Genomic DNA, 71,226 nt, shown 5'->3' with positions numbered 1-71,226 from the left:
CCTTGAGGCGACTTTTTGTTGTGATTTGGCGCCTATATAAATAAAATTGAATTGAATTGAATTACGGACTAAAGCTGGGACATTTGTGGCCCCAGTGCATGTGCCCTATCTGCCTTGTTGGTGTCCTTGATTTTTAAAAGTAAAATGTCTTATTATGCTATAAATAAAGCCAGAGAGTGAAATCTGTGCTGATCCTAATACAAATACCTGAAGACAAAGTGCCTTGGTTGTTTTCGATTGTTCTTTTCATCAGACATAGTAACTACTCAGATCTCCTGGACTTCTTTCTTTCTTTCTTTCTTTCTTTCTTTCTTTCTTTCTTTCTTTCTTTCTTTCTTTCTTTCTTTCTTTCTTTCTTTCTTTTCATTCCTGAAGACATGCACATCTTCAGGAACAAAGCTACAACCCAGATGACATTGTCAAAAGTGTCTTTAACTGAGCTTTGAGAAAAGGTGGACTGCTGAATGAAAGTAAGATTTGCATTTGGTTTGGAAATCAAACTCCTTGACCAATACTTAATATTCCTTTTCCATATTTTCTAACACACACACACACACACACACACAACACACACACACACCAACAGATATTGTGTATATATAAATGGTGAATGCTCATATCGAACATGGGCCAAGTTTCAAATAATGAGGTCAGTATATGTACAAGTAATCCCTGCTCCAAGCACAGAAGTACCACCCACCTGCTATTCAAAACTTCTGAGGAGCAGCCAATAAGACAAAGGTTGGCTCAAAGAGAGGACAGCTAAACTGGCAAATTTCAAATGGAAGATAAATTGAAGGACTGCACCAAGACTCAGTATAGGATAAATAAGCATATTTTCAGCAATGAATCACACAAATTTGCTGTAGTGCACAAATTAAAGTATGGAGCTGGAAATAAACATAATTAGCTCTCTTTAAGGGACTAAAACATCTCTAGATTGTATTTTGAATAGATCATGAGTGGTCCATTTTTTTTGTCATTTGCTATAATAAAATCCCCCTCATAATGTAGTGAAGAGTTGCCAAGGCCATCTATCTGCAGCCGTGGTTTTTAAGATGCGGTACTTTTTAAAATACACACAGTGGGACACTGCCATAGACTGGTGAACTGTACAGGGTGTACCTTGCTCAGTCTGTGACAGCTGCTCCAGCCCTTCATGACCCTTAATCAGATACACCATTAAAAAGGGGGTGGATGGATTGACAGAGGATCAGAGGTATGGTGGACTGTAACTAAATAATTAAATAGAAAAAATTAACTGTAAAAATAAATCTGTTAGGGTGCCTGGGTTCGTTGACCCAAAATTTTGAGTTTTACATTATTATTGAACTTTGATTTTGCCATTATTTATCATTTCTAGTCTTTTGGTTTCTTAGAGTTCTGTCTTCTGGTTTCTGTCTCTGTGTTACATAGTTGTTCTGTCTCCCCCTGTCTGCTGTATCCCTCGTCAAGTCTGCGTTGTCTGTGTTATGTTTCCTGTTTTACTTTGAAAGTCCATGTCTCATGTTAATGTATCTGGATTTGCTTCCCTTGTCTCGCTACCCTTATTTGTCCCAGCTGTGTTTCTCTGTTGTCTCCCATTCCCTGATGGCTCTCTCTGGGTATGTAAGCCCTGAGTTTTCTTTGGTTGCGATCTCCCTCATCCTATGCTGTGTGTTCTGTTTGGCTGCCTGTGTAAGTTTCTTTTGGTATTCTTGCTTTTGTTATATTTGTGTTTAGCGTTAAAGCTGTTTTGAGTTCACACTTTTACCTCCAAGTGTCTGCACATTGGGTCCACAGTTCCTGCCTGCACACAGCACATGACAAAATCATTGTGTAAAAACAAAACGCTGTCTTCTTTATTGACCATTTACCGTCAAACACATTTCAACTATAAGCTTTCATCAGTGCAAACCAAAGCCACATCCCCAGATATAGAACCATGGGAGGTTTAAACACTAATTAGTGTGAATGCTTGAAAAGTTAAATCAGAAGAGCAGGCTGTCTTTACACTGTCACCACGTCCATATAATAAACTCCACAGGCATGAAAAATGAGAATTCAGTAGACATGACATATGTGAGTGAAGTTGGCCCCCCCACCTTCTTCAAATCCAACAAAAGTGGTATCAAACGTTTGTGCTGCAAAAATTGTCGTTTGTGCTGCTATCATTTTAAAGATATTAATCAAAATTTCTAGAGGTCATCAGAGGTCAACCAGCCCCCCCACATTAATTAAATCAAACAATGGGTGTCAATCAACTGTGCTACGTTTGTGCTGGTTTGTGCGGCTTCTGTTTTAAAGATATTAATGAAAATGTAAAGGTCAACCAGCCCCCCCCCCCCCAACACACACACACACACACACATTAATGGAATCGAACAAAATTGATGTCAAACATTTGTGCTACGTTTGTGCTGGTTTGTTCTGCAAAAATTGTTGTTTGTGCTGCTATCATTTTAAAGATATTCAAGAAAATTTGTACAAGTCATCAGAATTCAACCAGCTCTCCCACATTAATGGAATCAAACAAAACTGGTGTCAATCAACTGTGCTGTGTTTGTGCTGGTTTGTGCTGCTAAAATTGTCGTTTGTGCTGCCTCTGTTTTAAAGATATTAATGAAAATGCAAACGTCAAAAGGTCAACCAGCCCCCCCACATCACCCAAATCAAACAAAAGTTGATGTCACAGGTTTGTGCTGCAAAAATTTTTATTTGTGGTGCTATTATTTTAAAGATATTAATAAAATTCCATCCATCCATCCATCCATCCATCCATCCATTTGCTTATCCTTTTAAGGGTCGCAGGGGGTGCTGGAATCTATCCCAGCTGTCATAGGGCAAGAGGCAGGGTACATCCTGGACAGGTTGCCAGTCTGTCACAGGGCCAACACACAGGGACAGACAACCATTCGCACTCACATTCACACCTATGGGCAATTCGGATTAACCAATTAACCTATCACCACAAGCTGCATGTCTTTGGAGAGAGCCCACGCAAACATGGCGAGAGAACCTGCAAACTCCACACAGAAAGACCCTGACGTGATGGTGGAATTGAACTCAGGACCTTCTTGCTGTGCGGCAACAGTGCTAACCACCGTGCTGCCGTAATAATAACATTAAATAACATTTATGAAGAAATTAAAAGGGGCATGCCAGTAGGTGCGTATCAGTTTATAATTGGATAAGGTGTTTTGAGCCATTAAGCATGTGAGTGAAGTTGGCCCCCCACCTTCTTCAAATCCAACAAAAGTGGTATCAAACGTTTGTGCTGGTTTGTGCTGCTAAAATTGTCGTTTGTGCTGCCTCTGTTTTAAAGATATTAATGAAAATGTAAAGGTCAAAAGGTCAACCAGCCCCCCCACATTAATGGAATCGAACAAAATTGATGTCAAACGTTTGTGCTGGTTTGTGCTGCAAAAATTTACGTTTGTGCTGCTATCATTTTAAAGAAATCCATACAAATTTCTAGAGGTCATCAGAGGTCAACCAGCCCCCCCACATTAATGGAATCAAACAAAACTGGTGTCAATCAACTGTGCTACGTTTGTGCTGGTTTGTGCTGCCTCTGTTTTAAAGATATTAATGAAAATGTAAAGGTTAAAAGGTCAACCAGCCCCCCCACATTAATGGAATCGAACAAAATTGATGTCAAACATTTGTGCTACGTTTGTGCTGGTTTGTGCTGCAAAAATTTACGTTTGTGCTGCTATCATTTTAAAGAAATCCATACAAATTTCTAGAGGTCATCAGAGGTCAACCAGCCCCCCCACATTAATGGAATCAAACAAAACTGGTGTCAATCAACTGTGCTACGTTTGTGCTGGTTTGTGCTGCCTCTGTTTTAAAGATATTAATGAAAATGTAAAGGTCAAAAGGTCAACCAGCCCCCCCACATTAATGGAATCGAACAAAATTGATGTCAAACATTTGTGCTACGTTTGTGCTGGTTTGTGCTGCAAAAATTTACGTTTGTGCTGCTATCATTTTAAAGAAATCCATACAAATTTCTAGAGGTCATCAGAGGTCAACCAGCCCCCCCACATTAATGGAATCAAACAAAACTGGTGTCAATCAACTGTGCTACGTTTGTGCTGGTTTGTGCTGCCTCTGTTTTAAAGATATTAATGAAAATGTAAAGGTCAAAAGGTCAACCAGCCCCCCCACATTAATGGAATCGAACAAAATTGATGTCAAACATTTGTGCTACGTTTGTGGTGGTTTGTGCTGCAAAAATTTACGTTTGTGCTGCTATCATTTTAAAGAAATCCATACAAATTTCTAGAGGTCATCAGAGGTCAACCAGCCCCCCCACATTAATGGAATCAAACAAAACTGGTGTCAATCAACTGTGCTACGTTTGTGCTGGTATGTGCTGCAAAAATTTACGTTTGTGCTGCTATCATTTTAAAGAAATCCATACAAATTTCTAGAGGTCATCAGAGGTCAACCAGCCCCCCCACATTAATGGAATCAAACAAAACTGGTGTCAATCAACTGTACTACGTTTGTGCTGGTTTGTGCTGCCTCTGTTTTAAAGATATTAATGAAAATGTAAAGGTCAAAAGGTCAACCAGCCCCCCCACATTAATGGAATCGAACAAAATTGATGTCAAACATTTGTGCTACGTTTGTGCTGGTTTGTGCTGCAAAAATTTACGTTTGTGCTGCTATCATTTTAAAGATATTCAAGAAAATTTGTAGAGGTCATCAGAGGTCAACCAGCCCTCCCACATTAATGGAATCAAACAAAACTGGTGTCAATCAACTGTGCTACGTTTGTGCTGGTATGTGCTGCAAAAATTTACGTTTGTGCTGCTATCATTTTAAAGAAATCCATACAAATTTCTAGAGGTCATCACAGGTCAACCAGCCCCCCCACATTAATGGAATCAAACAAAACTGGTGTCAATCAACTGTGCTACGTTTGTGCTGGTTTGTGCTGCAAAAATTGTCGTTTGTGCTGCATCTGTTTTAAAGATATTAATGTAAAGGTCAAAAGGTCAACCAGCCCCCCCACAGTAATGGAATTGAATAAAAGCCTTCAGTTTTCAGGCCCCTCTTCTGTGGAACCAGCTTCCAGTTTGGATTCAGGAGACAGACACTATCTCTACTTTCAAGATTAGGCTTCAAACTTTCCTTTTTGCTAAAGCATATAGTTCGGGCTGGACCAGGTGACCCTGAATCCTCCCTTAGTTATGCTGCAATAGACGTAGGCTGCCGGGGGATTCCCATGATGCATTGAGTTTTTCCTTTCCAGTCACCTTTCTCACTCACTATGTGTTAACAGACCTCTCTGCATTGAATCATATCTGTTATTAACCTCTGTCTCTCTTCCACAGCATGTCTTTTATCCTGTCTTCCTTCTCTCACCCCAACCGGTCGCAGCAGATGGCCGCCCCTCCCTGAGCCTGGTTCTGCTGGAGGTTTCTTCCTGTTAAAAGGGAGTTTTTCCTTCCCACTGTCGCCAAAATGCTTGCTCATAGGGGGTCATATGATTGTTGGGTTTTTCTCTGTATCTATGAAGCACCTTGAGGCGACTTATGTTGTGATTTGGCGCTATATAAATAAAATTGAATTGAATTGAATGTTTCATTAGAGTGGATGTGGCACACTTAATCAAAATGATTTGCCAGTGGGACTGTTTGAGGAAAAAAGCCTCATCGGGTGAGGGATTTCTATGTGCAATCAATGGCACAACTTGTCAAGTCCCAATCCTTGGAAGAAGCAAAGGTCCTAATACGCAGCATTGCTATTGTGGCATTAAGTGAGACAGAAGGCTGTGACAGTTTTGGAAACCCCATTATGTCAGAAGTGTCCAAATCAAATCTGAAAAGAAAAATTGCAGATGAGACTATGTCTGTTTCTGATGACAAGGAAGAAGAAGACATTAGATTGGATCCATGCACAGAAATAAACACCGACTTAAGGCAGTGGGTGGCAGATATTTGTGAGGGGAGCAGGTGCCATGCTGAAGATCATGGTGATCGAGACAATATGCACTATCTACCTGAGCTCGTCCCACACCTAATACCTACCACTCTGCACTGGAGAAATGGTTCCCCTATTTCAGAGCGAAAAACTCACTGCAACTTCAGCTAATGTTGAAGCAGAGTTCAAGAACATTAAACATGGTCTGTTTAAGCATGAAAATCTCCCTATAAGGATAGATAAATTCATTGCATGTCATCTTGGTTTTATTGAAGGGAACATGCGGATCTGTTCTGCAAAACAAATACGAAAAGAAGCAGAGGTTGCCAGACAGGATAGTACAGTGAAGCGTCAGTATCCACACAAAGCCTTTGTGGAGCAGGAAGTGGATGATAACCCCTCTCAGGAGCCCAAAATTGACACAGACATAGACATACAGGAAGGGCACGAAGTACTGCAGTGCATTTCACGTTGATATCAGGCGCCTCCTAAAAAGGGAAAAGAAAAGTTAATTTAACGCAAAGTTTTCAGGTGTCATTCTTTGGGGAGAATACATGTTTATGAAACTGCATGACATCAGACTCTACCAAATTTTGGAGACTTTTCTTTTAAGATACAACCTTTCTGTCTCTTGTGACAGAGAGTCTGTTTCTTAATCATTTGACAAAACCCTACACAGTATTTTAAAATAGTGTTCTCCAGATCAGAGCTGTAATCTATATAGAACATGGGGTTCAAAGCAAGGAAAAATTGTGTTTATCAGTGAAACTTTTAATTTGTGTTAATTTTATCATTAACAATATATGAAATCTTCACCTTAAGGGACTTAATGAATGGTTTCTTCTAAAAATTAGAAATGATTGAGTCATTTCACATCATATGAAAATATTAATTTTTAATACAAATTTGGCCCTACAAAAATGGAAACTCAGTAACAAAGATAATGGAGATTCTCTAAACACGAGCGAATATCACAGTAAAATTGTTGATTGTGATTTACACATTGGATGTATCCTCAGTGATTTGGTACAATTATACAACATTTTATAAGAACTGAACAACTGATGAAACTAATTATAGACCAATCTCCAACCTTCCTTTCATATCAAAAACCTTGAAAGAGTAGTTGTCAAACAGCTAACAGATCATCTGCAGAGGAATGGCTTATTTGAAGAGTTTCAGTCAGGTTTCAGAGTTCATCACGGCACAGAAACAGCTTTAGTGAAGGTTACAAATGATCTTCTTATGGCCTCTGACAGTGGACTCATCTCTGTGCTTGTCCTGCTAGACCTTAGTGCAGCATTCGATACTGTCGACCATAATATCCTATTAGAGCGATTAGAACATGCTGTAGGTGTTACAGGTACTGCACTGCAGTGGTTTGTATCATATCTATCTAATAGACTCCAGTTTGTTCATGTAAATGGAGAGTCCTCTTCACAGACTGAGGTTAATTATGGAGTTCCACAGGGTTCAGTGCTAGGACCAATTCTGTTTACATTATACATGCTTCCCTTAGGCAGTATCATTAGAAGACATAGCATACATTTTCACTGCTATGCTGATGACTCCCAGCTCTATCTGTCCATGAAGCCAGATAACACACACCAATTAGTTAAACTGCAGGAATGTCTTAAAGACATAAAGACCTGGATGGCCGCTAACTTTCTGCTTCTTAATTCAGATAAAACTGAGGTTATTAAACCTCAGTTATTAAACTGAGGTTGTACTCAGCCCTGAAAAGCCTAGAAATATGGTATCTAACCAGATTCTTACTCTGGATGGCATTACCTTGGCCTCCAGTAACGCTGTGAGGAACCTTGGAGTCATTTTTGACCAGGATATCTCCTTCAACGCACATATTAAACAAATATGTAAGACTGCATTCTTCCATTTGCGCAACATCTCTAAAATTAGAAATATCCTCTCTCAGAGTGATGCTGAAAAACTAGTTCACGCATTTATTACTTCCAGGCTGGACTACTGTAATTCATTATTATCAGGATGTCCAAAAAACTCACTGAAAAGCCTTCAGCTAATCCAAAATGCTGTAGCAAGAGTACTGACAGGGACTAGAAAGAGAGAGCATATTTCTCCTGTTTTGGCTTCCCTTCATTGGCTTCCTGTTAAATCCAGAATTGAATTCAAAATCCTGCTCCTCACATACAAGGTCTTAAATAATCAGGCCCCATCTTATCTTAATGACCTTGTAGTACCATATCACCCCATTAGAGCACTTCGCTCTCGCTCTGCAGGCCTACTTGTTGTTCCTAGAGTATTTAAAAGTAGAATGGGAGGGAGAGCCTTCAGTTTTCAGGCCCCTCTTCTGTGGAACCAGCTTCCAGTTTGGATTCAGGAGACAGACACTATCTCTACTTTCAAGATTAGGCTTCAAACTTTCCTTTTTGCTAAAGCATATAGTTAGGGCTGGACCAGGTGACCCTGAATCCTCCCTTAGTTATGCTGCAATAGACATAGGCTGCCGGAGGATTCCCATGATGCATTGAGTTTTTCCTTTCCAGTCACCTTTCTCAGTCACTATGTATTAACAGACCTCTCTGCATTGAATTATATCTGTTATTAACCTCTGTCTCTCTTCCACAGCATGTCTTTTATCCTGTCTTCCTTCTCTCACCCCAACCAGTCGCAGCAGATGGCCCCGCCCCTCCCTGAGCCTGGTTCTGCTGGAGGTTTCTTCCTGTTAAAAGGGAGTTTTTCCTTCCCACTGTCGCCAAAATGCTTGCTCATAGGGGGTCATATGATTGTTGGGTTTTTCTCTGTATCTATGAAGCGCCTTGAGGCAACTTATGTTGTGATTTGGCGCTATATAAATAAAATTGAATTGAATTGGGTCCAACTCCTGCCTGCCGCACAGCGATTCATGACACGGGTCTTTTAACCTAAAAATGTTTTAATGGCCATGAAGAAAGGACTCTTCAATAGATCTTTCAACTCACCGGTGTTTACTGTCTCCACCTGAAATTAATTGCAGTCTGAATTTATTTTTTTTTCTTCTGTCCTTTTGTCTTCGGTCTTCAGCCTTGGAAGGAAAAAATAAAAATATTGAAAACCTTATTAGCACACTAAATATACAAAACCTTGCTATATTTCAATTGTTTTAGATTGAAGTTGCCACTGCTAGCTAAGTCAGTTTTGAATCATGCTAATGAGAAGAAGAAAAAAAAACCCCTGCCGAACAATGAGGCTGCTGTTTTAAAAACGCCAACTTTCTTGCGTTGGCAAGTGGTCATTAAAATATCATTAAGACCCTTTCTTTTTATGTAATTCTTAGTAAAACTGTTTTAATCAGATTATGTCGTCAGTTTTAACCATGTTTGAAAAAGAGCGCGAACAACAGCGAACCACTATTCACCACCTGGGTCTGTGCTTTTTAACACAGCAGCGCATTCGAAATCGAAGTTCTTGCCTGCAACATATTAATATACTTGCTTTTTTACGGAAAAAATAAACATAACGAAGGTTCCGTTTTACTTGCAAGTTTCTCCAAATGTGCTCTCCAGTCGCTCAAGAAGGGCAGCCATATTGAACAGAATTTTCTGTCAACGTCGTTCAGGTTAGAGAGAAAACGTCATGACGTAGTTGACATACACATGCGGAGCTCGGAAAAAAAACATTTACTCAAAAATCATAATTAAGAAAGCAGTATTTACTCTTAACTTCTAAGCCATGTACAATTATAACTGTTTGAATCGTTAACAGAACAAAAGTTTTAAGTTGTTTCAACTTTGGGGAATTTCAATTGTTATATCCACAAACTTTATAAGTCAGGTAGACTGTTGGGGTTTACAGTGCAGTAAAACTTGGCAAAGGACAATACTGTGTCATGAACACCTGTGCCTTTGATGCCTTCTGTCAAAGTCTGTGCTGCGCTTACTGTGACAGTCGTACTGCTCAAAACATGTTGAATAGTTCAGAGGAGAACAAAGTATTCCAGCTTGTGAAATCCCTTGCTTCAAAGGGTGTCACTCAACATGCCTATTCATTGAGGGCAGAGGTGCTGAGCTCAATATTCTGCCCTGTTCAGTTGAAGACTGGTGTTCATCGTGTTGATGCACAGTGCCATGTGTCCACAGTAATTCAAAAAACAATGATGGAAAATCCAAGTGTTCACTTCACAAGACAGTGTTCCTCCCAGTACTGCAAACTTTACACACCAAACACAAGGCAAATACCTTTTGTTTCCATTGATCTGTCAGTCCTCTCAGCTTCTGGCATAGCTCACCTTCAGTCTGCTGTTGAACAAGGGCTCAACCTTCCAGCATCGCCATGCCTAAGACCAATCGAAAGTCCTGATGCATCTCCAACAGCATTTAAAACAGATTCATCAGGAAAGCAACTTTGCACAGTAAGTAAGTAAGTAAGTAAACTTTATTTATTAAGCGCTTTTCGCAGACAGGCAATCACAAAGCGCTGTACACAAATATTAAAATAAACAATAAAATCAATAGACATTATATACAATGTAAAAGATCAAATGTAAATAATGTAAAAAAATAAAATAAAATAAAATATGTAGATCAACAAAAGGCTTGTTTGAACAGAAGAGTTTTTAACTGTTTTTTAAAAGAATCCACAGAGTCAAGCAAACGTAATTGTAGTGGTAAACTGTTCCACAGCCTTGGTGCAACAGACTGAAAGGCTCTGTCCCCTTTTGTCTTCAATCGTGTACGGGGAACAACTAAGAGACTCTGAGTCTGTGAGCGGAGATGACGAGCAGCAGTGTATTTTAAAAGAAGCTTGGATAAGTAATCTGGAGCCTGGCCATTTAGTGCTCTGTATGTTAAAACAAGAATTTTAAAGCGAATTCTAAACTCTATTGGGAGCCAATGTAAAGAATATAAGATGGGAGTGATGTGAACACGCTTGGTAGAGCGAGTTAGTAATCTGGCTGCTGCGTTTTGTATTGTCTGGAGGCGAGAGAGAGATGATTTACTGTTTGTCACAGTTTCACCCTGAGAGAGCTTGTATGGATTGACACAGACCTTGGAAAATGCTCTACAGAAACTCTGGAGCACAGTTTTCACAGTCCAAAAAGGTTTTTGCTTACTGAATTCCCATCCACTCTGCTACTTCAAGGAGAGAAATTCACACTGAAAGCAGTCATTACATTTAGGAGGGCCCAACACCAGAAACACTCGGGCATTATATGACATTCTGTAACAGGACCCCGTACATCTGGGAGATGTATGATGACCTAAGAAAGGATGTAACCATAGCATCTGAAAACACCAGTGTATGTCCGCACGCTGTGCTCTACACAAAGGAATGATGGCAAGATCTCATGAAAGAAAGTCCTTTTCTAGTTTGTGAGTTAGATGATGGAAATAGCTGTTATTTTTCAGTTATTGTATTAGACTTGTGAGGCTCAGACAGTTCAATGTATTTACCTTTTCTAACAGGAAACATTGTTCTCGTAGTTTTGTATTTTGTTACCAGCAAATAAAGTTTTTTCTCTAACCGAATGCATTAATTATTTTAAATGCTATATTTAACCTAGTTTTTAAATAAGTTATTGCAGTTTGATTACTAGGTTTAAGAGTGTGATCATAAGAAAAAAATATCCAATGCTGGTTAATATCTCTCAATTTCTTTACGGTAAAGAAAGTGGCTGGTTGAGCTTTAGAAACTTTTGGTAATATCTTTAAAATGAAAGCGGCACAAACGACAAGTTTAGCAGCACAAACCAGCACAAACGTAGCACAAACGTTTGACACCAGTTTTGTTTGATTCCATTAATGTGGGGGGGCTGGTTGACCTCTGATGACCTCTAGAATTTTTTATCAATATCTTTAAAATGAAAGCGGCACAAACGACAATTTTAGCAGCACAAACCAGCACAAACGTAGCACAAACGTTTGATACCACTTTTGTTGGATTTGAAGAAGGTGGGGGGGCCAACTTCACTCACATGACTTTTCTGTTCATTTTAAGCAGCAGAAGTGAGGCGCATGTCTGTGTGCGTGTGTATGGAGCCATTGGGTGCAGTCACTATAGCAACCAGGCTCACACCTGCCTGCTTAACTAGCTCTGTCTCTCACTCTGCCAAGATTCATCTTAAACACTTCTCTTTCAACTGCTGCTGTGTCCTCAGTGTTTGCTCTACAGGTATGATTTTACCCTCAAAACGTTGCCATCGTTGTTCTCTTTCCAACACCTTGTCTTTCAAAGCTCAGACATTTAAAAATTTTAAACTGTGTGGATCCAAGTGGAGGGATCACATTTTAGTCATTCAAAGAATATGAACTTTTAATATTCATTCAGAGGTTTTCTGACTCTAAATTTTCTTTTCTCATTTCTAAGGTTTTTCTAATTTACAATTAAAACATTTTCAGCTTTTTTCCAACTTATTCTTCTGTGTAAATGTCAGCTTTTAGCACTTCAGCACTTTTGTTTTCAGATTAAATTATTTTTCTTTTTATCTCATTCAAACTTTTTAACTTAAAATTCAGCAATTAATTCATTTCAATGCATACATTCAGATTCAAGCATTCACACTGCAGTTTCTTCAGAAAATGCACTTTCTAGTTGACAACTAGAATACATACTTACATCATGTATGGACCAATGAAGAGGAAGCCATGAATCAAGCCAAAGTTAGAAACTTAAGAAAACTTTTTTTTTCCTTTTCTTTTTCTTTTTTTTTTTTTTTTTTACCAATGTTTGTAATAGAGATGGACCGATCCGATATTACGTATCGGTATCGGTCCGATACTGACCTAAATTACTGGATCGGATATCGGAGAAAAATAAAAAATGTAATCCGATCCATTAAATATCACGAAAGCACCTCACAAAACTTGCAACACGCTGTAACTCGCCTCAGAACGTCGGAGCAGTATGCATCACGTGATAGAGCAGCTGTGGCACCTGTCGGTGGTCTGGATAGCATTTGGAGCTTCGCTAGCAACCTGGCATTTCATCTCCGACAAAGTTATCCCCGAGAGAAGTAAAGCAAGTGTGTAAGTCCATCTCTGAATGTTTGTAAAGCATTCCCACGTTAAGCTTAATGAGCGACTGCCTCTCGCTCTCCGGCTGCTACTTCAATCGTGAAACTGCTTAAATCAGCTGATCGGCTTTTCTGTCGCGAGTCTGTCTCTCCTTTGTTTTTGGTCCACTTTGCGCCAGAAAGAGCAAACCAGCGGCTGAACAACAGCAGCACGTTTAAGCTTGATAAGCTGTTGTTACAATTTATTTAATATTTCTTTCTACACCAGGATCTTTTTCTATGTAGCTGACGGCTGGTAACTGTGCAGGGGCGGATCTAGCAAAGTTTAGCCAGGGGGGCCGATAGGGCATTAACAGGGAAAAGGGGGCACAAAGACATACTTTTCTTTCTTATTCTCATTTAAAATGTCTAGCTTTTAATAAATAATTATCTGACACCCAAAGTTTTAATTTGATGTAAAATGAATAGAAGTCAATTACTGTATATAGTGACTATTAAGTCTAATATATATATCCTAGTAAGCTATAGTACATTTTCCTTTGGGAAGGTACCATCTGTGCAGTCTGCAATTTTGTTGAAGAAAGATGTTGAATCTATTTAATATTTCTTGAAAAATAATTGATTTCTGTGCATTTTTTTTCACACTGCATCAAATTAAGGTTGATTACGTTGATTAAGCATCATGAGGTGGAGCGTGAGGGGTGGTTCCCTATTTTTTATTTATTTATGTTTGTTGTTGCTGGGAGTTGGAACCCTATTAGTTAGGTTGCTTAATATTTACGCTAAGTACTCTTTAAAATACCAGAATAGGGAGGATGGTGTAGGTCTAAGTTTATTAGATTGATCAGTATTGCTGAACTATGAAATATTTTTTTTGTATACAGGTATAACAGAATAGCTTTAGTGTAGTTGTTGTTTTAAACTTGAGTATGAACTTGCAGACTTGCAAAATGCAGCAAGATATTTTAAAAAACAGTTTTGTTGATTAAAAAACACTATATCGGATTCATATCGGTATCGGCAGATATCCAAATTTATGATATCGGTATCGGTATCGGACATAAAAAAGTGGTATCGTGCCATCTCTAGTTTGTAATTAGGGTGTAGATAGGTACACAAAGCTACATCATCTGGGGCTGGAAAACAAAAGCAGCACTGAGGTGCTGAAAGATGCAGTTCCAATAGTGGCCACTTGAGGCTGGGAATCATGGGTGTCCCATGTTAAAATGTCCAACTTTAAACATGGATAGTTTCTGTCTATGATAACTGAACTCTTTCTCAGAACTAAACTGCTTCAGTTTTGCTGAGGCTTAAAGTTTGGGTGCATGTCCTCTTTGATGAACTCTTTGGCTTCCACTAATACACTGTGGCTGAACTGAACCTCTCAACTGTGTTTGTGCTCATGGTGCCTTTTGGAGTATTTTTTTTTTTATGACAAATAGTCTGGCCTGCTAACTGCTACAAACCATCCACAAACCATCCACTTCAGTTTTGCTGAGTAAAATGCTAGTATTTTATTCATCTGTTTCTTTGCTTTAAAAGAGTCTTCACGTGACATCAGAGCTACTGGGACATGCACACATGAAAGTCAAAACAGTAGTGCAGTCCTTTGCTCTCCAGCCATCTTATGAACGTCTTTGAGTTTAGCCAAAATGCCGGATAGCTGCTGCCTTTTCGTGTTTCTTTACAGCGGCCAGAAGGGTGTAGAATATGGCACCAACATGTGAACACACCCCTCCTGACCCTGCCTTACAGGTCAAATCACGCCAATCCCTGCATTTCCACAGTAACCTAGTCTGTCAATGGAGGCTCATTTAAACTGTAGGACTGATTCACTGTAAAATTCCAAGTCAACAAAATATAAGATTTACACGTGATCATTCATTTCAGCAAACAACAATTTCTTGTTCTTCACCTCTCTGATGACAACCATATTTACCCATCCAGATCGAAAACGCATGTAGATGTCCGTACTTTGAAAGCTTTGATCTTGGTACCAGTGTAAGGTGATCGAGCCATATAAGATGCCACCGAACTGGAGCTCTGGGAGAGACATTGATTTAATTTAAATGTAGATAAAGCTGCCAGCGAAAAGTATGGCTCACAAGTCCTAAAATCCATAGTTTCTCTGAATGCAGCTTGCTAACGTTAGCCCAGATTTGTGACTCCAAAAATCCAACATGGTGGCCATGTTGTTTTCTTTGCAGGGTCCTGAAATCAGTGTGAGATGTCCATGTGGCTACAAACACATCATAGTCTATGAATGATAGAAAATAAAATCTAAACCATAGCAACATTACATTACACGTGTGATATCTTTAGCATTGAAGGTGTCTTTATTTGGTATTCAGTAAATGTATCTCCTCATCTTTGTTAATGCTACATTTTTTTTAACTACCATTTGTTGTTACCATGGCAATGATTCCCTTCAATAAAGATTGTTGTTGTTGTTGTTGTTGGCATCATCCAGCACCACAGGCCCTGGTGTGCTGATGATGGCCTGACAGGAAGCACTGTCCCTGATGTAAAGTATATGGCCTCAGCCAACAACAGTGGCCCTGCTGAAATGTGGATGGTATCATCGAGTAGCACAGGCCCTGGTGTAATGTGGATGGAATCATCGAACAGTACAGTCCCTGGTGTGGTGAAGATCGCCTCACAGGAAGCACTGTCCCTGATGTAAAGTGTATGGCCTCAGCCAACCACAATGGACCTGGTGAAATGTGGATGGTATTGGCCAGCACAACAGGCCATGTTGTAATGTGAATGTCCTCACCAGTAGACCAGGCCCTTGTGTAATGTGGATCGCATCAGCCAGCAACACAAGCCCTGGTGAAATGTGGATGGTATCAACGAGTAGCACAGGCCCTGGTATAATGTGGATGGCCTCATCCAGCAACACCACAGGCCCTGGTGAAATGTGGTTGTTTTCGGCCAGCAACAAAGGCCTTTGGGTAATTTGGATGGCAAGCAGCACAGGCCCTGGTCTGGTGAAGATGGCCTCACAGGAATCACTGGACCTGGTGTATTTTCGATGTCATCAGCAAGCAGCACAGACCCTGGTCTAGTGAAGATGGCCTCACAGAAATCTTTGGCCCTGGTGTATTGTGGATGGCATCAGCCATCAACACAGGCCCTCGTGAAATATAGGTGGCCTCAGCCAGCAACACAGTCCCTAGTGTAATGTGAATATCCTCAGCCAGTAGTAAAGGCCCTTGCGTTTTCTGGAACGCATCAGCCAGCAACACAATCCCTGGTGAAATGTGGATGGCCTAATCCAGCACCACAGGCCCTGGTTTGGTGATGATTGCCAACAGGAAGAACTGTACCTGGTGTAATGAGGATGGCCTCATCCAACAGTACAGGCCCTAGTGTTGTGAAGATGGCCTCACAGGAAGCACAGGCCATGGTGTAATGTCGATGGCCTCAGACAGCAGCCAGGCCCTGGTGAAATGTAGATGGCCACAGCCGGCAACATGCGCTCTGGTCAAATGTAGTCTGCCTCAGCCAGTAGCACAGGCCCTGTTGTGGTGAAGATGGCCTCACAGGAAGCACTGTCCCTGGTGTAATGTGTATTTCCTCAGGCAACAACACTGGCCCTGGTGAAATGTGGATAGTATTGGCCAACACCACAGGCCCTGGCGTAATGTGAATGTCCTCAGCCAACACCACTGGCCCTGGTGTAATGGGGATGGCATCAGCCAGTAGCACAGGCCCTTGTGTATTGTGGATCGCATCAGCCAACAACACAAGCCCTCGTGAAATATAGGTGGCCTCAGACAGCAGCGCAGGCCCTGCTGTCGTGAAGTGGGCCTCAGAGGGAGCACTAGCTATGGTATAATGTGGATGGCCTCATTCAGTAGCACAGGCCCTGTTGTAATGTGGATGGCCTTATCTACCAACGCTGTCCCAGGTGAAATGTGGATGGTAATGGCCTTAACCACAGACCTTGGTGTAATGTGGATGGCCTTAGCCAACACCACTGGCCCTGGTGAAATGTGGATGACATCGGCAAGGACCAATGGCCCTGATGTAATGTGGATGGTTTCAGCCAACAGCACAGTCCCTGGTGTGGTGAAGATGGCCTCACAGGAAGCACTGTCCCTGGTGTAATGTGGATGGCCTCAGCAAACAACACTGGCCCTGGTGAAATGTGGATGGTATTAGCCAGCACCACAGGCCCTGGTGTAATGTGAATGTCCTCAGCCAGTAGCACAGGCCCTTGTGTATTGTGGATCGCATCAGCCAGCAACACAAGCCCTGGTGAAATGTGGATGGCATCAACGAGTAGCACAGGCCCTTGTGTAATGTGGATCACATCAGCCAGCAACACAGGCTCTGGTGAAATGTAGATGACCTCAGACAGCAGCGCAGGCCCTGCTGTCGTGAAGTTGGCCTCAGAGGGACCACTAGCCCTGGTGCAATGTGGATGGTCTAAGCCAGCAATACAGGCCCTGGTGTGGTGACGATAGCCTCACAGGGAGCACATGCCGTGGTATAATGTGGATGGCCTCAGCCAGTAGCACAGGTCCTGTTTCTTAAGGTTCAAATATTGAGGAAGGAGAGTACAAACAACCATGGTCCAGAAGATCTTGGTCAAACAATTGATTTTAATGAATACACGCGTGGGAAGACCAGTCTGTACGCAGACAGGGATTGATCTTCGACTTAATCAAAGCATACACAGATTTTTATAGCATCAGGGTTTGAATTAATGACGCCCCTTCATACGTCACCGACAGAATATATACATACGTCAAATCAACCACAATGACTTTTAACACAGTTTAAAAGAACGTTGTCTTCGTCTCGTCTGGAACACGAACCCCACATCCTGCCAGACGCTGTTCCTCTTTCCAGAGACAAACATGACCAACTTCTCACCTATAAATGAGTCTACTAATGTGTGTGTGTGTATGTGTTGACCCTACATGCCCTCTCATCTCACCCGTTGCACTTCTGACCTTTTACCAGACCAGAGGCTCATCCTTATGTGTAATAACCTAACTGAAACTATATGTACTATGTTGAATAAATGTTTTAATCAAGAACCTCTACTAAGAGCTTAATAAAAGAATATAAAAGTATAACAGACAATTTGAATAACCTAGTAATTCAAATAGCCTCGTCTAACCTGCTCAGAATAACTTAGACTCTGCTTTCACTTCTGCTTTCCCTTCTGCAAACTCTCTGCAACTTCCTGTCAGCCTGCAACTTATTCTTTCTAAAAAACACACACTGTTTAAACCTCTGAATACAATATCAATGCTGCAGATTCTATTATTAATGCAATGGTAATGATGATGATTATTTAACAATAGCAGTAAAATAATTTCCCTAGCACAGGCCCTTGTGTAATGTGGATCACATCAACCAGCAACACAGGCTCTGGTGAAATGTAGATGACCTCAGACAGCAGTGCAGGCCCTGCTGTCGTGAAGTTGGCCTCAGAGGGAGCACTAGCCCTGGTGCAATGTGGATGGTCTAAGCCAGCAATACAGGCCCTGGTGTGGTGACGATAGCCTCACAGGGAGCACATGCCGTGGTATAATGTGGATGGCCTCAGCCAGTAGCACAGGTCCTGTTGTAATGTGGATGGCCTCATCTACCAACACTGGCCCAGGTGAAATGTGGATGGTAATGGCCAGAACCACAGACCTTGGTGTAATGTGGATGGCCTTAGCCAACACCACTGGCCCTGGTGAAATGTGGATGATATCGGCAAGGACCAATGGCTCTGATGTAATGTGGATGGTTTCAGCCAACAGCACAGTCCCTGGTGTGGTGAAGATGGCCTCACAGGAAGCACTGTCCCTGGTGTAATGTGGATGGCCTCAGCAAACAACACTGGCCCTGGTGAAATGTCGGTGGTATTGGCCAGCACCACAGGCCCTGGTGTAATGTAGATGGCATCAGCCGGTAGCACAGGCCCTTGAGTATTGTGAATGGCATCAGCCAGCAACACCACTGGCCCTTGTCAAATGTGGATCGTTTCGGCCAGCAACACAGGCCCTGTCGTAATATGAGTGTCCTCAGCCAACACCACTGGCCCTGGTGTAATGAGGATGGCATCAGCCAGTAGCACAGGCCCTTGTGTATTGTGGATCGCATCAGCCAGCAACACAACCCTGGTGAAATGTGGATGGTTTGGGCCTGCACCACAGGCCCTGGTTTAATGTGGATGGCATCAAAAAGTAGCACAGGCCCTTGTGTAATGTGGATCACATCAGCCAGCAACACAGGCTCTGGTGAAATGTAGATGACCTCAGACAGCAGCACAGGCCCTGCTGTCATGAAGTTGGCCTCAGAGGGAGCACTAGCCTTGGTGTAATGTGGATGGCCTAAACCAGCAATACAGGCCCTGGTGTGGTGAAGATGGCCTCACAGGAAGCACATGCCGTGGTATAATGTGGATGGCCTCAGCCAGTAGCACAGGCCCTGTTGTAATGTGGATGGCCTCATCTACCAACACTGGCCCAGGTGAAATGTGGATGGTATTGGCCAGCACCACAGGCCCTGGTGTAATGTGAATGTCCTCAGCCATGACCACAGGCCCTGATGAAATGTATTTGGCCTCAGCCATGACCACAGGCCCTGATGAAATGTATTTGGCCTCAGCCATGACCACAGGCCCTGGTGAAATGTAAATGTCCTCAGCCAGTAGCACAGGCCCTGTTGTAATGTGGATGGCCTCATCTAACAACTCTTTCCCTGGAGAAATATGGATGGTATTGGTCAGCACCACACACCCTGGTGTAATGTGAATGGCCTTAGCCAACACCACTGGCCCTGGTGAAATGTGCATGATATCGGTCAGCACCAAGATAATGGGTTGGCTTTTTCTCTTTCCTTCTGTCTCTTTTTTGCTTATTATCTAACATTTAACCTACAGTAGAACACCATCCCCAAGTGGGATATGCATTATTAAAAATATGATTACTTGATTGCCTTGAATGCTGATTATTTTTTGCATGCAGTGGATGCTGTGAGTTGTCTAGAATTGTGTGTGGCACTGCAGCACTACTTTCATGCTGTGTAACTAATTATAAATGACCTCTGCAGAATTCTTTTCTGTGTGTGTGTGTGTGTGTGTGTGTGTGTGTGTGTGTGTGTGTGTGTGTGTGTGTGCATCACTGTATCTGCGATTATTTCAGGAGCACGATAGGTAGGTCAAGGTTAAAAAATTAAGAGGAGGACATTAATGTGTCTTTGCAGTCACTCTCCATCTGTCTCTCACTCCATAAAAAGTCCATTAACATCTAGAATGATAACCATGGTGATTGCTTCACACTGTAACCCATAATGGTGACCATCCCGGTTTTCTGAGATCCTGCTTTTGGGTTAAACTTCTTACGGGGGACAATCTATCACCTCTTAAATCTGGCCCATTCCTATTCTTCACTGTAATGTTACAGCAGCATACTCAAAAGCTCTTCATGAACTCAGTCAGAGTGCAACAGCAAGGACATGTAGAGTAATAAATGTGAAGCGTTAAGGCTGGCAATACTGACAAAGTCAAATATAATGACATATTTGACCAAGTAACTCAACATCTTTGATGTGACAGTATTTTACAGAAGAATTTTGATGCTCTATAGAACAACGATTTTAACCTCTAGCCTAACCCTAACCCTACCTTTCCCACCTTGCTGATAGTGACAGGATTCAGCAGCATGTTTTATGATTCCCAGTAATACAGATATTATATATTCTCTCCTTATTCAACTTAATTTTTTATTTCGTTTGCATGATACATACACAAGGAACCTATGAAAATTTAATATTAGAGATTAAAGGGATGATGGTACTTTTTATTTTTCATATTCTCAAAAAATCCTGTTAAAATCCTAAAACCAACAATAAAAGACCCACTGCATAAGACTGCTTATTATATCCCCCTTTGTGCTGCTAAAATTGCTCTGACCTGTTGGCATGTGGACAGGCTCTTTAGGGCAGCGGTCCCCAACCCCTGGGCCACGGACCGGTACTGGTCTGTGAGTCGTTTGGTGCCGGGCCACAAGAGTTGAGGCTCGGGTGTGAAATTTATTGTTTTCAGGTTTTTTATCATTATTTTTTTTTAATCGTTTTTATTGTTAACTTTGTTTCCCTGGGTCTTTTCCCGTGTGTTACAAATAAATCTTCTTTTTTTTTGGTATCGGTACTGGTTTTATTTTGTTGTATTTATCTGCAACACCTTAAAGTCTGGTCCGTGAAAATATTGTCAGACATAAACCGGTCCGTGGCGCAAAAAAGGTTGGGACCGCTGCTCTAGGGGTATTCTGTTGTGCCTGGTTTTGTTTTACATGTACAATAAAAATAAAATGCTATTCTATTCTATTCTATTCTATTCTATTCTATTCTACCCCAACTCACACATTTAATTTAAAGTTACTTTATTAAAATTCATATAATTCAAATCTACAGTATTACTTTTACTAATGCTACTATTACTACAGAACATTGCATTGGAATGACATGAATGGTGTGAATCACTTTCCCCTGCCGTCTGCTTAGGTAATGCAGTTGCATTACCTAAGCAGACGGCAAAATCTTCTTTGCGATTGCTTTGGTTACTATAATACTGTTGCAGTTGTATTTTGAATGGAAGTGACAAACTTGTCTTCAAACACTGATCAGGTACTCTTCAAAAGTCAGAAGTCAAAGTTGCTGTGCTGAGACATGATGATTATTTAACAATAGCAGCAAAATAATTTCCCTGCTCCACACTCCCTCTCTCGACCTCTGGAACACCAGAGGTCGCAATACATTGTGTCCTCGCTCTGACCCTCTCTGGCTCAGCAAATCAGACAACCTCATGTCCTCTAATTGGTCCAGTAATAAACACCAGCTCCCATTCGAGAACACTCCATGCGTAAGCTTAAGTTTTCTTGGTCCCTCTCTTGTGGTCCATCAGGCCTCGGACCTCCAGGATCCTCACCCCCCTGCGGTCACCGAGATCTTCTGCAAAGGAAACAAAACCCCTTTTCCTGCACCTCCCTAACTTATCCTATTTGGGACTCTTTAATCAAAAGCATGATCCTAATTATGTTCTTAACTTATTGACCTGTATTTATATATATTCTTATATATTCTACTACAAGCTCCAAAAGAAAACAACCACTTTAATCAATTAAGTTTAAGCATATATGAGAAACAACTCCTGTGTGTTAACACTAACTTCATTTTAACCTCACATTTCCTATGTTATAACCTGTTTTTGGTATAGCCTTTTTATTTCATTTTGCTCATTTTAATGTAACAATACCTTCTAATTCTAATTTATCAGACTTAACCAAAATATATGCTTTCCTTCCTTTGGTCCTTCTTTAAGTTCAGTTAAAAGCTAACTGAATTTGAGGCCTTTTGCCTGGAATTAATACTTTCATGTGTGTTTCTGGACTCTGTGTCTGTAAGCGTGTGCAATCCTTCAATAACTCACATTTCATCCTCACAGTAGATTGGCTAATCATAGCACTAGCCAAAGGCTCGTGACCCTCAAGAGACGAATTGAGCCACAACTCCTTTAAAGGCACAAAATGCAATATGTATAACAATCATTTCTACTTATAAGCTCTCCCCTTTATCCTAAAAATAAATCTATGTAATATCTATATGTGTAAGCCTACATTATAACCACTTCTTCTAGAAATCAAAAAAGCTTTAAAACACTGGCACTGTATCTTCTAAACAGGATTCAGTTCACTTTAATCCTTTAACCTTAACATAAAAATAACAGTTTCAGTTTTACCATATCCAAATGATCAAAAACCCAAAAAGTCCTAAAATGATCCTAAATTATTAAACAATTAAATTATTAAACCCTAAGCCCCCCTTTATTTTGACACATGAAATGTGTAGCATTTGGCACTCCTCCAACAATATACTATAATCCCATAATCTAACCCCAGTCAATAAAACAGAAATTTTCTCTGGTAAAAGCAAATTGTTTGTCCACATTTATTCATCCCCACATCCTGCCACACATTCACTCCCATGCAGTCACACCATATTTTTTGCTAATAGTGGAGCTTTCCGCGCAAGTGATCAGATTCTCCACCCTCAGCAAAATGAGCTCATTCATTTTTTATTTTCCATAGGAAAATATTTCTTTATGTTTTGAACTGGATTGACTCGCTACAATCCTTTTAGACAGGGACTTACGACCTGATCAGTCCCCACAGGTAGCTTTCTCCTCAGCCAGTTGTAATCTGGAAAGCCCACCTTATATTTGCTCTTCCCGAGAATTTGTCAGCGCTGTTATTCACTGTTGCAGGCCTGCTTAGAACATAAATAAGAAAAAATAGAGCTGATTATTAGCTCATGAAAACACAAAACAAAATCACCTGACAGGTTTTCTCTAAGTGCACTGTCACAAAAATAATGGGCCCCCTCTTAGACATGTCCATGTTTACTAAAACTCCCTCTATTTAAACAAAAAACAAAAACAATTCGAACCTAACTGACAGAATCAACCCCTCACCACAACAACCTCAACAACCTTTAACACACAAGTATTGCCACCACATAATTTCACCTCCTCAATACACCGAAAGTCTCGTTAAAACCACACAATTTGCACACAACAATCACCCCCTTTATGGACTTTAGCATACTTAGATTCAACATAAGACATAACCCCCTTACAACAACATATAATCACTAACTATAAATTTCCTATCCAAATCTGCACTCCTCTTCTCTGCCATGCTTCCGCTCCTGAAAGCCACAGTCACACACACAGGAAGCTCCTTCGTCCACTCACTCCAGCTAATTTGCATACTGAGTCATATCTCAATGAGTTGCCGTAACAAGAGAAACGCATGTTTAAACATTACCAACTTATTGAATTATTTTATTTCTTTCTACAGTGATCACTGGTTTTGATCACTCAGTACCAGGGCACTCCTAAGTCACTTTTTTAAAACTACTTTAATCACTTTTCTTTGTTCATAACTCACTCCCTTTGTCATCTGGCTTCTTTGAATTATTCCTCAACTTCAAACTGAAATGTATTCTATTAAACATTCACCCCATTCTACCACTCATACAAATAGCAAGCTGTTCTTCATTGCGTATGTTTGTGTTGGTAGTCAGGTTTAATCAATGTCTATGCATTAATCTTTATGAGCTTGTCCTTGTAAGGTTAATGCATTTTCTGTTTGTGTATGTGAATTTGCATATGTTGCCTTTGCAGTGTTTCAGACTCCTGCACAATTCTCCGCTTAAGCCGTCAGTTTTCTTTCCCAGATTTGCTAACCCAAATTTTAAGTTCCCACCTTATTAACAGCATTCCTGGTCCTCAGCCAGAAGTTAAGGCCCACTTGTCAGGTTTATGGAGACATGGCGCTGTGAACAATTCAACCAGAAACTTGCCTTAACAAAGTTAAGGCAAGTTTCTTAACAAAGTTATAGGTCAAGATGACTGGATAGTCATCTTGACCTATAACTTTCTTCCGACCGCTGCATGTGGAGAATTGATCCAGGTCTACTTCGCCCCTGAAGGAACACAACTAAGACATTTTCATTATTATCATGAGTACTTAAACTACCTGTTTCCCCCTCTCTGGTCAGAAATACCAACTTATGTTATGTGTATAAGTGTAAGCAGGTCTTCATTGCTTTTCCTATGTATTTTTGTTAATGTGCAGTGAGTGTAAGCTGCTTTCTTCATTGCCTCTGTATGTTATAATCAGGTTTAATTCATGCATCTTTTCACTGATTTCTTAATTCAAAACTATCTCACTTCTGATTTTTTCCAGAAATAATTTCACATGTAACACTTTGTGTATGTGTGTTTTCTATTCATTCATGTAATTGTCAGTTATTTTCTCTCTTTATTTTACCTTCTTTTTGTTTACCTCTTTAGTTTTCTGGTGGACATCTCTAAACACCATCATGAGTTCAGGCTTCAATTTCAGTCCAATTATACCCTGTATTATTGCAGTCGAACTCGTCCGGCTTCACCTCGCACTGGTCCCTGTCCTCTTCTCTCAGTGTCCTTTTGTTGTCTTGAATTCTCCAGCAAACACAGTCTGTTTCTTCTCTGTTTCTCTTCAATATTTCCCTTTTGGATTAAGTCCCACCCTGGCAAAATATCACATTCAGTGCCTTTAAACAGTCATGTCTCTGTTCTTACCAGCCTGCAGTTCACCGTCCATGTTTCATCACGTGGTTTCTTCTTCTCTGTTGATCCTTTCAGTCGTCTCTTTCAAGATTACTCCAAGCATGGCAAATCTGACAATCAGTGTCCAGTGCTTTCCCACAGTTCTTTATCCCACTGTTCAACTGTCCAGCCTGTAATTCACAGTACATGTTGCATCACGTGCTTTTCTTACATGCTGCTGCTGGTCCCGTCAGTTTGGTTTCAGTGTTAACGGTTCAGTTGCACTGTCTTTGGGCTGCTTGTAAATTCTTATCAAGTCCACGATGTTCTGTTGGTCTTCATCAGGAGATTAACTGTCCTTTGAGCTTCTTCTCAGGATGGTGACAAGTGGGAGGTCAAGCTATAAAATTCTAAGCCAAAATCTGGCCTGTTTTCTCCCCATTATGCTACTCTACTGGTTTTGGCGCCGTACTCAAAATTCCAGGTTGAGAGAAGTCCACCTTTATTTATCTGTAACCTGTATTGACACACTAAAGCATACGATTAATATCCTTTTCATCTCTTCTCTTGAAACCTCCCTTCGCTTCATTTGGTTTAACTTATCTCTCTCTCTGCTTGGGTGCTCACTTGTCACCTTATATGGGCATTCCTGTCACCCACACCATTTCCTGTTACACACACACAGCACGCAGCTGCTCAGAGCAGCTCAAGCTGCTTTGCTGTTTCTGCAGGCTAATCAAACTTATTTTGTATTTAAAATCTACAAACCCTCTGTAATTCTACTAACTTTTGATCTAAGATGTAGCATCATTCACACAATGATTTCATAATCCTCTCACACTTCCTTTTGCACTCACTCTACTATCAACTTTCATAGTGTTATTATTATTTATTATTTTGTACACATCACCTCCAATCCCTCAAAGCCTACTACTCACAGCATTCACACACTTAACCTGTGACCAGAGTTGAGGAATATACTCAAAATACGCTTTCCTAAAAGTATTTTAGACATGCTCTTCATAATCAGAAAGAGCAAGTCAACAAAAACCAAAAAATTGAAACCTCTATTAATTCTCACAGCACACACAAGAAATTGAAAAAATAAAACACACCAGCAACTATTGCTGGAGAGAAGTTACTACTGAAAGTAATATGTTAATCTTAAATATACACAGTGCACTCTATATTTATATATCTACATTCAAACTCAGTCAATTACTATACATCCACTACGGCAACTCAAAACTTTATTTATAGTCCTCTAATGAACATAAATGGCATTTTAAACACACACTCAACAATGTTTGCAGCAGTATTTGTAAAACCAACTGTGGCTTAAACAGTTCACTGCTTACTCATTTGCATTTTCACTCACACACACACCGTCTAAAAATAGCAGCAGGCAGTCAGTGCATTGCTGACTCGACACACAGCCTCCTCTCACACCAAACTCTCTTATTTTATATTACAAAGACGTCTTATATTTACAACCACTGTCAGATCTGTCAGCTTTAGCACCTACACAATTTCGAAAAATTTAAGTTAACGGTCCAACCGAAAAAGTCCAACTTTTTTGTAATCAATTAACCAGTATCTGTCCAACAGTTTCTGGCCTCATCTCTAAAATCCCTAACTCAATTTAAATGTGTCCAACACCCAAGGTCCAACCTTTGCTGCCCAAAAAAGCGCAAATTGCCGTTCCAAACGGTAAAGTGGTCCAACCACTAGCTTATTCCAGGATGCCCTGTACCCCACAGTTAAGCCACACTGAACTAATCCTCTTCGCCGAGAGGTCAATGTCGCGCCTCCACGACAAGGAGGGAGCGTAAACTCCGGGCTATGCGCTTCTTAGCAGTCCAACTGGCGTTCTTGAGTAATTTATACTACTTTGGAACAACAGTAAAACACCCAACCAAGTGTATGACTGAAGCAGGTCCAACCTTATAACCAAAAAATAACCAAATTCCCTAACATACTAAAATCATTTCCAGCAGTCCAACTGCTTTGCTTTCCGCGGTCCAACCGCATTAATCCTTCAGCGGTCCAACCGCATTCAATCATTTTCAGCAGTCCAACTGCTTTAAATCCTCAGTACTGTCATAAGATTCTCATCAAAATCAAAGCAGACATTTACCGGCAACTTTTACTGAATAGACATTTAATTTTATCATCCAATTCAGCACACTTCGGATAAAATCAACAGGCCTGTGCCTACCTCTCTTTAAAGGCGCCTGTCCCCTCAGTTTGGTTGCCGGGTCACGCCTGCCTGTCTGACCACAACGGACCACCGAATTTCACCGTCTACACCTCCAATTCTCTCCCTCCTCAACCACCGGACGAAGCCCCCAAATGTTAAGGGTCAAATATTGAGGAAGGAGAGTACAAACAACCATGGTCCAGAAGATCTTGGTCAAACAATTGATTTTAATGAATACACACGTGGGAAGAATAATCTGTACGCAGACAGGAATTAATCTTCGACTTAATCAAAGCATACACAGATTTTTATAGCATCAGGGTTTGAATTAATGACGCCCCTTCATACGTCACCGACAGAATATATACATACGTCAAATCAACCACAATGACTTTTAACACAGTTTGATTTGGCGCTATATAAATAAAATTGAATTGAATTGAAATTGAATTGAATTAAATAGAATAGAATAGAATAGAATAGAATAGAATAGCCTTTATTGTCATTGTACAGAGTACAACGAAATTGGAGTGCCACTCCCTTGGTGCAAGTTTCAATAATAAATAATAATAATAATAATAATGGATTGGATTTATATAGCGCTTTTCAAGGCACCCAAAGCGCTTTACAATACCACTATTCATTCACTCTCACATTCATACACTGGTGGAGGCAAGCTACAGTTGTAGCCACAGCTGCCCTGGGGCAGACTGACAGAAGCGAGGCTGCCATATCGCGCCATCGGCCCCTCTGGCCAACACCAGTAGGCAAGTAGGGTAAAGTGTCTTGCCCAAGGACACAACGACCAGGACAGAGAGCCCAGGGATTGAACCGGCGACCTTCCGGTTACAGATGCGATTCCCAACCCCCTGAGCCACGGTATAAATGTAAATGTAAAATATAAAAAGTACAAAAAAAACAATCGTAAGTACTCAAACAATAGTATGTACAATATATACAGGATAGCAGCATTAATATAATGACAGTATGAATAGCAGCATAATATAATGACAGTGACGGTATGGAATAGGTTCAATTGTTTTTGTGCTTATTTACTACGGTGATAGCTCTGGGAAAGAAGCTATCCCTGAATCTGTTTGTCCTGGTTTTATGTGACCTGTACCGTAATAGTTCAAACAGTTGGTTGCTGGGGTGAGAGTGGTCCTTGATGATATTGCCAGCTCTGCTGAGGTACCGAGAGTTTGCAGTGACCTCCAGGCTGGGCAGAGAGCAGCCAGTGATCTTCTGGGCTGTGTTGATGACCCTCTGCAGTACTTTCCTGTCTGCAGCTGAGCACCCTGCATACCATGTTGTTATGCCGTACGTTAGGATGTTCTCTATGGTGGCTCTGTAAAATGTCACCAGCAGCCTCTCCTCCAGGTTGTTCCTCCTGAGCACTCTCAGAAAGTGGAGACGCTGCTGGGCCTTTTTAACCACCGCTGTAGTATTTGCAGTCCAGGAGAGGTCATCAGATATCTGCACGCCCAGAAACCTCATTGAGTGTACCCTCTCCACACAGCTCCCGTGAATGTAAAGTGGGGCCGGGTCTGCCGGCCGGAACGTTGTCTTCGTCTCGTCTGGAACACGAACCCCACATCCTGCCAGACGCTGTTCCTCTTTCCAGAGACAAACATGACCAACTTCTCACCTATAAATGAGTCTACTAATGTGTGTGTGTGTATGTGTTGACCCTACATGCCCTCTCATCTCACCCGTTGCACTTCTGACCTTTTACCAGACTAGAGGCTCATCCTTATGTGTAATAACCTAACTGAAACTATATGTACTATGTTGAATAAATGTTTTAATCAAGAACCTCTACTAAGAGCTTAATAAAAGAATATAAAAGTATAACAGACAATTTGAATAACCTAGTAATTCAAATAGCCTCGTCTAACCTGCTCAGAATAACTTAGACTCTGCTTTCACTTCTGCTTTCCCTTCTGCAAACTCTCTGCAACTTCCTGTCAGCCTGCAACTTATTCTTTCTAAAACACACACACTGTTTAAACCTCTGAATACAATATCAATGCTGCAGATTCTATTATTAATGCAATGGTAATGATGATGATTATTTAACAATAGCAGTAAAATAATTTCCCTAGCACAGGCCCTTGTGTAATGTGGATCACATCAACCAGCAACACAGGCTCTGGTGAAATGTAGATGACCTCAGACAGCAGTGCAGGCCCTGCTGTCGTGAAGTTGGCCTCAGAGGGAGCACTAGCCCTGGTGCAATGTGGATGGTCTAAGCCAGCAATACAGGCCCTGGTGTGGTGACGATAGCCTCACAGGGAGCACATGCCGTGGTATAATGTGGATGGCCTCAGCCAGTAGCACAGGTCCTGTTGTAATGTGGATGGCCTCATCTACCAACACTGGCCCAGGTGAAATGTGGATGGTAATGGCCAGAACCACAGACCTTGGTGTAATGTGGATGGCCTTAGCCAACACCACTGGCCCTGATGAAATGTATTTGGCCTCAGCCATGACCACAGGCCCTGGTGAAATGTAAATGTCCTCAGCCAGTAGCACAGGCCCTGTTGTAATGTGGATGGCCTCATCTAACAACTCTTTCCCTGGAGAAATATGGATGGTATTGGTCAGCACCACACACCCTGGTGTAATGTGAATGGCCTTAGCCAACACCACTGGCCCTGGTGAAATGTGCATGATATCGGTCAGCACCAAGATAATGGGTTGGCTTTTTCTCTTTCCTTCTGTCTCTTTTTTGCTTATTATCTAACATTTAACCTACAGTAGAACACCATCCCCAAGTGGGATATGCATTATTAAAAATATGATTACTTGATTGCCTTGAATGCTGATTATTTTTTGCATGCAGTGGATGCTGTGAGTTGTCTGGAATTGTGTGTGGCACTGCAGCACTACTTTCATGCTGTGTAACTAATTATAAATGACCTCTGCAGAATTCTTTTCTGTGTGTGTGTGTGTGTGTGTGTGTGTGTGTGTGTGTGTGTGTGTGTGTGTGTGTGTGTGTGTGTGTGTGTGTGTGATTGCTTCACACTGTAACCCATAATGGTGACCATCCCGGTTTTCTGAGATCCTGCTTTTGGGTTAAACTTCTTACGGGGGACAATCTATCACCTCTTAAATCTGGCCCATTCCTATTCTTCACTGTAATGTTACAGCAGCATACTCAAAAGCTCTTCATGAACTCAGTCAGAGTGCAACAGCAAGGACATGTAGAGTAATAAATGTGAAGCGTTAAGGCTGGCAATACTGACAAAGTCAAATATAATGACATATTTGACCAAGTAACTCAACATCTTTGATGTGACAGTATTTTACAGAAGAATTTTGATGCTCTATAGAACAACGATTTTAACCTCTAGCCTAACCCTAACCCTACCTTTCCCACCTTGCTGATAGTGACAGGATTCAGCAGCATGTTTTATGATTCCCAGTAATACAGATATTATATATTCTCTCCTTATTCAACTTAATTTTTTATTTCGTTTGCATGATACATACACAAGGAACCTATGAAAATTTAATATTAGAGATTAAAGGGATGATGGTACTTTTTATTTTTCATATTCTCAAAAAATCCTGTTAAAATCCTAAAACCAACAATAAAAGACCCACTGCATAAGACTGCTTATTATATCCCCCTTTGTGCTGCTAAAATTGCTCTGACCTGTTGGCATGTGGACAGGCAGCGGTCCCCAACCCCTGGGCCACGGACCGGTACTGGTCTGTGAGTCGTTTGGTGCCGGGCCACAAGAGTTGAGGCTCGGGTGTGAAATTTATTGTTTTCAGGTTTTTTATCATTTTTTATCATTATTTTTTTTAATCGTTTTTATTGTTAACTTTGTTTCCCTGGGTCTTTTCCCGTGTGTTACAAATAAATCTTCTTTTTTTTTGGTATCGGTACTGGTTTTATTTTGTTGTATTTATCTGCAACACCTTAAAGTCTGGTCCGTGAAAATATTGTCAGACATAAACCGGTCCGTGGCGCAAAAAAGGTTGGGACCGCTGCTCTAGGGGTATTCTGTTGTGCCTGGTTTTGTTTTACATGTACAATAAAAATAAAATGCTATTTTGTTCTATTCTATTCTATTCTATTCTATTCTACCCCAACTCACACATTTAATTTAAAGTTACTTTATTAAAATTCATATAATTCAAATCTACAGTATTACTTTTACTAATGCTACTATTACTACAGAACATTGCATTGGAATGACATGAATGGTGTGAATCACTTTCCCTGTAAAACTGCATTACCTAAGCAGACGGCAAAATCTTCTTTGCGATTGCTTTGGTTACTATAATACTGTTGCAGTTGTATTTTGAATGGAAGTGACAAACTTGTCTTCAAACACTGATCAGGTACTCTTCAAAAGTCAGAAGTCAAAGTTGCTGTGCTGAGACACACTTTCAAAACAAGTCTTCTCCATTTCTGTTTCACTACCACTCTGCAAGTGATTAGTTGGTATTTTCAGAAAAACATGAAAAACTACAGATGACTGTGCCAATCAGCTCCAAAAGAAAACAATCACTGGGAAGTTTTTGGTGCAGCACATTCTTTGCTAACATTTCCATCTAACAAAAGCAAGAAAGCTCCAGGAACCACTGCCAGTCAGTCAGGGAATACACAACAACTTCTGAGCAATGTGTGCATGACATGTTGGGAATGATCATGATACAGTTTATATTAATAACTTCTATTTATTGTTTTCAATGCTGAAATTTAAAGAGACATGTTTGCTGCAGCTTCATCAGATGCATATCTATGATGCAAATCTCTCATTCCATTAAAGACAGTTAGCATTTGGCAAGTGTCACCATAGAACATACTATCATCCTAGCAAATGTGCTTGAGAGTATACTGACCTTTCTCACAAACAATGTTTGACAATCCTTTTCCTCTGCAACTCACACCTCTACTACTTATACTATAAATTTCACTCTCATCTTCCTCCCCTGTCCTGTCTTGTCTATATCTTCTATCTAACACAAAATAATTACAAAATAAATTTTTCTCCACAATAGCTTTTTTCTTCCCTCGAAAATACAGCAACTGTACCGTAGCTCACAGACAGATGACTTATCAAAACTGCTCAGAAACAGTTGTGGTGTGGTTGCTGATATGGATTGAGCTCTTTCATTTGAAATTACCTGCAACTTAGAAAGTGTTACTATGTTTAAGCTCTACTCTTTGTCAGTAGAGCTATCCAGATGCTGAAACACTGCAACTTTATCAACAGCCTCAGCGCGGACATGATAGTGATTTAAAAAGAAAAAAAAGCATGGATGCAGGTGAGACCATGTAGTTACTTTAATGTCTTCTGGCATCACCTAGGATTGCAACTAGGCTGCAGCACATGAAAAGAGAAGCTGAGTGACATTATTTGAAACAGTTTTTTCAATTTAATGATGTTTAAAAAAGGTGCCAGTGTGCCATTCTGGCTCATTTGGCTCACTTTAACCCCTGTACTTAGTGTATCATATAATACATTATAATGAATTACATTTTTTTCTTCAGCATTTTGAAAAGTCACTTGCTTCAAAGGTTCAAGGCAAACCACTGTAACATGCTTGGACAGTAAAGACAGAAGTATTGCTTATCTGTATAATTTATAGAACAAAAAACCTTTTTGTGAGAGTTTGAGAAAAACGTTTCAGGACACCTGTTTCTTCTACTGACATCAATTTTAGTTTTAGACTAAGGCACCGTTGACAGTACCTACATTGACACCAGCAGTGTTTTGGTATAACTCTTAAACGCCTGTCTCTACTACAGACTGCAGCTGCACATGAGAGATTGTTGGTGCCCATTTTTGTAATATTTTGACATCAGTTTTTGGTGACACCATCTATAAGCTCAACTTAATCCAAACCAAATCCCAAAACTCAGCAGGGGTTGTGGCTGAGTGATCATGAAGGCCTGGCTATCTGTTGCGTTATTCTCAAGGTTTGTTCTTCATCAGTGTGTGGCTGGGCTGTGGTTCAGAGTGCAGTGCCAGGTGAGGCTATTTTCTAATCAGTCAAAATGATGTTGCAGCAATAAGGGAGGTCAAATGATATTTTAAATCTTTATACAGTGTTGACAATACACAACACACTTGTAAGAGTCATAGTTTCTAAGTGATAAGGCTTTTTGCTCATTTTCAACCAATAAATTATTAAGTTCACCTTGAAGATCTTAGTGGATGTAAGCCAAATTTTAATAGATTGTTAAGTTGACCTCACTCTACACCCGTACAATGTCTTATAAGAATTTGTTCAAAAGCTCAGCAAGAAGAACCAACAATGGTTCGGCCTTGTTACAATCAAGGTCCCAGGTCCCTCTCTGTTATTTATTGTTGTTATTTTCTTAAAAAAGAAGATGTACGATCTGTAATTAAGAGCCCAATAATTCTTCTGAAATTTGCTCCATTCATGACAAGCAGTATTCGCCATTTACATTCAAAGATACTTTTGCAGGAAAACTGTGTATTTTCAATCATTCACTGAGTCACATCACTTAAGAAATACTAGATTAACAAAAATCACCTGCAAATAGAACTCAATACACAACACCTGGTTCTATCCACTATTCTGATTGGGCTTTTCTTTATGAGAGTCGGACATAGTCTAGTGCGGCAGATAAGACTCTTCCTCTGCTCTTTGAGGTATGCCGACTGAGTGCAGCCAACTGACCCATGACAACCCCTTTTTAGCCTCCTTAGCCTCCAGGAGTCTCTGGTGCAACCAAGTGGAAAGCTTGGACAAATAACCTTAAATAGAATTTAAATATCTTGAATTCAATTATGTAAAGTAAGTGGGACCCTTAACACAAACTCACTCTCTTGCAAATCAGCTTATTGGCGATGCAGTTTATTGCTTCTCCAGCTGTTGCAGCGCATATCTAAGTTCTTCAGCAAGATTAAAAACAAGTCCCGAAACTTTAATTCCTGCGACTTCTTTTTATCCACAGCTTTAATTTTGCCAAAGTGTGCTGCTGCAACTGCATCAAACAAAGCTTCTCTGGGAATGAACTGCAGCTTTTCAGATAAGTTTGTAATTATCGCCAAAGCCAGGAATGTGGGAACAGCCATTCTGTTTATCTGAAATCGCTGAAACCTTCATGTAGTGACAGCATATTATCAGTTCAGGTGTGAATGAGTTTCCAGTCTCTGCATGCTTCTAATTCACTGCTGTAAATGTGTTTTGTTAGCCACACGCTCATTGCATTTAACGGTGTGACATCTCCAATTCAAGTTTTCACATTCATTTTTAATTCGATGTAACTTTTCCTCTGCTGGTTTAAGCAGGAAGCACATGTACGTGTATGTGTGTACAGAGCGGTCATAAGAGGTCGAGTGATGTCAGTGTCACTGCTCTCCCTCCTTGTTGACCCTGTCATGGTGACTGCCATCTAAGTGTCTGCATCCAGGCACTGCTGCTCGCGCACACACCCGGACACACGAGGTGCTGACATCTTCAAGTGCAAGGGCAACGGCGCTGTCAGCGTCAAGAGCAAGGCCAGCAGGATGGGCGACTTCAAGTGTCTTGCCTGAGTCACCAGTTCACTACCCGACCATCGGCCCAAACCCCAGCCACACTCTGCTTCCCTGCAGGCAGAGGCAGTGTGTTTTATAAACTTTTATTTTATTAACATTAACAGTTTGTAAAGCTCATTGGGTTTACAGCTACAAAACAACCAAAAATATTCAATTAAAAAAAGTTCTCTATCTAATTTTTCACCAAAATAGAACATAAATGTTTCTCTGCGTGCAAACTTTTCTAATGCATTTCAATTTGTATACTTAACTCAGTACTTTAATGTATTACTCTACAATCCAGTGGCGGCTGGCCCATAGGGGGCGCTCGGGCTCCGCCCCCCCAAATGTGGAGGAGTAAAAATATATATTTTTAAAAAATTCATCAATGATAGTTTTACTATGTGTGTGCCCATATACAGCCAGGCGTATTTTAACATTTTCACCAGCTGACTCATTAAAGTTCAACCAACAAACGGTGTTTTTCTTCTTCTGGGGCGCTCGTCAAAGCGCCCTTGATATGCAGCGAAATAGCCTATCATTAAATGGTTGCCAGGGGAAAATAATAAATATTTGACCTATCAGCGTCGCTGAATTAAATGGTTTGGGGGCGTTTAAAATTGCGCCCCTGCAGAAAACGCGCGAAGATTTGCTGTTCTAGAATTTTACCTCAGTCAGTAGCCTAAGTGAGCTATAAGGTCAGAGAGAGACGATGGCAGCGGTATTGTTAACGGTTGAGGCACAGCCTCCCCCAAATTCGGTTAGATCGCTTCTAACCTACCCTTTTGCCAGAAGGACAATGGCAGAAAAACTGCAAGTTAAAGAGTTGGGACCTGACAAGCCCGAAATTCAACTAACCCAGGCAACGAAGGAGAAGTCAAAAGCATACAACAGGACTTTTTGTCGGAGTTGGTTCCAGCGCAAGTCGTGGCTGACAGGCTGTGGAACAGCTAATGCACTTTTTTGTTTCCCGTGCATACTGTTCAAAAGTGACAAGTGTGATTTGACGTGGACACAATCTGGACAAACCGACTTAAAGCACCTCTCCGAACGAATCAAGAAACATGAAAGCTCACGAGTTCATATGGACAACAGTGTAAAGCTAGCTGTGCTAGGGAAAACTAGCATAGCGGCGCAGCTAGATGATGGACATCGGATTGCTTTAAGAAGGCACAACGAAGAGGTAGATAAAAACCGTCATATTTTATCTAAAATCATCGATTGTATTAAGTTTTGTGGTGCTTTTGAGCTAGCAATGCGGGGACATGATGAAAGTGATTCCTCAGACAATCCAGGGATTTTTAGAGGTTTAGTCGACTTGATGGCATCAATTGATCACGACTTGAGGCAACACCTTGAAAATGCTACTGTATTTAAAGGCACCTCGAAAACAGTCCAGAACGAGATCCTGGATTGCATGTTGGCAGTTCTGAGAGAAAGGATCGTGGAAGAAGTAAAGGCAGCGAAGTTTTTAGCCATTCAAGCTGATGAAACCACTGACATTTCTACACACTGTCAGTTAGTCATGGTGCTAAGATACATTGACCAACGAAACCGTATTCAAGAGCGTTTTTTTGAATTCATCAAGCTACCCAATGCTTGTGCAGATGCAATAGCCAGTGCCTTATCGGAGAGGCTGCGCTTCATCCTCCCCCAGGGACAAGAGAGAAAGTTGATCGCCCAGGCCTACGATGGGGCCGCTGTAATGAGGGGTACCACTGGAGGAGTGCAGCGTAAGATACAGGACATTTATGCTAACGCTCACTACGTACATTGTTATGCCCATCAGTTAAACCTGGTAATGCAACAAGCAACCTCCCACATCCCTCAAATCAGTCACTTTTTTTCCGACATAGCAGGATTCGCTTCTTTTTTTACTAAATCGAGCAAGAGGACTGCAGTGCTTGACGAGGTGGTGGCGCACCGACTTCCAAGTGCATCTGCAACCCGTTGGAACTTCAACAGTCGTGCTGTGAATACAGTGTATGAACATAAAGACGATCTGGTGAGGTGTTTTCAGACCATCCGTAACAGTGAAGGATTTGATGCCCCTACAAAGAGAGATGCCGGTGGTTTCGTGAGAATGCTGGAAGACAAAGCTTTCTGTTTTTTCCTGGCCTTGTTTCACAAGATAATGCCACATGTAGACATGCTGTATAACCACCTACAGAAGAGAAACATCGATTCTGTCACCATCGCAGGGATCACCCAGACATTCATCAGCCGCATGCAGGCTATCAGGTAGGCATAAAAGCATAAATATGTAACCTAGAATAAATGTTAATTATCTATGCATAGATTCTATCAAATTCTCTGCATATATTCTGTGTTCTGTGACTTAAATGTTTAATGGAATTCAGATAATTTTGATTTATATCAGCCTTTGAAGTAATTTTATGAAAAATATTTGATTAAGTATATTTGATGAAGTATATTCCCAGTAATGATTTGATGTAGCCTATACCATAGGCTATTTCCTGAAATTATGGCCAGGGCCTTTATTTACTTGCACTGGTTTTCCCCCAGCCATTAAACCAGGTCCGGTTATTAATTAAATCCGGTAATTCCCGGTAATTAGAACACAACCTTTGTTTGGTTTGTGTTTGGTTAATATATCCCTATTCAGTTTTCAGAAGCCATTAATGAAACTTATGTATTGGATCAGGGAGGCACTTCCTAATCTGGTTGTGGATGAGGAGTACAGGGGACCTGTTCAAGACCCACCCACAAAGAGACGGAGAACATTGGGGGAAGACAGGCAACACCATTTGGCACTGGAGGTAAGCACTAGCTGCTTGGTCTGATTTAAATCGGATCATCAGATAAAATCTAATGACGATGCTGTCAGATGTCATTTGATATAGTGGTCATGACTGTTTTGTTTTGTTATGGACAGATTTTTTTTTTCAGAATAATGATTAACATGAGACATGTGCCAAAGTCTTACCACTGAATCTAACTCTTACCAATTATATATTATTGGATAGGTGTGCGACACCATTATGAGCCATGCCAAGGAGAGGTTTTCTTTCACCAAGCACCTTGTCAGCGCCACTCTGTTGCAAGGAGACTTGTTCCAACAACACAGCAAAAATTTTCCAGATGCAGCACTACAAACCACAGTGGAAGCCTATCCCTCATTGGACAAAGCCAGACTTAAAACAGAACTGTCCCTGATCTACGACAACGAGGAGTTTCAGAGTTGTAGTGGTGCGCTGGCGCTCTATCAGGTTCTGATGGAAAACAACCTTCAAGACACATTCACCGAAACTGTAAGTCTTCTTAACATCCTCATCACCACACCAATGACAACATCAGAATCGGAGAGGTGTTTCTCTACTTTAAAGAGGATAAAAACTTTCCTGAGAAACAATATGGCTCAGGATCGGCTCAACGCTCTGGCTATGCTGTCCATAGAGAAAAAACTCACACAAGAACTTCCTGATTTCAACACCAGGGTCATCGAGAAATTTGCCACTCAGAAAGACAGACGAGCAAAGTTCTTGTACAAATAAGAACCCTTAACCATATTTACTCTCTTTCTCCATCCCTCTCTCTTTCTCTCTTTAGCCCACCCCCCCAATCAGTTTACAGTTGTTGTTTTCAATAGTTATTTTTCATTCATTCATTCAAAAAAAAAAAAAAAAATCTGTTCATGTTCATTTTTACAAATCTATACAAATGGCCAGAATATGGTTGTTCATTTTTACAAATCTATACAAATGGCCAGAATATGGTTGTTCATTTTAAATTTAAATTTAAATTGTGTTGTTTGATGTACTCATTAAATGGGTCATTTTAGTCGATATCATAAAAATTGCCCCCCCTGAGATTTTTTTCAGGAGCCGCCACTGCTACAATCAGTTGTTTACTACATAAATTTGACAGGAAGGTGCATGGTTATGGCCTAAATGCGACTCACGATTATTAGCATTTTGGCCATAACCAAAATGCTTTTGCTCCTAAGGTGAAAAGTGACTGGCATTGTCCAAATTCAGAGGCTGCATCCTTCAAAGGCCAGAAGTGCTGTTCTATTGGATGGTCTAATCTACGACAGGCGGTTCCTGTTACCTAGCAATTGCGACATAAGCAGCTACAGGTATGGCGGACAGCATGTTCGATAGAAACAGAGAAAATCTTTATTTTATATCATTTGTTTGACTTTGATTGAAAAAAATTGTGTTGTTTCATCTCCATGTGATCTGGGAGAATACCACAACCATGTGCACCATGAGTCCCTTTAGCGTCCCTTTAGCCAACAATGATGCTAAGTTTAGCTAGTAAACTAGTTTGCTAGTTTAGCTCTTGAAACAAGTCTCATTTTGATGGTACAAATGTAATAGATTTACATCACTGATATTTTACTATATATACACGATTTTTGGAAAAAGAAATGCTCAGTGGTGAAATTAGTTGTCTCAAATATTACATTTCAGTTCAAATTCAAGGAATATTTATATTTCATATCATTTATACCAGTTTTACTGTCTGACAGACAAATATTAATATATAGTGACCACTGTGTGAAAGCTTTAATTATATTTAAGAGCAATATCCCAAAAATAAACGAATAAGATTTGATCCTTGTATGTTTCAGATAAAACGGAAGACAAACTGATGCAGTAAAATTATTTTATTGATGAGAAAACTGTGCAGTATAATTTGCTTAAGATGTTGAAGATATGAGAGCATTAAACAGGGTAAGAGGCTCTTGATACAGAAACTTGACGTCCTCATAAAATACTGACAAACTTTTCACAGCTCTTTGAACTTTGTATTTAAATGATCTGCATACTTTTTACACTGAAACCAGCACAATCCCACTGTGATGAAAACAATACTCTGGATAAATCAAAGTATTATCAAAGTTATCCGTGGTTCCCTTTATTTTTCCTTGTTTCCCCATCAGATCCTGTCCTGCAGGATAAACATCAGTGAGGGGTTCCCTGTATGCAGCTGTTGCAGTTTGTGTTGGAGATACTTCTGCAAATACACAAAGCAAATATCTAGAAACTGTTTTAACTGTTTCCACCAGTCCCTCAACTACAGAGAAGGTCTGTCTGTTCTCCCCCTGTACTCCTCTCCATCTCTCAGCTGCTGCTGGCTCCTTTTTCTCCTCCTCTTCCTCACACACTGCTGAATCTGTCCTGTTGTATCACCGGGGTGGAGAGCCTCTGTCCTGTCACCTCTCACCTGCAGTGGTGGGTTTCTCAGTCTCACCTGAGTTTGGACATTTGCAGAAAGAAATCAACTGTGGCAGTTAACAACAAAAGCAGCAGAAGTTTATCATATCTCTGTTAACTTGATGAATGAAAACAGTTTTCTAATAGAATCACATGGACACACTTTATGTTTTTAATCAGAGAGAGAAAAAACTAAGAGAAAGGGAAACAGGACATGCAATCCTGTTAGAAAATGTTGGGCTTTATAACAAAGGTGACAGACTCAAGTTGTTTGGTATAAGCATGACAAAAACAGCACAGGCACAAGACGAGGACTTCTCAATTTACTGTGTCTTATTATTAGTGGTTTATAAAGGATGAGAGCTTTTTCCTGACTAACTCAATGCCCCAGAGCCATTTCCCATCAAAAGTTGCAATTTTCTGCCCAGTTACAGACATTTGATTGGATGGGGGCAAGTGTCATAAATTTAGTGTCAGGTGTATTTCTCGCCCTGCAACTTCTGATTGGTGGAACTGATGTGAACACGAAGATGTTACCGTGATGCTCAAGCTACTAAAAGGAGGGATCGGCCAATAGAAGCCAAAGTTGGCCCCACAAAGTTTAAAGGGAAAAGCAAAAGGTAGCGTAGTTAAGCAAAGGGAAAAAAGTCCCAAAGTGCGTGGGACTAAAATAAAACTATTTTAGGCATGTAAATCATTTCTGCTCTTCAATACATAAGAAATTTCATCTCACAAATGGTGCCAAAATATGCCAAATGGCAAAAAGCCTGACTACGAGTTTATTAAACCCACTGTAACATTTCTGGGTTTCACTTCAGCAGCATCAATCTTTGCACAGATAATGGTTTTTTGTTGATTACTGGTTTTCTGGAGATTGTCTATTGAAGCATCTCCAAAAGTTGATTCTGTTCATCTGGACATAGCGTTTTGTGGGAGAAACGTTTCGTCACTCATCCAAGTGACTTCTTCAGAATCAGCTGACTGCAGGTTTCCCCAATCCCAACGTGAAAGGGGAAAGACCATCTCTGAATCGAGGAGGGGGCCTAAGGGTACATCTTTTGCCATCTTACAAGGCTGTGATTGCAGCCATTCTCCAGCTCTCTGTGAATGGTACTCATGGCCATTGATCAGTGGTCTTTGATCAGTGGGTTTTGGTCAGTGGTTGTTGATCAATGGTCATGAGAATTTGCATAATTACGATTAAGGAACTGACCTCCATTGTTCCTTCAGTGGGCTGGTTTCAGTCATTATGCAAATGTTCTACTGAAGCATATTTTCAAGCCTAGCAACAAACAGAGTGATGTTAAAGCTGTTTACTCACCTCAGCAGCCAGAGCCTGATCTTCCACAGGTAACAAACGCTGTGATAAACAGTCAGGCTCTTTGATGTGTTCAAGTTTCCTTTGTATATGTTCAATTTTATTTTTATTTTAATTACTTACTATATACTTAATTCTTATAACCTAGTCTTCCCTAAACACACAAAACTACAAATCTTACTACTTGCAACAATTTTAATTGGAAACATATTCGAAATGTAGGTGTTGGTGTGAGTTGTTCTATTCTAGGAGTATAAAGTCTAACAGATTTTAAAAGCACTGGTTGTAATGTAATAGTAATTGTACAATAATACCGTTTTCATGGTCATTTTAAAATGTGGATTGTAATTCCACCAGTTTTATCTGGATTGAGATGTTTTTACAGACAGCTAAATATATGAACATTTACTAACATGTGCAGCGTCTTTGTGGTGGAATGACGAGCCTTATTTGATTTCAAAGTGAAAACAGAGGGAACAGAGAAAAAATTATTCTTGGACTCCGCAGCAGCGAGGAAGTGCACCATCCCAATTTTACACCGCCATACTTTTATAGGTTCGTAAGTGTTGCTGGAAGCACCAAGCATCAGCGAGCACCAATAGAAACATCAATCAGGTCAGTTGCCATTTCTGTTATCCCACTTAGTTACCATCTGCTTATTCTCAGCCCCGATGCTCCTGCGCTTTCAGCTTCAGAACAGCTCCAATTAAACAATAAACATGCATATGTGAGAGTATGTGAGCGTGTGTGGATCTACGGGTGGAGCTAATACAGTCCAATAAAAGATTGCTTCATCCCATATTTGCAAAGTTCTTATTTTATCTTGCATCTATTAGCCTACGGGCATTCAGGACTTCAGCGCACCATAGAGTGAGTGTGTGCGTGCGTGCACACGGGCTCGCGTTTTGAGGGTGATGTATTGAGCCAATCACTGTGTGACGTCTCATACATCACTTTTATTGCAGTGGTTCGGCCCTAACCCTTTTTATTTTTTTCTTGTGTAGCTCAATCTTTTCTCTCCTCTCCATTTTAGGCACAAGCAGCAGAGGAGAAGATAAATAATAAAGTTTTCATGAGACTTCCACATTCTGGGAGACAGAGTGCTTGTCAGTGCGCTCGGAGGCAGTGTTTATCCCTTTTGACAAGATTTACTATGTTGACCTGTGAACCTCTGGCTGACATTATCCTCTTGACCCTTTGTATCTGTCTACAGGTGGTGGCATCTCATTTTTGCATTTTAAGGAATCGCTGTGCAGTTTGTGCTGAGGTGAAGGCCATTAATAATAACGGCTGGGATCAGCTGCCATGCCTCCTGCTTTAGAATACAAAGTGGACCCTTTCAACATTTCACCGTGCTGATCAAAGTAAGCATTTGAAATTTTAAACAATGAAAACATCCTTTATTTTCAGAGCTACACTTCCTCCTTTCTTCACCATCATATTTTCCTAATGTATCTTATTCTCAGCTTTAATGAGTTTTGATGGACTGTTTTTGTCTGGCTAGCCCACATTATTTGGCTCCATCTACATAGCCTTTGTTATGCTAAATAAACAGCCCCAGGACTTCTTTGTTAGTCTAATGCCACTGAATAAAAGTGCTGTTTCACCACTAATTGTCCTCTCTAATCTTATCACACATAATTGTTTTTATCCCAGCAAAATCTGTTTTTGCTCACAGTTCATCGGCCATTTGGCCACACAGCTCACTTTTGATTTGAACTCCCCTAAATCTGGATAAGCTGGTTTAGTATCTATGCAAATCTTTCAGAAAAACATATTTTTGAAGAGTCACTCCCTGTTACTTAAACCCATCGCCCTCTAATTACCACAAACATCCATTGACATTGACAGTAAACATTTTTTTTTTTCACATTTATTCATAATGTATTTTGGTGATTTGCTGGGTCATCCTTGGACCTCCCAGACCTTTCATTACAGCATCACTTGTACATAATTTGAATGTATCTTTTACCTCTGCGAAAATGTGCAAGTGTGCTGTAAAAAATGACTTATAAGTTCTCCTATTTATCAATATACAGCTGGCTGGATATGTAATCTGGAAATAGAAATTTATAATGTAAGGTGTGTATTTGTTATTGACAACCTGCTCGTAACCGGGCAGCATAAGAAATCAGAATAATGAAAAAAAAATCAAACTTCATAAAAGGCTTATCCATACGCCGTCTAATTGAACAGACATTTTAGCATCACATTGTACTTATACTGTACTATACTTATTAGTATATTTATCAGTATTTATCAATTTTGAATGATATAATACTACTTGATTATTACTAATATTGCTTCATTAAGTCATCACTTTAAAGTTGTAGCTTGAAATAATGCAGTTGGTAGATGTATCTTTAATAATAAATTATTAGTATCCAGTGTATATTATTTAATTATTAAATTTTTTGCAAAATAATAAATAGAATTAAAGTATTTGGGCCCTGCTCAGTAAATAACAGGTAATTCCTAGCAAGACAGTAGCGTTTACATTTTTGTACTGTATATTGTTTATGTTATAACCCACCTCCTCCCTCCACGGAGGACTAGAGCCATTATAAATAAATAGAGACCATTGTTACCTGAAGCTCTTTAATTTATATAGCATGCAACAACTGTGACTATCTAACATGCACACCTGAAATCCATGGATTATCCAAGAATAATTTGAATGCCATTTATTTCAGCTACACAGAAAAGCTCAATATAATTCACATGTGCACCCGCTACTACCACAAATGCAACTGCATTCTGAGGGAAGCTGCTCTTTGCTTTTGATTTTATCTTTCTTCAAAGGTTTTTCTTTCTAAAAATCAGTCTATAAGTAGTGTCCCAGGGCGACATGGTGGCACGATGTTTACCACCGTCGGTCCTAAGTTTGACCCCACCATCTGGCTCGGGCCTTTCTGTGTGGAGTTTGCATGTTTGCCTGAGTCTCCAGGTACTCTGGCTTCCTCCCGCAGACCAAAGATATGCAGTTAGTGGGATTAGGTTAATTGGTGATTCTAAATTACCCATATGTTTGAACGGTTGTCTTTCTCTCTGTGTTAGCACTGCTTCAGACTGGTGACCTGTCGAGGGTGTACTCTGTCTCTCACCCTATTGTGGCTGGAGTAGGTTCCAGGCCTCTGTGACCCTGATAACGATAAGCAGAAGACACTTTCTTCCTCTAAAGTTTTGCCTTGTTTATATCTATTACAGGGCTTTTTGTGTGTCTTTGTGTTCGTTTTCCTTTTCCTAGGTCACTTTGCTGATTCTCACTTTATAGTCAGAACCATGTACAATGAGAAGTTTATGCCACATATGTAATCTTACTGTAATCTGAAAGTTAAAGAAAGGCCCAAGTTTAGTTAAGCATAGTTTAAGAACTAGAGGAGCTAACTTTAGAATCAACTCTCAACTCTCTAAACAGTTAAGAGACTAAGAAGGCTGCAGTTATTGCTTCCATGTAAAGTTCTTAGTAGTGAACTGGCATCAAGAACCAATTTGTTGCACACACAAACCAAAACCAAACAAAACAGAGACACACACACACGCCAAAGTGGCATGCTTATTTGGAGATAGCACTTCATGTGACACAGCAAAGTATTACGTCAAAGTACAATTGGGAATTTTTTGGAGGCCTCGCTGTAATTCAGTGCAACTCTGCTAATGTCTTTACACAGATGACTTTATAGTTCAGTCTTGAAAGTGACAAACTTTTGCCAGGGGCACTGAAAAAGAAACTCTTCGGTTGAGCTTCCCTTAGAGAGATCAAGGATGAGAAGGAAAGAGGGTTAGGAAAGGTCGACAGAGTGGGGAAATAAGAGGAACAAAAAGAAGGGCAAAAAAAAAATGCAAGGAAAATAAAATAAAAAAGAAGAACCAAAGGACAAAGAAGACAAGAGATGTTGTCTAGCGCGCTAAGCCTCTGGGATGTCCCACAGATTTAGTTCTTTTCATTTTGATTTGATCCATGACAGCAGGACAGATCAGTATAAAAGCAGCCACTGCACTGCCGGGCGCTTGCTGTGGAACTAAGCGCTTACCTTCACATGCCTGAAAAATCAATCTACACTCCAACATTGCCAAGCGCTCATTTGTGTGATAACTCTTCAGCTCAGAGAAATATCAGGACTGCTGTTGTGTTTAGGGTATAGATTTCAAGTAAAACACAGGTCGGTGTTTCTGTAAAAGATACATTCTAACAGACATGCTATGTTGTTACTTACAAGCAGTACCATCCAGGGGAATCAATGAGAGGGAAAAACTGTTTGCTCTCCACATGTCAGGCTGTGCTTCATCTCTGTTCAGGTAGCAACTATCTGCCAGCATCAGTGACTTTCTGTGACTAAAATGGACAATACCTTGGCATCGAGTCACAGCACAGCAGAAAGTATCATAAATGGAAAATGGCCTGTATTTGTATAGCGCTTTTACTAGTCCCCCCTAGGGACCCCAAAGCGCTTTACCCACCCATTCACACACTGGTGGAGGCAAGCTACAGTTGTAGCCACAGCTGCCCTGGGACAGACTGACAGAGGCGAGGCTGCCATATCGCGCCATCGGCCCTTCTGGCCATCACCAGTAGGCGGTAGGTGAAGTGTCTTGCCCAAGGACACAACGACCGAGACTGTCTGAGCCGGGGCTCGAACCGGCAACCTTCTGATTACAAGGCGAACTCCCAACTCTTGAGCCACGATCACCTAAATGGAAAATTCAGTCTCAAGCAAGTCTTCTGTTTTGAAAATTAACCAGATGTTCCATGCTGTTTAATATCTGAGTTCCTTCCCTCCCTGTCTGGGAGTAATAATGGATGTCCAATCCATTATTATTATTATTATTATTATGGACAGCCTGACAATTTCCATCAAGAATAAGCTCAAAAATTTGTAATTCAATTTAAAATTAAATGAAATTAAAACAATGCAATTCAATTATTATTGAAGTATTGTTGTACAGTCTTAACTAGTGTTGGTCAAGTTACTTGACAAAAGTAATTACTAACTAATTACTGATTTCAAGAGTAGTTAGTAACTTTCTAATTTAATTAATTAAAGTAATTAATTAATTAATTACCGTAATTGTCGGGCTATAAGCCGCTACTTTTTGCACAAGCTTTGAACCCTGCGGCTTTTAGTCAGGTGCGGCTTTTCTATGGATTGTCCATGATTTTTGTGATATCGTAAGACGATTTGTTTTGTTTGTTCCGCTGTTGTACGGCACTACGTTGCTTGGCGGAAGGATCGGGGTTCAAAAGTGGTATGTTGGTCACATGTCCATCCGCCAGGCAACATAGTGCCGTACAAGTAGCGCGAAAAACAAACTTCAAAGTAGCGCTATGCGTTCAGAGGGAGGCGTGGATGATGAGCGGCGATAAACTTGCGAAAAGCAAGTTATGCTCAACTCCACCGGTGGATTCTGACAGCGTGGAAAAGTGTGAAAACATCCACGATCACCAGCGGATTTCGAAGGGCTGGACTGCTGCATGATGGAGAGGACACCGCCACGGCCCTTCTGAGGGTGTTCGACTCTGACACTGACAACGAGGACTTCTTTTGTTTTGAAAGTGACAACGAAGGAAAGAAGCTGAGAGTGGATGACGAAGCCATCCTGAGCCTGTTCGTTTCCGACACTGGAGAAGAGGACTTTGGTGGTTTTAGTGCGCAGGAAGAAGAGAAAGATGGTGAATGACTGACTTTTCTTCTTGTTAAAGCTGTGTCGCTGCACCTGAGCCTAAAAGGTAGTCTGAATCTATTTTTCTGGTGTGCTGTAGGTTATTATGTACTACATTTGTTACTCATTTATGAAGCACAGCACATGTGCAAATATGTACCCATAACTTGTTTTTCAAAATATTAATAAAAGGGATGTGTCTCCAAACAGCCATCTCTTTCCTGACAATTCGCTTTGTGCATATTCTCTTACATATGATAAGTCAACATTGAAACACCTGCGGCTTTTGGTCAGGTGCGGCTAATGTATGTACAAAACAGGATTTTCCCCTGATTTTAGCTTGTGCGGCTAATATTCAGGTGCGCTTTGTAGTCCGGGAAATACGGTAATTATTTTTTAAAAAACATGATACACAACTTGAATACGTAATAAAGCAATAGAGCTTTTAGCCCAATTTTATTTTTTTCTGCATAATCCATCATATAAAACTGAATCAAATGAAGAAATCTCTTTTTAAAAATGTTTTCTTAGTTTTAATCTTTTAACTTTATGCACATTGCATTAAGCAAAAAAATTTAATTATATGCAACTGTCTTTGACTTGAAGAAATGTGTTTAACATTTAAACCTATTTTCTGCAGATTCCATCTTATAAAATAAAATAAAGTTTTGTGTTTACACTTTTTCAAATAGATGCAAGTAAAACACAGCAAAAAATAAATAAAATCAAAGATTGAGCAGCACTAAGTCCTGTCTCTTAAATCTGTTGTCACCTGTTTAGCAGGAGTGGGGCGGGTGGAGGTTTGCCCGGTGCCGCAGCGGTCATGTCAGTGGGAGGATCCGGGGGTTTCTCTGTGAATGTCACATTCCCGTGGCAGCGTGCTCGATGCTCGCTCAGAAGTTTAGTTTTTTTTTCGCTGTACAAAGTAGAGATGGCACGATACCGCTTTTTTATGTCCGATACCGATACCGATATCATAAATTTGGATATCTGCCGATACCGATATGAATCCGATATAATGTTTTTTAATCAACAAAACTGTTTTTTAAAATATCTTGCTGCATTTTGCAAGTCTGCAAGTTCATACTCAAGTTTAAAACAACAACTACACTAAAGCTATTCTGTTATACCTGTATACAAAAAAAATATTTCATAGTTCAGCAATACTGATCAATCTAATAAACTTAAACCTACACCATCCTCACTATTCTGGTATTTTAAAGAGTACTTAGCGTAAATATTAAGAAACCTAACTAATAGGGTTCCAACTCCCAGCAACAACAAAAATAAAAAAATAAAAAATAGGGAACCACCCCTCACGCTCCACCTTATGATGCTTAATCGACGTAATCAACCTTAATTTGATGAAGTGTGAAAAAAATGCACAGAAATCAATTATTTTTCAAGAAATATTAAATAGATTCAACATCTTTCTTCAACAAAATTGCAGACTGCACAGATGGTACCTTCCCAAAGTAAAAAGTACTATAGCTTACTAGGGTATATATATTAGACTTAATAGTCACTATATACAGTAATTGACTTCTATTCATTTTACATCAAATTAAAACTTTGGGTGTCAGATAATTATTTATTAAAAGCTCGACATTTTAAATGAGAATAAGAAAGAAAAGTATGTCTTTGTGCCCCCTTTTCCCTGTTCATGCCCTATCGGCCCCCCTGGCTAAACTTTGCTAGATCCGCCCCTGCACAGTTACCAGCGTCAGCTACGTAGAAAAAGATCCTGGAGTAGAAAGTAATATTAAATACATTCAAACAACAGCTGATCAAGCTTAAACGTGCTGCTGTTGTTCAGCCGCTGGTTTACTCTTTCTGGTGCAAAGTGGGCCAAAAGCAAACCAGAGACACGGACTCGCGACAGAAAAGCCGATCAGCTGATTGTTAAGCAGTTTCACGATTGAAGTAGCAGCAGGAGAGGCAGTCGCTTGTTAAGATTAACGCAGGAATGCTTTACAAACATTCAGAGATGGACTTACACACTTGCTTTACTTCTCTCGGGATAACTTTGTCGGAGATGAAATGCCGGGTTGCTAGCGAAGCTCCACATGCTATCCAGACCACCGACAGGTCCCGCATGCCACAGCCGCTCTATCACGTGACCACACTGCTCCGACGTGCTAACGTTCTGAGGTGCGTTACGGCGTGTTGCAAGTTTTGTGAGGTGCTTTCGTGATATTTAATGGATCGGATTACATTTTTTATTTTTCTCCGATATCCGATCCAGTAATTTAGGTCAGTATCGGACCGATACCGATACGTAATATCGGATCGGTCCATCTCTAGTACAAAGAAGTGTACAGTGGACGCTGATGTTTTTGTCACTTTTCACAGAGTCAAACTCGAGGTAATGTCAGTACTTCCAGTACTTGCTTTAAACGCTGCACGGTCGTACTCTCGCTGCACTTCATACACTCAACAAAAATATAAATGCAACACCTTTGTTACTGCTCCCATTTCCCATGGGATGGACGTAGAGACCTAAAATTCATTCCAGATACACAATATAACCATCCCTCCCAAACAGTGGTCACAAATCAGTCCAAATGTGTGGTAGTGGGCACATCTGCTATATTGAGATAATCCATCCCACCTCACAGGTGTGCCACATCAGGATGCTGATCTGACATCATGAGTAGTGCACAGGTGTACCTCAGACTGCCCACAACAAAAGGCCACCCTGGAATGTGCAGTTTTTTGCGCTATTGGGGGTCTGGGGACCCAGAACCGGTCAGTATCTGGTGTGACCACCATTTGGGAAGGTTACTTTTAAAATGTATTCCAATACAGAATACATGCCACAAAATGTATCCTGTAACGTATTCCGTTACGTTACTCAATGACAGTAACGTATTCTGAATACTTTGGATTACTTAATATATTATCATGCTTTTTACAACAACGTGAATGTACTATTGCTGTGTGATTTATTACTATTACTGAAGGTCCGCGACTCCGAACTGTAGTAAAGGGACTAGAGATGGCACGATACCACTTTTTTATGTCCGATACCGATACCGATATCATAAATTTGGATATCTGCCGATACCGATATGAATCCGATATAGTGTTTTTTAATCAACAAAACTGTTTTTTAAATATCTTGCTGCATTTTGTATAAGTTCATACTCAAGTTTAAAACAACAACTACACTAAAGCTATTCTGTTATACCTGTATGCAAAAAAAAATATTTCATAGTTCAGCAATACTGATCAATCTAATAAACTTAAACCTACACCATCCTCCCTATTCTGGTATTTTAAAGAGTACTTAGCATAAATATTAAGCAACCTAACTAATAGGGTTCCAACTCCCAGCAACAACAAAAATAAATAAATAAAAAATAGGGAACCACCCCTCACGCTCCACCTCATGATGCTTAATCCATGTAATCAACCTTAATTTGATGCAGTGTGAAAAAAAATGCACAGAAATCAATTATTTTTCAAGAAATATTAAATAGATTCAACATCTTTCTTCAACAAAATTGCAGACTGCACAGATGGTACCTTCCCAAAGGAAAAAGTACTATAGCTTACTAGGGTATATATATTAGACTTAATAGTTACTATATACAGTAATTGACTTCTATTCATTTTACATCAAATTAAAAGTTTGGGTGTCAGATAATTATTTATTAAAAGCTAGACATTTTAAATGAGAGTAAGAAAGAAAAGTATGTCTTTGTGCCCCCTTTTCCCTGTTAATGCCCTATCGGCCCCCCTGGCTAAACTTTGCTAGATCCGCCCCTGCACAGTTACCAGCGTCAGCTACGTAGAAAAAGATCCTCGAGTAGAAACTAATATTAAATACATTCTAACAACAGCTGATCAAGCTTAAACGTGCTGCTGTTGTTCAGCCGCTGGTTTCCTCTTTCTGGTGCAAAGTGGGCCAAAAGCAAACTAGAGACACGGACTCGCGACAGAAAAGCCGATCAGCTGATCGTTAAGCAGTTTCACCATTGAAGTAGCAGCAGGAGAGGCAGTCGCTTGTTAAGCTTAACGCAGGAATGCTTTACAAACATTCAGAGATGGACTTACACACTTGCTTTACTTCTCTCGGGATAACTTTGTCGGAGATGAAATGCCGGGTTGCTAGCGAAGCTCCAAATGCTATCCAGACCACTGACAGGTCCCGCATGCCACAGCCGCTCTATCACGTGATGCATACTGCTCCGACGTGCTAACCTGAGGTGAGTTACGGTGTGTTGCAAGTTTTGTGAGGTGCTTTCGTGATATTTAATGGATCGGATTACATTTTTTATTTTTCTCCGATATCCGATCCAGTAATTTAGGTCAGTATCGGACCGATACCGATACGTAATATCGGATCGGTCCATCTCTAAAAGGGACCTCTGACTAATACGGCGGGGTCCCTGTCGGCTCGTAGCCGAAAAATAGCTTTACTTTGTTGTGTGGGTCAACTTTTCCTGCGAGAGACAGAGAGAGGCGTCGAAAGGCTGCTCCAACGGAACTTACCCAGATAGCAAGGAAACATTGAACATTGTTTTCGGAGGAAAACACGAACATGGTGTACAGTCGAGTCTTAATAGCTTACTTACAACTGGGCTCGTCAGGCACTCTTCTTGGCTGCAGTGGTTATTATTATATTTACATGCTTCCAGCTCCCGTTTTTGCTCGATGACAACTCGTAGTTTTCCACTCCCCTTTTTCTCCCTCCTCGCTCACAGACACATAACGTGTATGGCAGTCCATTCTCCCTGCAACACGGACTACACTGCCCATGATGCTACATTCTTTAGAGCTATGCTTGTAGCATTCTGCCTGTTAGCTTAGCACAACAACAACAACAACGAAAAGGCGCTCTCTCACCCAGGAAACACACAGTCGCAGAGAGAGAGAGAGAGAGAGAGTCGCCCTGTAACCATGGCAACCGTAACGCTGCCGCCTGGAACAACAGAACGTAGCTGTCAAACAAAACCCAAACAGTCCCGACCCGCGACAATATGAAACAGGAAAGTACCACAGTGTAATCCATTTATTTCAACAAAGTAACTGTATTCTGAATACCACCTTTTTAAACGGTAACTGTAACGGAATACAGTTACTCATATTTTGTATTTTAAATACTCCCCAACACTGAACTTAACCTAACAACTTTTTGAATCCACCAGTTTACATTGTTTATTACAATAACTCATATAAGTAAGGGACCATAACAAGAGATCTTATCAGGCACTGTCAAAGATTTATCCACAGTAAATATTAGCAGTCTCATTCAGTGGGCTTTACCTCTGGTTAGTCTCCTGAACTCTATTTTCAGAAGTATCTCAGCAGGTTTTCATCAGCACATAGTCAAAAACGTTTAATGTTATTTTGCATCTCACTTTTGGTTGTTTTTGTTTCTCAGACCTTTTCTAGCACACAGCACTTCAAAAGCCAAAACAAGTTCATACCGCACATCCCACAATATCTTATAAATGATTAACAAGAAAGAAAAAGTATGCAAATCAAATTTTACTAAAATAATGTTTATCACTATAGTATCATAAACTCTGTTCAAAGGGTATGTACATTTTTTTTACTTTGCTGTACTAGCAAATATAAAGAAGTTGGTGCTATATAAATGTAACTTTTGAAGGTACAGAGTATTAGGCCTCTGTATTTTGTGAGGTGAGTGGTAGCTGGAGGTTGCCAGGCTTGGATAAACTCTCCTGAAACAATGAACAACTGGGTTGTAAAATATTTATGAAAGATCTTAAGTACTGCAGAGAGGTCATCCACAAATCTTAAAGAGCACTGCAGTAAGAAAACAGCCAATCACTGACCCTGAATCAGATGTCTACACTACTAATGGGCAGATAAAGTCAGATGTTGAGGTTTGGTCAGGTCGCAAAATCTCTCTCAATTCTGACATACTTACCTTCGCTACAGCAAATAATAATAAATATATTAAGTGCATTACATAACAAAATCATAATACTTTCTGGGATTATTATTAATAAATATTCTGGTTCCACTGAACAATAGTCTGTAGCTGTTCTTATACTCAAATTTACTGGGACTACCAACAATATCTTTTAATGCTCGTTTCTGCCACTATTAGCCTATTTATTCTACTGGATCTAAGCTATAACTTTTATTTCACCACTTCTTATATTCTAAAACATTTTGAGAGTAATGAAAACAGGTTTATGAACATTTTTCAGTGTGATATAGAAAGGATAGTAAATCCATGGGTTTCATGGCAGTAGGAGCCTTGGCTCCTTCATCCTGTTCATGGGCAGAGTTGTGCCTGCAAGTCCAAAGACAGTAAATATCTGCCAGGAAGAGCTGGAACAATGTCCCTGGTCCAAATGGTTTTGGAAGGTAGGTGTGAAAATGTACTGAATCTGAGTTCACATTCAGTTTCCTTTAAAGTAGGTTCACTGGGAAAGTGTTTCACTAAAAACTTTGTTGTGGAGTTGTCCAGATAGTGGCAGAGCTAGATTTCAACTAATTCGCAAACACTTGTGTCATTACACTTTAGGCATTTGTCCTGCATTAACTGGGAAAGCTCAACAAACCTGAGAAAGAAGGGGTCAGAATCCTGATACTGTACATAACTACAGTTAGGAAAAGGAAACCCTGCTTATACAAAAAGAAAGATGTAAGACTAATCAATGACAGAAAACACAATACAGAGATGCCCTGACAAGTATGTCTCAATAACCATGTGACTAATTAACTAATTATGTGGCTAATAAACAAAATAGCTAATTCACTAGCTACATAAATATCCACGCTCTGAATATAATCCAGTAAAGTATTACATCTTTACCTCAACTTATTTAAGAAAACAAAAAAAAAAAAGAACTATTTTTGATATGACATTGGAGTACTGTTAGTCTTACAATACCCTGGTTGAAAATGGTGTAACATACATGCGTACTGAAGTTGAGTTTCCATGTTCTGCTGTCTGCCCCCCCCCCCATCCACCAATATTATAGGTTATATTACAGGTTATTTTTTAGAGTTTAAGATAAATACCTTAACTCCACCAACTTGTAATTAAAAATATAAAATCAACCTCTGCTGGGCTATTATCATCCTATGTGACCAGCTGTTTACAGGAACAATGTCATGTGCTAATCACTTTTTTTTTTCAAGACCTCAACCGTGCACACACAAAAACAATCATATGACCACTGGGTTCAAAAACACACGGGTCCAAATAAAACAGGGGCGGGCGAGACAAAAGCACCGTGGCAGTTCTATAACCATGCTGTCCTGGGAAAAAAAGTACATGAGTTGGTTTTTAAGCACTTAAAGCAATTAGTGCAGAGGATGGAGCCAGCTGAGCCATTGATTACGGTTATTTATAAACCTGACAGCACCCTGATGAGGAGACAAAAACTAGCTGCTCTGTCTTTCTCTCGGCTCTTCCTTTTCTCTCCACCTTCCACCATTCTTTTCCACCTCTGTGCACCTTTTCCACATCTTTGCCCCTCTATCACCTCGTGTTGTGTTTTTTTTCTGCTTCTTCTTGCTCTCACAAGATTTCAGCGCCCGTCATATTTTCTTCTTTGCCTCTCTGTCAACTCTACTTGATGGATCACTCTCACGCACTTCTATGCTATTTAAAAAAAGAAGAAGAGAGAGGTAGAGGAGTAAGCTGAGTAGGTGAATTCCCTTACAGACAAAGAAAAATGTATTTCTGCTTTTCTTTACCACAAACCAATACTCCCTTAGGTCTGGCCTTGGGCCTTGCAGGAATCTGGGAATGGCATGAGACAAAGCAGCAACAACAGCCCCTTAAACAAGTCTGGACATTCTTAGAAGATTGTCTTGCATGCAGGTATGCCTGGATGGGTGTCACAGAGTGGGAATGGAGGCATCTAATCTATTCCCAGGCTCTGAAGCCTGCAGGCCAGCAACAACAGGGGCATTATGGTCAGACCCCAGCTTCACAGAGCTGTGCCACAGGGTCCGGTTTGGAGGTAGAGGGAAGAATGTGCATGTTTGTTTGGAGGTGAAGGTAGAGACGAAGATGTTGTTACACCCCGGCCTAGGCAACCGGAGTGCAACACGAAAAAAGTAAAAATAAAGAAAAAAAAAAAAACACACACACACAAAAAAAACCCCCCACTAAAGCTCACCACCAAAATCCCAAAACGAAAGTATCGACAAATCTATTTACAACAAACTATTTACAACACGGGGGAGATCGCGACCATGACACACTGAAACACAGGGTTTAAATACCTAGAGGGAGCAATCAGGAAAATGGACAACAAGAGGGAAACACAGCTGGGGCAACTCAGAACTGACGAGACAGGGAAACGTAAACTGAAAAGACTAAGATAACACAGACTTTCAAAGTAAAACAGGAAACGCATAACAGTCACGCCAAAAACAACACACTGACAACACCGAAACGTAACAGTTCCCCCCCACCCAAAAATCAAACATTTAACACCAAGTGAAAAGTTTGATCCAGACAGACGAAGCCGATGAAGGCTGGAGCGGTCCCACTGACCCTCCAGCAGACGACGAAGGCTGGAGCGGTCCCACGGACCCTCCAGCGAAGGCGGATGAAGGCTGGAGCGGTCCCACGGACCCTCCAGCGACGACAAAGGCTGGGGCGGTCCCACGGACCCTCCCCTCAGCGAAGGCAGACGAAGCTGATGAAGGCTGGAGCGGTCCCACTGACCCTCCAGCAGACGACGAAGGCTGGAGCGGTCCCTCGGACCCTCCAGCGAAGGCTGATGAAGGCTGGAGCGGTCCCACGGACCCTCCAGCGGAGACGGACAGCTGAAGCGAAGGCAGACGAAGATGATGAAGGCTGGAGCGGTCCCACTGACCCTCCAGCAGACGACGAAGGCTGGAGCGGTCCCTCGGACCCTCCAGCGAAGGCGGATGAAGGCTGGAGCGGTCCCTCGGACCCTCCAGCGGAGACGGACAGCTGAAGCGAAGGCAGACGAAGATGATGAAGGCTGGAGCGGTCCCACTGACCCTCCAGCAGACGACGAAGGCTGGAGCGGTCCCTCGGACCCTCCAGCGAAGGCGGATGAAGGCTGGAGCGGTCCCTCGGACCCTCCAGCGGAGACGGACAGCTGAAGCGAAGGCAGACAAAGATGATGAAGGCTGGAGCGGTCCCACTGACCCTCCAGCAGACGACGAAGGCTGGAGCGGTCCCTCGGACCCTCCAGCGAAGGCGGATGAAGGCTGGAGCAGTCCCACGGACCCTCCAGCGAAGGCGGATGAAGGCTGGAGCGGTCCCACGGACCCTCCAGCGACGACAAAGGCTGGGGCGGTCCCCGGACCCCCCAGCGAAGGCAATCCCGGACGAGCCCCCATATGTTACACCCCGGCCTAGGCAACCGGAGTGCAACACGAAAAAAGTAAAAATAAAGAAAAAAAAACACACACACAAAAAACCCCCACTAAAGCTCACCACCAAAATCCCGAAACGAAAGTATCGACAAATCTATTTACAACAAACTATTTATTTACAACAAAACACCAAACTATTTACAACACGGGGGAGATCGCGACCATGACACACTGAAACACAGGGTTTAAATACCTAGAGGGAGCAATCAGGAAAATGGACAACAAGAGGGAAACACAGCTGGGGCAACTCAGAACTGACGAGACAGGGAAACGTAAACTGAAAAGACTAAGATAACACAGACTTTCAAAGTAAAACAGGAAACACATAACAGTCACGCCAAAAACAACACACTGACAACACCGAAACGTAACAATGTGTATATAAAGCGGAGGAGAAGAGTGAAAAGGATCATGGAAGTATGTATAAAATTTCAGAAATTGGATACAAATTTCTCAGAATGAAGAAACAACAAATTCAAATTTCAAATTCAAATTTTATTTGTCACGTACACAGTCATACACAGTACGATATGTAGTGAAATGCTTGGACAACTGCTCGTGACCTAAAGAGAACAAAAAAGGAAAAGGCTATGAATAAGATAGGAAATAAATATGAAAAATTAAAAAGGGTAAATTAAACTAGGAAGTAATAAAATATAAATTAAGGTTAAAAATGAAATAACTGTACAACACAAATTAGAATGAAGGGTAAATTTAACTGGGAAGAATAAGATAAAGATAAATATATAAATTAAAGTTGAAAATAAAATAACTGTACAACAAAATACACAATACACAATATAGAACTATATAAGAATGTATGAAGAAATCTAAATATAAATAAATATATACACAATAACAGCAGCTGTACAAGTATTAACCGGAAATGAAGAATATAGTGACCAGTGTTGTGCAAAACCAAAGTCCAGAAAGTCCAGTGTGTGTGTAAGAACCATATGTGTGGGTCAGTACTGTGTGGTGGTGTGATTGAGAGACCGTATCGCCTGCGGGAAGAAGCTCCTCCTCAGTCTCTCTGTGTTGGTCTTCAGGGAGCGGAATCGCTTTCCTGACCTCAACAGAGAGAACAGTCTGTTGTTGGGATGGCTGAGGTCCTTCACGATCTTCCTGGCCTTGGTCCAGCACCGCCTGCTGTAGATTGAGTGCAGGTCAGGGAGCTCGGAGCGGATGGTGCGCTCAGCTGACCGCACAACCCTCTGTAGAGCTCGTCTGTCCTGCATGGTGCTGTTCCCGAACCAGGTTAAGATGTTTCCCGCCAGGATGCTCTCTATGGTGCACGAGTAAAAGTTCCTGAGCACCTTGGAGGGCAGTTGGAAGTCTCTCAAGCGTCTGAGGTGGTAGAGACGCTGTCGGGCCTTTTTCACCACGGTGTTGATGTGACAGGACCATGACAGGTCCTGCGTGATGTGAACTCCGAGGTATTTGAAGCTGTCCACTCTCTCCACTGGGCACTCGTTGATGACGGGGGTCTGGTAGTTCCTCTCCTGCTTAGTGCTGAAGTCCACTATCAGCTCCTTTGTCTTACTGACGTTTAGAAGGAGGTTGTTCCTCTGGCACCAGTTCTCCAGATTCCTAATCTCCTTCAGGTAGGCCGTCTCGTTGTTATCAGAGATCAGGCCCACCACGACGGTGTCGTCAGCAAACTTGATGATGGTGGTGGAGCTGGTAGTGGCCACACAGTCATATGTGTACAAAGAGTACAGCAGGGGGCTCAGAACACACCCCTGGGGGGCTCCAGTGCTGAGAGTGGTGGAGGCTGAGACATGTCCGCCCATCCTTACTGCCTGTGGTCTGCCAGTTAGGAAGTTGGAGATCCACTGACACATAGATGAGCTGAGTCCCAGATGCTCCAGCTTGGTGGTGAGTGTGGAGGGAATTATGGTGTTAAATGCAGAGCTGTAGTCTATGAAGAGCATTTTAACATAATTCCCCCTTCTAGTGTCCAAGTGAGTGAGTGATGTGTGGAGGAGATGAGAGATGGCATCGTCTGTGGAACGATTTGGACGGTAAGCGAACTGTAGTGGGTCCAGTGTGTCTGGTAGTGAAGAAATGATGAAGTCTCTGACCAGGCGTTCAAAGCACTTCATCACTACTGAGGTGAGGGCTACAGGGCGATAGTCATTGAGAGAAGCAGGGTGGGGTTTCTTCGGGACAGGAACAATGATGGACTCTTTGAAGCATGTGGGGATCACCGACTGAGATAAAGAGATGTTGAATATCTCAGTGAACACAGGAGCTAGCTGGTATGCGCAGTCTCTTAGGATACGACCTGGGATGCCGTCTGGTCCTGCTGCTTTCCTGGTGTTCACTCTCTTGAAGGCTCTCCTTACTTCATGCTCGGAGATGAAGAGCACGTTTCCGGTGCTGGCAGTATCTTCCTGTCTGCAGCCGTTAGCGCCGCTAACACTAGCATTGTTGGAGACCTTAGCTGCAGCCTCGAAGCGAGCATAGAAAGTGTTCAGCTCGTCTGCCAGAGTCACGGCCGCGTTCGTCATACCGGTTGTTGGTGCTTTATAGTCCGTTATTGTCCTTAGTCCCCGCCACAGGCTCCTAGAGTCACTCTGTTGGAGTTGTGACTCTAGTTTCCTCCCGTAGCGCTGCTTCGCCTCTTTCACCGCCCTCCGCACGTTATATGACGCGGCTTTGTACGGGTCCATGTCCCCCGTCATGAGTCCCGTGTTGTAGGCAGCGGTGCGGGATCTCAGAGCGTCGCGGATGGTTTTATCCACCCACGGCTTCTGGTTGGGAAACGTTGTGATAGTCTTTGTCTCCATGGTATCAGCCGCTAGTTTCCCGATGAATCCCACAACTGCTTCCGTAAACACGTTGACGTCATCGTCGGAGCTGTTTCTGAACATGCCCCAGTCTGCATCATCGAGTGCGTCCTGTAACGCGGCCACCGATTGATCCGTCCAGCGCGTGACCTTCCTCTGAACCGGAACTTCCTGTTTCAGCCTTTGTTTGTATTTTGGCATGAGGAAGATGGCGGCGTGATCAGACTTGCCAAACGGGGGGCGGGATTGTGCCTTGTAGCCGTCCTTGACCGTAGTGTAGCAGTGGTCCAGTGTCCTTTCACCCCTGGTAGGGCAGGTGATGTGTTGATAAAAGTTCGGCGCTGCGCGTTTGAGGTTGGCGCTATTAAAGTCCCCCGTCACAATAAGCGCAGCGTCCCGGTGTTGTGTCTGGTGCTGTGTGAGTGCCTCATGCAGCTCGCATAAGGCGGTGACCGTGTCCGCTTGTGGTGGAATATAAACGGCACTTACAATGACCGATGTAAATTCCCGAGGTAGATAAAAAGGACGACACATGATGGACAGTAGTTCCAGATTTGGTGTGCAGGAGCGTGTGAGAGGAACAACGTTCGCACTGTTGCACCAGTTGTTGTTCACCATTAAACACACGCCGCCTCCCCTTGACTTCCCCGAGTCCCGTGTCCTGTCCATGCGGTGAACCGAGAAGAACTCGGCCGGCTGGATGGCGTGGTCCGGCACCGCTGGGTTCAGCCATGTCTCGGTGAAGCAGAGGAGATTGCAGTCCCGAATGTCTCTCTGGAACTTTATCCTGGCCCTGAGGTCGTCAAGCTTGTTCTCCAGTGACTGGACGTTGGCGAGCAGGATGCTAGGCAGAGGTGTGCGGTGTGCACGAGCTCTCAGCCTGTTCCTGACGCCGGCTCGCTTCCCTCTAGGCCGCCGCCGCTTCCCTTTGTTCTCCCTCGAGATCTCACTCGGCCAGCTCGGATCCGGAGTTAAAAACTTCGAATTGTGAGTACATTGTATACCAATAGAAACAAGAGTGTCACTGCCGTACCTAATGTACCCAATGGTGAGGATTTTGCCGATTTAGAAACGCTGAAAACTAACTTAAAAAGCAAAGACAAAGAAAAAGTGGTCGGAGCAGTCGTGACGGCAGCCGACCTCACCGGCGCCATCTTTATTTATTTAGGTGTGAATGTGCGAGTGAATGTGAGCACGAATGGTTGTCTGTCCCTGTGTGTTGGCCCTGCGACAGACTGGCGACCTGTCCAGGGTGTACCCCGCCTCTCGCCCTATGACAGCTGGGATAGGCTCCAGCGCCCCCCGCGACCCTGAAAAGGACAAGCGGAAGCGAATGGATGGATGGATGGATGGATAGTTTCAGTTATAGTTTTAGTTGTGTTTGCAAAAATTAAGTGTAACAAAATCCCAGTTTCATCGTATCAGTCATGCTCTTCTGCTTATCCTTGGGTGTTGAGACTATTAACTATTAACTCTTGCAGCACCGGGTGTTCATAATTTTGGTTCAAGTGAATTGATAAACTTTTTGAAGGCAATTGACTCACACAGTTATGTAGATGTCCCCGTCCTGTTATCTCGGGATGCATCACGCTGCCTTGCCTGGGGTTAGCTTCTGTTTTCAAGGTAAGCTAGGTTAGCCTTCTGGTGTGAGCTTTTCAAGTGCACTTTAAGGTTTGTGGGATTTTTTCGTTTTATAAATGTCCCTCACAATCTTTCCACTACAAGACACTTGCTTTATCCAAAACACAGTCATATTCAAAGTAATCCCAAATTGGACTCTGGCGCTTTCTCCCGACTTTTCCTGACCTGAGTCTGCGCGTGGACGGAGCAGCAACCAGTGTCGCCAACTCCTCAATAAGGAAAATCGCTATTGGTTGTCCTAAAAGTCGCTATAAGTCTCTAAATCACGTCATCGCCCAATTTGCATAATTGGTCATGCTAATCTCATTGTAACCTATGTTGTTGGAGAGAGAAATAACATCGTGGAAGAGACATAAAGTGAGTAAAAAACGTCCTAACTGCATTTAGAGTCTATTTAGAACTATAAGTTAAATTTGTTTTAGCAATTATTGTTTTTTTGTTTTTTTGACACAATTCCAACCTTGCTCCTTCACCTGGGCTTGGACTGGCAAAAGTGATCCGAAATAGGCACTCTTGTGGAGTTACTTTGTGTGTGTGTGTGTTTATAACTAGTTTTAAACCTTGTAATCCACAAAACAGCATAAGAGTAAAAGAAGAACTGACTGCGTTACAGCATCCGCTGCTTGTTGAGAGTAAAAGTGATACACGCTTTCACGTCTTTTTTTTAGCTAAGGGGTCTGAAAACTCGCTAAATATAGCGACAAAGTTGCTAAGTTGGCAACACTGGCAGCAACACAGATGACACGACTAATGTACTGCCACCTGCTGGCATAATGAGACAGCAAGAAAAAATCTGGAAACTAAACTTTATTTTCACCCTTGACTATCCGGTTGTTCAGTGATGACGCGACGAATCCTACTTCCGGGTCCAAAGTAGTCTGCGTTTAATATGGCTTTTGTGTTGTTAACATGTTTAATGTTATGTATTTTCTTCTATTTGATCTCAAAAAGCTCCTAAAACAGTCAGTGATCCCTGTTGACCTCCCTCGGCTTTTATTACCGCTAATCATTTATTTAAACTCAGTTTTTTAAAACCTTAGGATGTTGTTGCGGCTACTCCAACCAATGGCCGCGGCAGGCTAAACATGAGGACACCGATGACGCGCAACAATTAATGCACAGAACACTTCTGTATCATTTGCTTCTTTATTTACACATGCAACTGTCCAAACTATAAATCAGCACATGGGATCAACTGTCAAACAAACGCACAGACTGCACAAGCAAATAACTGCAACTTACAAATAAATGCACCAGCTACTATGTCAAAATTCCAAACTGGTCTATGGCAGCAATTAGTGCATAAATATACAAACACCATCAAGTTACAGTCAAATATATCAAATCATTCAAATTGTGCTCAAGTTGCGATATATTGCGGTCAACAGAAAGTTTTGCCTCGTGCTCACCCTACCTTCTGCTCATCATATCAGGTGCTGTGAACAAGTGAGTGCAACCACATTTACCTTATACCACACCCATGAGACACGCCCCACACCCATGCACCAATACAGTGAGTCCATTTAAACCGACCCACTTAGTCAGACAGAAACAACTCATATGGCTCATACTTACCATGTAGGAGACATACTGATAAACATGATCAATCTTTTATCAAACATTCAAAGATACAATTTCAATTCCAAATAAATAAATATACATTAATGCAAATAGATATTTCAAAAAAGTCAATTTTCATGACTCTTCTGTTTCCTGTAGAAGACACACTTTAGTGATCGGCCTGTCCAAACAACCAGTCTTTGTCTTAACACGAACCCGACGTACAAGTCCTTTACTGTCAGAAATTGCTTCCACAATCCTTCCAGTCACCCAAGAGTTACGAGGCGCAGAATCATCGACAACGATAACCACATCCCCAGGAATGAAGTTCCGTCCGATTCTCTGCCACTTCTGACGCTCTTGAAGCTGGGGCAGGTACTCCTTGACCCAGCGCTTCCAGAACAGGTCAGACATGTACTGTACTTGCCTCCATCGACGTCGTCCATACACGTCCCCCTTCTGAAACACTCCTGGTGGTATCAATGGCTTGGTCTTAAGCAGCAACAGATGGTTAGGAGTCAAGGCCTCCAAATCATTAGGATCAGTAGAGGCTTTAGTTATTGGCCTACTGTTCACAATAGCCTCTGCCTCACAAAGAACTGTACAAAGGCCTTCTTCGTCCAAATTCTGCACTTTCAAAATGGAATTTAACACCTTCCTGACAGACCTTATGAGACATTCCCAAACACCGCCATGATGGGAACCAGCAGGAGGATTAAAAATCCATTTCATGCCCTTTTGCAGCAGCATCTCCTGAATATACCCTTTAGAAATGATTTCAGTCATAAAACTGGTGTATTCGTCGTGAAATGAACCATTCCTAATAAACTTTCGTTTAAGGCTCAGAGCTCGCTGTTCTACAGCCTTCCTATTATTTGGCATGTTTACCTGATTGCATCTAAAAGGCAAACCAATGGTGTAATGACCATCAACCAACTTAGCAGAATCCATCACTGACTTCATAAACTGCTGGTCTTCTCTAGATAAAGCCAACTGCTCATCTTGAATACATTCTGGTAAGTCAGTCTTCATTTGACGTTCTCACAGTTCATCCAATCTTGCTACGGAAATCCTATTGACACTCACATCAAAAATGTCAGTATTACAATCCTCTCTGAGAGGACCATTCACCGTCCAACCCAGCATAGTTTTTACTGCATAGGGACCTCCATCCTGACTTCTAACAACCTCCCATGGCTCTAAAGCCTTGGGCACATTGGTCCCGATCAACAGGTCTACCCCGGAATTTATCTCCAGTATGTTAATATGGTGCAAATGTGGCCATCTGTCGAGATCTTCCTGTCGGGGAATATTACGTTGATGAACAGGCATGCTTTTCTGAGTAAATAAGTCAGGCAAGTCACAGTAGTGATCTAAATCCAAACCAGCTACTTCCAAATCTGAAACCACATAGCTACTGACCATTTTCTCCTGAACCATTGTCCGCAAAAGAATGCCAGTTTTACTTCCTGAAAGATTCAGTCTATTCATGAGCGCTTCCGTACAAAATGAAGCTGAGCTCCCAGGATCTAGAAAAGCATAGGTTATCAGTGACCGATTACCTTTCTTGGACTTCACTCTAACTGGTATTATGGACAGAGCACTATTTTGCTCACCGGCCCCAGTAACACCACTGCTTTGCACCGCACATGAAGGACCTTCATCTGGTGGCTCTCTCCCTCCTATAGTTTGCACTGCAACACTTTCCCTCTGCTTAGAGTAGATATGTAAGAGCGTGGGGTGTTTCTGATTACAAACTTTACACAAGAGACGTTTCCTACAGTCCCTGCTTCTGTTCCCAATGCGCAGACAACCAAAACACACGCCATTCTCTTTCAAAAAAGATAATCTTTCAAAGTGCAACTTTCTTTCAAATGAAGGACACAAATCCAACATATGCCCTGCTCCACAAAACAAGCAGACCTTGGTCACAACTGAACCATTCTCTCGCCTCAATGCTGGCTCAATCTTCCCTTCCACCTTGGCCACTGTAGTAGCAAAACTACTCCGCTTAGCCTTAGGGTAAAACTGAGACTTATCCTTTCTCGCCTCTTTTCTGATGGCTGTTGGAGGATCCTGTATATCTCCAAACAATGGGTCACTTGCGATCTTAACTTGCCTTTCGACAAACTCAACAACGTCGCAAAAAACCACTTTACATTGAAATCTTTCCTGCAGATCGCAGACAACATTCCTCCACTTATCCCTGAGCTTATAAGGCAACTTCTTTATAACTGCTTGCATATTAACAGAGACATCCAACTCATGCAAGGACTCAACGTCTCCCATTGCATTACAACATTGCCTTAATAAAAACCCATATTCCTGCAAAGCCTTCACATCATCAGATTTTATAGATGGCCATTTACTGACCCTTTCAATGTAGGCAGCAGCAATTTTCAGCGAATTGCCAAAGTTCTCTTGGAGCAAAGATTTAGCTTTAGCATATCCATACTCAGCAGGCATATACTGACAGCTTCTGACCATTTCCCTTGGATGGCCTCTAGTGTATTGCTCGAGAAAATATAAACAATCCTTAGCACTGTGAGCTTGACTCTCCACCATGTGCTCAAAAGCTCTCATAAATGTTTGATATTGTAAAGGATCGCCATCAAATAACTGAATGTCACGCCTTGGTAACAAAAACAGAGACTGCTGCTCAGCCAATAAAGTTGTAATTTCATTTTGTTTCTTCAAAACTGTGACTAGATGATCATGACCCTCACTACCTTGCACTGTATGTGTAAGAGGTTTTGATTGTGAGTGAGACTGCGACATCATCTGAGTAGTTGAAACTGCACCTGGAAATACTTGATGTAACTTCGTCTCTGACCTTTCCAACGAAACGACCTTGGGCTGAAAAGTATTTTTAACCTTGGGCCACTGAGTGATGTGATGATTTGCTTTTCCTACAACTTTTGTTTCCAACATTAGAGATGCTATCACTTGGTTTAACATCATCTATCGCAGCACCTTTACCAACATTCCCGGTGTGCCTAGAAGCACCAGAACCATTTCCAGCAGCTAATGGATCAGAGGAATCAACACCAGGTGGATTTAAATGTGGCAAATCAAGCTCAAACACCTGATTTTTGCTCTGAGAGTTTCCCTTTGCATCATGAAGCCATTTCTTTATCTCTTCCATAAACTCAGTATTATGTGCTCGCACACTTATAAACCAAGCAGTTTGTTTTTCTTGCTCTTCTTGAGGAAGCAACGGAAGCAAAGTTTCATGCAGATGAATTGCTTCATTAAGCAACACAGACAAATTCTCTAACTGAGTCTGAACAGTGGAAACATTATCTTCAGATTGCTTTAATTCTTTAATAATCTTTATGACCTTTTTAATTTTATTAATCTTAGTGTGACGTTCTGTTTGAAGTCTTTCAATCTGCTTCTCCAAAGCCTTAGCAGTCGGTTTTGGCTGTCTTTTCTTTCCATCCACATCACCACATTGTGTTAATTGGTGTGTCTCCATTTTTCTTTAAAACATTACAAATCCAAACGCTGAACTGCACCTATGCCACACAGCTTCATTCCAACGCCTCCACTTGATGACATTCACTTCATAAAACCTTGGACACACACACAGGAGCAATATCCCCCACTATCTGCCTATTAAACCTAACTAACTTAACCTAGTCTTCCGTACATACTAGCGGTGGGTATTTATGTACCTCCATACCGTCAGCTGTGAGAAAGACAAACTGTCTTAAACACAAACTGCGGCGGTACTCCCAAGCCAATGGCTTCAGCCGCCTGATGTACAATAACTAGAAAGCAAATCAGTACAATGCCTTGTGCAGCTGTACTGCTAAAACCTAACAGGGGAACAAACTCCTGAACAAAATGTGCTCGTGTAGCCAAAGGCTTAATCTAAAAGCGGGTGGTAAAAGGCAACAGCAAACTACAAAACTATCATCAATAAAACTAATCTATTTATAAATAATCCAATAAAACCTACAAAACAACTTTCTGTTGACAATTTGTTGCGGCTACTCCAACCAACCAATGGCCGCGGCAGGCTAAACATGAGGACACCGATGACGCGCAACAATTAACGCACAGAACACTTCTGTATCATTTGCTTCTTTATTTACACATGCAACTGTCCAAACTATAAATCAGCACATAGGATCAACTGTCAAACAAACGCACAGACTGCACAAGCAAATAACTGCAACTTACAAATAAATGCACCAGCTACTATTTCAAAATTCCAAACTGGTCTATGGCAGCAATTAGTGCATAAATATACAAACACCATCAAGTTACAGTCAAATATATCAAATCATTCAAATTGTGCTCAAGTTGCGGTATGTTGCGGTCAACAGAAAGTTTTGCCTCGTGCTCACCCTACCTTCTGCTCATCACATCAGGTGCTGTGAACAAGTGAGTGCAACCACATTTACCTTATACCACACCCATGAGACACGCCCCACACCCATGCACCAATACAGTGAGTCCATTTAAACCGACCCACTTAGTCAGACAGAAACAACTCATATGGCTCATACTTACCATGTAGGAGACATACTGATAAACATGATCAATCTTTTATCAAACATTCAAAGATACAATTTCAATTCCAAATAAATAAATATACATTAATGCAAATAGATATTTCAAAAAAGTCAATTTTCATGACTCTTCTGTTTCCTGTAGAAGACACACTTTAGTGATCGGCCTGTCCAAACAACCAGTCAGACGGAAACAACTCATATGGCTCCTACAGATGTAACTACAGCCCAACCCATGCAGCAGTATATGAATGACTAACCTCGTATTGTGGATGGATTATCTCAGTTGTTCTCCTGGCTGAAGTTTGGTCCTTTTACAGCATCCTGCCATGCGATTACATTTGTTCCTGACCACCGAGAACACTCACGTTAACTTTTATCGAGTGGAAAAAAAAAAAAAAGTTAGCTTGTTTATATTATGCTAACATAGCTGTGTCACTAGCGGTCACGTAGCACATCATTATATACCAGCTAGCCCAACTTCAGTAACCCTACAAACGTCACTGCTGTCTAGTTTTCCGTCTTCATTTATGCTGGAAGTGATGCAGAGCTGTACGTTTTAATTTGTTTCCAAATCCCTGCAGTCAGGACATGCTATATTGTATTTAGATAGAAGCTAGCGAGCTAACTCCCTGCTAACTTCTAACTCCGTTAAATGTCATAAATTCCGTTTTCATGGATGCCTGGATGTTAAACTCAATTGTTACACCTGGTAGAGCAGAACGCTGATCATTTTATTAAAGATGAAAGACTTTAGACAGTTTTTCAACTCTCAGTAATGCCATAGTGATCGTTTGATATATGGACCTGCAGCAGAGTTTAGACCCAGACACGGCCAGTGACGTCAGACTGAACAATCGGATTGTAGGACATGCACACATCAATGAAACTAAACACATTTTTGCTATAAATTCAGTTACTTTTAGTTAGTTTTGTGAACACTCATTACAGTTTTAGTTAGTTTTCCTTTTTTGTTTTTATTATATTTCCGTTAATGAAAATGTTTTTTCACTTCTATTTTTCGTTATTTCGTTAGTTTTCGTTAATGATAATAACCTTGCTCTGCACACTGGAATAAACATACAGTGGGGCAAAAAAGTATTTAGTCAGCCACCGATTGTGCAAGTTCCCCCACTTAAAATGATGACAGAGGTCAGTAATTTGCACCAGAGGTACACTTCAACTGTGAGAGACAGAATGTGAAAAAAAAATCCATGAATTCACATGGTAGGATTTGTAAAGAATTTATTCGTAAATTAGGGTGGAAAATAAGTATTTGGTCACCTCAAACAAGGAAAATCTCTGGCTCTCACAGACCTGTAACGTCTTCTGTAAGAAGCTTTTCTGTCCCCCACTCGTTACCTGTATGAATGGCACCTGTTTGAACTCATCATCTGTATAAAAGACACCTGTCCACAGCCTCAAACAGTCAGACTCCAAACGCCGCCATGGCCAAGAATAGAATAGAATAGAATAGAATTCAACTTTATTGTCATTGCACATGCACAGGTACAGGGCAACGAAATGCAGTTTGCATCCATCCAGAAGTGCTTTAGTGATATAGATATATTACAATATATATTAGCAATAATATAGATATGTGAGTATATTACAGAAATGGGTCTATTATGGTATGTTATAATGTACACGGTATGAAGTATGTTGTGAATATTCTATAACTATAAGTATGTACAGGCTGTAGTGAGTACAAGCTATGTACAGGATATGAATATAAATATGAAAAACTATACAGAATATGAAATAAATAACCAAAGAGCTTTCGAAGGACACCAGGAAAAGTATTGTAGACCTGCACCAGACTGGGAAGAGTGAATCTACAATAGGCAAGCAGCTTGGTGTGAAAAAATCAACTGTGGGAGCAATCATCAGAAAATGGAAGACATACAAGACCACTGATAATCTCCCTCGATCTGGGGCTCCACGCAAGATCTCATCCCGTGGGGTCAAAATGATCATGAGAACGGTGAGCAAAGATCCCAGAACCACACGGGGGGACCTGGTGAATGACCTGCAGAGAGCTGGAACCAAAGTAACAAAGGTCACCATCAGTAACATACTACAACGGCAGGGAATCAAATCCCGCAGTGCCAGACGTGTTCCGCTGCTGAAGCCAGTGCATGTCCAGGCCCGTCTGAAGTTTGCCAGAGAGCACATGGATGATACAGCAGAGGATTGGGAGAATGTCATGTGGTCAGATGAAACCAAAGTAGAACTTTTTGGTATAAACTCAACTCGTCGTGTTTGGAGGAAGAAGAATACTGAGTTGCATCCCAAGAACACCATACCTACTGTGAAGCATGGGGGTGGAAACATCATGCTATGGGGCTGTTTTTCTGCCAAGGGGACAGGACGACTGATCCGTGTTAAGGACAGAATGAATGGGGCCATGTATCGTGAGATTTTGAGCCAAAACCTCCTTCCATCAGTGAGAACTTTGAAGATGAAACGAGGCTGGGTCTTCCAACATGACAATGATCCAAAACACACCGCCCGGGCAACAAAGGAGTGGCTCCGTAAGAAGCATTTGAAAGTCCTGGAGTGGCCTAGCCAGTCTCCAGACCTCAACCCCATAGAAAATCTGTGGCGGGAGTTGAAAGTCCGTGTTGCTCGGCGACAGCCCAAAACATCACTGCTCTCGAGAAGATCTGCATGGAGGAATGGGCCAAAATACCAGCTACTGTGTGTGCAAACCTGGTAAAGACCTATAGTAAACGTTTGACCTCTGTTATTGCAACAAAGGTTATGTTACAAAGTATTGAGTTGTATTTTTGTTATTGACCAAATACTTATTTTCCACCCTGATTTACCAATAAATTCTTTACAAATCCTACCATGTGGATTCATGGATTTTTTTTTCACATTCTGTCTCTCACAGTTGAAGTGTACCTCTGGTGCAAATTACTGACCTCTGTCATCATTTTAGGTGGGGGAACTTGCACAATCGGTGGCTGACTAAATACTTTTTTGCCCCACTGTAATCAACATGATCAACCTTTTACGGCGTGTTATTTCACCATCTTATCGATTCAAATGCTCCATCCTTATGTGGTTTGCGACATTATGTTTATCCACTCTGTCTCTAAATGTTTGAAGAATTTTCAAGTTTGGGGTCAAATTTTGAGAATTTGACCATAAGTGAAATTTATGGTGTCATCACCCCCTTCGGGGCTTACCTTTCACAGTGTTGATGATATTCCTCTCTGTTCTTTGCAAGTACCCCCTTTTGGTGGCGAGAAACTGTTGGTGTGGTCAAGTGGGTGCTGTAAAAACAAAAGCTCAGGACAGAACAGTTATCAATCATGTACTTCATACAAAATTAGCATATATCGAATTTCATATTGATCCTCTGAGTGTAATGGTACATTTTAATTTTAATTTATCAAAGCTAAACACAATATTTTTCTTTATTTTGCTCTTGTTCTTGTGCAGCACCACCTCTCAACACATGCCCCTGTCGGTTCTATCCTACTTTTAGATTGCTGACTATTTCAATGAAAGCACCCAAAAGACGGGGACCAGTGTTTATTATTACATATCTCCATTTTGAATGTGACACGCCTATCATTCCCCTGTTATCCAGATATTAATAGAGGGGGTTTTTTTGGCTTTTTTTTTTCCCCCTCTATAACAGTTAATTGACTCTTTACAGTGGCCCGCTTATGGTTAATAATAACATGTTCAGTCATGAGTGAAATCAAACCTTTTCTTCACTTTAGCATTTAACATTCCCAACAATATAATGTGATACATTAATCGAAACACAGCTACTAAAACACACTTTTGTTAATGCAAACATCAGAAACTCAAAATTAGCAACTAAAGGGTTAAGTCTGCAGTTCACACTCATGTGAAGCTACAGCCTCCCCCTTTAGTCTCTGTCACCCTTCTGTTCTTGTAAAAACAAAACAAAGCCAGACACAACATCCACCCTTCTTTTACAGGCTGGGTGAATTGTTTGTGGACATTTACTAATCCTAAAGTCGGTACCGTTTTTTCTCAGTATCAAGTCAGTTAAAACTTTTAGTCGTCAGTCCATCACAGTCCAGTCACATGCATACATCCACACACATTCATACCAGATATTGCTGATAATGGAGTCTCACACGCAGCCTATTCGAGCCTCCCTCACCAGCAAGATGACGTCATCATTTTAAAGGAAAACAGTTCCTCGTTTTTTGGACTGGATTGACTCGCTGCAATCCTTTTGGGTTCAGGACTTCTCATGTGATCAATATCCCATATAAGTGAATTTCTCCTGAGCCCATTACAATCATGGAGAAAAATACTTTGCAACTGTTTTCAGTAAGAATATTTTTATAGCGCTTTAAAGTTCAATCTCTCAGGCCTGGATTAAAGAGCTGATTTGTTAAATCAAGAACTCACAAAATACCAAAATATCACCACCGGTGGATCACACCTCTCAGATGTTCTTATTTCAGTGCACTGTAACAAAAGCAAAAACAAACGTAACCAATAAAA

The 71,226-nt window shown here is 41.2% G+C and overlaps 1 protein-coding gene across 1 annotated transcript; it reads left to right on the top strand.

The window, feature by feature from the left end:
• Positions 1 to 34,969: 34,969 nt before the first annotated feature.
• On the top strand, positions 34,970 to 38,272 carry LOC113023060 (zinc finger MYM-type protein 1-like). Its single transcript, XM_026169131.1, has 3 exons — positions 34,970 to 36,938; positions 37,363 to 37,477; positions 37,685 to 38,272. Exons 1-3 carry the CDS (start codon positions 35,410 to 35,412, stop codon positions 38,210 to 38,212), a joined length of 2,172 nt encoding a protein of 723 aa, XP_026024916.1. The 5' UTR covers positions 34,970 to 35,409; the 3' UTR covers positions 38,213 to 38,272.
• Positions 38,273 to 71,226: the final 32,954 nt, after the last annotated feature.

This window comes from Astatotilapia calliptera, chromosome 5 (assembly GCF_900246225.1).
Source record: "Astatotilapia calliptera chromosome 5, fAstCal1.2, whole genome shotgun sequence".
Classification (NCBI taxonomy): Eukaryota; Metazoa; Chordata; class Actinopteri; order Cichliformes; family Cichlidae; genus Astatotilapia; species Astatotilapia calliptera.
This window is presented reverse-complemented; position numbering and strand designations above follow the sequence as displayed.

What these genes read in the sequence shown, in the direction of transcription:
- LOC113023060 (XM_026169131.1), top strand. Translation starts at nt 35,410, where the DNA reads ATGGCAGCGGTATTGTTAACGGTTGAGGCACAGCCTCCCCCAAATTCG. An exon ending in AGCCGCATGCAGGCTATCAG is followed by an intron (nt 36,939 to 37,362) that starts GTAGGCATAAAA and finishes GTATTGGATCAG; the next exon opens with GGAGGCACTTCCTAATCTGG. An exon ending in AACACCATTTGGCACTGGAG is followed by an intron (nt 37,478 to 37,684) that starts GTAAGCACTAGC and finishes ATTATTGGATAG; the next exon opens with GTGTGCGACACCATTATGAG.